This window comes from Mobula hypostoma, chromosome 6, assembly GCF_963921235.1.
Source record: "Mobula hypostoma chromosome 6, sMobHyp1.1, whole genome shotgun sequence".
NCBI lineage: Eukaryota > Metazoa > Chordata > Chondrichthyes > Myliobatiformes > Myliobatidae > Mobula > Mobula hypostoma.
The window spans coordinates 87,309,724-87,380,176 of record NC_086102.1 but is presented as its reverse complement, the minus strand read 5'-3'; the positions used below and the strand labels follow the sequence as shown (position 1 = coordinate 87,380,176).

The 70,453-nt window shown below is 45.6% G+C and overlaps 1 protein-coding gene across 1 annotated transcript; it reads right to left on the bottom strand.

Annotated features, from left to right (window-relative positions):
• Positions 1-21,718: 21,718 nt before the first annotated feature.
• Positions 21,719-47,026, bottom strand: LOC134347587 (glutamate-rich protein 6B-like). The gene is made up of 6 exons (XM_063049941.1): positions 46,971-47,026; positions 39,501-39,646; positions 33,140-33,222; positions 31,174-31,329; positions 22,648-22,876; positions 21,719-22,206 (listed from the first exon to the last, which is right to left on the bottom strand). The coding sequence occupies exons 1-6, from the start codon at positions 47,011-47,013 to the stop codon at positions 22,090-22,092; spliced, it is 774 nt and encodes a 257-aa protein (XP_062906011.1). The 5' UTR covers positions 47,014-47,026; the 3' UTR covers positions 21,719-22,089.
• Positions 47,027-70,453: the final 23,427 nt, after the last annotated feature.

Below are 70,453 nucleotides of genomic sequence, written 5' to 3'. Positions count from 1 at the left end.
TTCTAACTTTGTCCTCATCACCAGTAGCTGCTGGAGTTGCAAAGGTTCTTTAGGAAGTTACTGAAACCCAGCACTGCTACTGTGGAATCTGCCCATGAGTTCACGATCCCAGGATTAACTGGATCAGCATATCTGTGGATATCACCTAGATTGGGGGTGTAGTGGACAGTGAGGAAGACTATCAAGGCTTGCAGGGGGATCTGCATCAGCTGGAAAAATGGGCTGAAAAATGGCAGATGGAATTTAATGCTGACAAGTGCAAGGTTTTGCACTTTGGTAGGACCAGCCAGAGTAGGTCTTGCACAGTGAGCAGTAGGGCACTGAGGAGTGTGGTAGAACAAAGGGATCTGCGAATACTGGTCTATAATTCATTGAAAGTGGCATCAAAGGTAGGTAGGATTGTAAAGAAAGCTTTTAGCTTATTGGCCTTCGTAAGTCAAAGTTTTGAGTACAGAAGGTGGTTTGTCATGTTGAAGTTGTATAAAATGTTGGTGAGGCCTAATTTGGAGTATTGTGTGCAGTTTTGATCACCTACCTACAGGAAAGATGTAAACAAGGCTGAAATAGTGCAGAGAAAATTTACAAAGCTGTTGCCAGGTCTGGATAACCTGAGTTATAAGGAAGGATTGAATAGTTTAGAACTGTATTTTTTAGGATGTAGAAGATTGAGAGGAGATTTTATAGAGGTATACAAAATTATGAAGGGTATAGATAGGAAAAATGCAAGCAGGTTTTTTTCCACTGAGGTTGGGTGGGACTACAACCAGAGGTCATGGATTAAGGGTGAAAGGTGAGATGTTTAAGGGAAACATGAGAAACCTCTTCTTTCAGAGGGCCGTCAGAGAGTGGAATGAGCTGCCAGCACAAGTGGTGCATGCAAGTTCGATTTCAACTGTGACAAAAGTACACATAGACTAAGATGTTGACTGTCCTGTGCTATCACCAGTGGGATCAACAGTTGATCTGCCACCTGTCTTCAGGAGAGAGATAAGTAAGACAATGGAGCAGCATTTGGAAATGTTAATGAAGAGATGAGAGAGATTAACGAAAGGAGACACCAGTCTGGGTATTGTCAAGACTGGTTTGCTTTGAACCTGAACTATTTGAAGTGATGGACAGGCGATACCCCAACAGGGGGATAAAAAGGGATGGGTTCGCTAAGGCAACAGACACCACACGAGACACCACTCACGACACCACGAGGTATCGAGACCCTGGAAGCAGTGCTCCCCCACAAGTCGGTGGGAGTTTTGGAGGGCTGGTCACGGGACCGGCCATAGACGCACAGGGTGGAAAGATTCGGTCGACGGGAACCTGGTGTGTGTGTCCACCCTTGCCCGGGTGCCGGGTTCACTGCCGAGGAACGATCGTATCTGAAAACGGAGGGGTCACAGTCGGTGACCTCAGAAGACATTACAAAGGGCTCGCCTGAGAGCTAACTGCGAGAAATATCAAAAGTCTGTTGAATCCAGTTTTGAATATCAGCATTCGCTCGCTCTCTCTCTCTCTTCAATGGCACAACGATTGCTGCGAACTGAACTAAACTGAACTCTGTCACTTGTGATTGAACATTTTACCCCTAGACTGCGATAGAGCTTCATTGATCCTGTTATCCTAGTTCTGTGTACATGTGTGTTTATTCAGTGCTAAAACTGTTGCATTTATATCCTTACTATTAGAGTACTGTGTTGCTTATTTCTTTAATAAAACTTCCTTAGTTCCAGTAATCCAGACTCCAACTGAGTGATCCATTTCTGCTGGATTGGCAACCCAGTTACGGGGTACGTAACACAACGTGTAAGAGAAGTATGGATGGTAGGGATATGTAGGGCATTGTCCCAGTGCAGAACAATGGGAGTAGGCAGTTTAAATGGTTTCAGCATGGGGGGCCTGTTTCAGCGCTGTTTCTCTACGACTCTAACCAGAGGCATTGAAGCTTCATCATTCTTTGTAACTTCTGCCATCTCCAAGGGGATCCTACCACCAAATGTATATTTACCTCCTCCGCCTCTCCTTTCTGCAGGGATCACTCTCTCCATGATTCCCTTTGTCCATTCTTCCCTCCCCACTAATAATATCCTTACAAGTGGCCAAAGTGCTACATCTGCCCATTCATCTCCTCCCACATCTCCATTCAGGGCCTCAAAACAGTCCATCCAGGTGAGGCAGCACTTCACCTGTGAATCTATTGTGTCTGGTGTTCAGTGCGGCCCCCTCTACATTGGTGACACCCACCGTAAATTGGGTGACCACTTTGTTAATCGATCACCTCCACACCATCTGCCACAAGCAGGGCTTCCCAGTGGCCAAACATTTTAATTCTGGTTCCCATTCCCGTTCCAATATGTCAGTCCATGGCCTCCTCTTTTGCCAAGATGAGGCCACCCTCGGGATTCAGGAGCAACATGTTACATTCTGTCTGGGTAGCCTCCAACCTGATGACATGAATATCAATTTCTCCTGTCAATTAAAAAAAAAATTCCCTCCCTCTCCCCTCTTCTTCTCTTCCCTACTCTGGCCTCTTACTACCTCCTTCCCCTTTTCCACTCTCCTCTCCAATCAGACAGATTCCTTCCTCTCTAGCCCTTGACCTTTCCCTCCCCCTATCTTTTTATTCTGGCATTTTGCCCCATCCTTTCCAGTCCTGAAGAAGGCTCTCAGCCCGAAATGTCAACTGTTAATTCTTTTCCATAGAAGCTGAGTTCCTCCAGCATTTTGAGTGTGTTACTTGGATTTCCGTTGATGCACCGTTACTTGTGTCTGGGAGCACACTAGAAGAAATGGTGCACCAATGGGTGGGTGGGTGTGTGTGTGTGTGCTAATCTGGGCGATTGTGTCCAGGAGCACACTGGAAGAAATGGTGCACCAGTGGAGGGGTGTGCATGTGTGTCAGTGCTAATCTGGGATACTGTGCCCGGGAGCACACTAGAAGTAATGGTGCACCAACAGTGTGTGTCAGTCAAGGTGCTGTGGAAACAAATCCAGTATGAAATTTGGGAGACATTGTGGAAATTAAATCTCAGTTTGTGAGACATTGTGGGAATTAAATCTCAGTTTGTGAAGCCTTGCTGCTGATCCAGCCTGAGGCTCAGAATGGATATGGATATAACCAGCAAAACTGGAGAAGCCCACTGATCCAGTGCCCAGCTGAACAACCCCAGCCTGTTCCCCACCCTCCTTACTTCCCGGTGGCCCTCCAACTTAACTTCCCTCACACATGCCCATCCGCTGAGCATCTTTTGTCACTGAGCTGCCCTAATAACTGCTGAAAATAAACTCTTTTAATAGGGTCTTTTAAGAGACTCTTAGATGGGCACACAGAGTTTAGAAAAATAGAGGGCTATGCAGTAGGGAAATTCTAGTCAGTTTCTAGACTAGGTTACATGGTCGGCACAGCATTGTGGGCTGAAAGGCCTGTCACGTGCTGTAGATTTCTATGTTCTATGTTTCGTAACATAGACTTCAGAACATCGGCATATACTGAATAAGAGGGATGTAGTGGGAATGAAATAGTAGTAAAAGCACAAAGAACACTAACGTTACTAAAGTAAAGCAATTAAACCTGTCCCTGTACAAATACTGGTTTATTTTGCCTTCAGATGGGTCTCATTCAGTGTTCCTTGCAAATGTGCCTGATGTTAAACATGCAGCAATTATCACAGTGAGCTCCCATTGTTTGAAATGTTGTTCTGTCCCTACGGGTAATTTGGCTTCAGTCTTTTATTTCTTTGTTTATTGACATACAGTGCTGCGTAGGCCTTCTGGCCCTTTGAGCCATGCTGGCCAATTTAATCCTGGCCTAATCACAGGACAATTTACAATGACCAATTAACCTATGGCCTAACCATGGGACAATTTACAATGACCAACTAACCTACCAACAGGTAGGTCTTTGGACTGTGGGAGGAAACCGCAGCACCCGGAGGAAACCCACGCAGTTACGGGGAGAACGTACAAACTCCCTGCAGGCAGCGGGGGAATTTGTGATTCACTTTTTGACTGCTTGAGTGGTCTGTCTGTTAGTGCAAATGGATCATCTGTCTAACAGTGAGCCCAGGATAACAAATCAAAACTTTCAAGTCAACTACTTTTGGAACTGCAGCAACACACACCAAATCCTGGAGGTCGGGCAGCATCTATGGTAATAAATTTTTAAAAATCAACGTTTCGGGCCGAGGCCCTTCTTCCTGACTGGAAAGGAAGGGAGAAGATGATGTTGGAAATCCAGAGCAACACACACAACATTCTTATAAATCCTTCGTCTGAAATGGAAAATTCCTGAGATGTGAAAGATTTTAAGCAAGTACGGAGTCTGGGGAAGGGAGGAAAGAATAAAAAACAGGCATCCTTTAAAAGATAATTGGGCAAATTTTGGGGGGATGTTAAACAGATTGAGGTCAAATAAAATTAGCAGCAGCTCTGCCTGAGGGGCTATAATCATCAGAATGGGCCAAATATAACACGTACTCTTGTTTAGGTGGTTCACACTAATGCTTATCTGTGTGTGGCTCCATTCCCATGGGCGAGGTAAAGCTAGACAGATCCCGAGCAAAATATTGCAGAGTTCTTGAAAACTTTATTGAAACTAACACCACTTATGAATTAAAATGCCACAAATAATACAGGATAAGATAGCACAATGTTCTACAAAGGTATTATGATATTGTATTGTAAGGAAATAAGTTGCACATTAAAATAAATACCAGCTTTTGTGTCTGAAAATCTTGCACAGCTTTTAACTCTTCAGCTCCTGTGTAATATCTCCACCACTGATGCTAGATGCACCTCACCCCATCTACAGGCTGACAGGACCTCTGAGTAGTTCCTTTGCAAAGTTGCCCAGGTTTGTCCCCAAACCCCATTTTGTAATACAGAAAGCCACTGTCAATCAATTGACACAACTTCCTTTTGAGATTGCCTTTCTATTGTCCAGTGTGTTGCTTACAACCCCATTAGTCCTGTTAAATCAGTTTTCACTGTCAGCTGTTGGGATAGGGGTGTGCTCTGGCCCCCTGGGGTATTGCTCCTACTCCAGTCAGAGAACCTCACAAAGATCCTGTCAGAGTACATGATCTTGGTGAAGAAAGCAGATGATGTAAATTGTGCACTTGAGTTGATATTGTCTGAAATTCAAGGACTGCTTTGTCAACTCATGATCTAGTTTAAAAGTTGCTTTAATGGGAAATTTTAACTTCCCCAATATTGATTGGCATCTCCCCAGAGCAAGGGGTTTAGATGGGGTGGAGTTTGTTAGGTGTGTTCAGGAAGGTTTCCTGACACGATATGTAGATAAGCCTACAAGAGGAGAGGCTGTACTTGATCTGGTATTGGGAAATGAACCTGGTCAGGTGTCAGATCTCTCAGTGGGAGAGCACTTTGGAGATAGTGATCACAATTCTATCTCCTTTACCATAGCATTGGAGAGGGATGGGAGCAGACAAGTTAGGAAAATGTTTAATTGGAGTAAAGGGGAAATATGAAGCTATCAGGCAGGAACCTGGAAGCGTAAATTGGGAGCAGATGTTCTCAGGGAAGTGTATGGCAGAAATGTGGCAAATGTTCAGGGGATATTTGCGTGGTGTTCTGCATAGGTACATTCCAATGAGACAGGGAAAGGATGGTTGGGTACAGGAACCATGGTGTACAAAGGCTGTTGAAAATCTTGTCAAGAAGAAAAGAAAAGCTTACGAAAATTTCAAAAAACTAGGTAATGATGGAGATCTAGAAGATTATAGGGCTAGCAGGAAGGAGCTTAAGAATGAAATTAGGAGAGCCAGAAGGGGCTATGAGAAGGCCGTGGCAAGCAGGATTAAGGAAAACCCCAAGGCATTCTATCAGTATGTGAAGAGCAAGAGGATAAGACGTGAGAGAATAGGACCTACCAAATAACTGTGACAGTGGAAAAGTGTGTATGGAACCGGAGGAGATAGCAGAGATACTTAATGAATACTTTGCTTCAGTAATCACTACGGAAAAGGACCTTGGCAATCGTAGGGATGACTTGCAGCAGATTGAAAAGCTTGAGCATATAGATATTAAGAAAGAGGATGTGCAGGAGCTTTTGGGAAGCATCAAGTTGGATAAGTCTCCGGGACTGGACGAGATGTACCCCAGGCTGCTGTGGAAGGTGAGGAAGGAGATTGCTGAGCCTCTGGCGATGATCTTTGCATCATTAATAGGGACAGGAGAGGTTCCGGAGGATCAGAGGGTTGCAAAATTTGTTCCCTTATTCAATCAGCATGGCTTTGTCAAGGCAGTTCTTCCCTTACGAGCCTGTTTGAATATTTTGAGGAAGGTAGAGCAGTAGATGTAGTGTATATGGATTTCAGTAAGGCATTTGACAAGGTACCACATGCAAGGCTTATTGAGAAAGTAAGGAGTCATAGGATCCAAGGAGACATTGCTTTGTGGATCCAGAATTGGCTTGCCCGTAGAAGGCAAAGTGTGGTTGTAGACGGGTCATATTCTGCATGGAGGTCAGTCACCAGCGGTGTGCCTCAGGGATCTGTTCTGGGACCCCTACTCTGTGATTTTTATAAATGACCTGGACGAGGAAGTGGAGAGATGGGTTAGTAAATTTGCTGATGACACAAAGGCTGGGGGTGTTGTAGATAGTGTGGAGGGCTGTTAGAGGTTACAGTGGGACATTGATAGGATGCAAAACTGGGCTGAGAAGTGGCAGATGGAGTTCAACCCAGATAAGTGTGAAATGGTTCATTTTGGTAGGTCAAATATGAAGGTAGAATATATTATTAATGGTAAGACTCTTGGCAGTGTGGAGGATCAGAGGGATCTTGGGCTCTGAGTCCACAGGACACTAAAAGCTGCTGCGCGGGTTGACTGTGTTTACGAAGGCATACAGAGCATTGGCTCTCATCAATCATGGGACTGAGTTTAGGAGCCGAGAAGTAATGTTGCAGTTATATAGGACCCTAGTCAGACCCCACTTGGAGTACTGTGCTCAGTTCTGGTCACCTCAGTACAGGAAGGATGTGGAAACCATAGAAAGGGCGCAGAGGAGATTTACAAGGATGTTGCCTGGATTGGGAGCATGACTTATGAGAATAGGTTGAGTGAACTCTACCTTTTCTCCTTGGAGCGACAGAGGATGAGAGGTGACCTGATACAGGTGTATAAGACGATGAGAGGCATTGATTGTGTGGATAGTCAGAGGCTTTTTCCCCATGGCTGAAATGGCTAACACAAGAGGGCACAGTTTTAAGGTGCTTGGAAGTAGGTACGGAGGAGATGTCAGGGGTAAGTTGTTTTACACAGAGAGTGGTGAGTGCGTGGAATGGGCTGCTGGCGACGGTGGTGGAGGTGGATACCTTAGGGTCTTTTAAGAGACTCCTGGACAGGTACATGGAGCTTAGAAAAGTAGAGGGCTATGGGTAAGCCTAGGTAATTTCTAAAGTAAGGACATGTTCCGCACAGCTTTGTGGGCCAAAGGGCCTGTATTGTGCTGTAGGTTTTCTGTGTTTCTAAACATTCCATTGTATGTCAGGTAGAATTTTGATCAATTTTTCATCAACCCTGGCCCCTGGTCAATCAAGAACTGAATGTGCATCTTCCTAGATGTTGCTGCCTACAGCTTGGTCTGGAAGTACAGAGCTGGATTAAATCTCCCCAAGTTCATCACAGTACTTCCAGACAGGGATTTTGGAAAAGAGTAGACTGAACAGAAAGTGCCAAGGATGTTTTGGTGTGGGTTGTTTGCAGGCAAGGGGCACATAGGCTAGAAGGAGGTTTTTAGAGGTGTGATAGTGAAAACTCAAGATCTGCATGTTCCTGACAGAGTGAAGTCAAGGCTGGTAAGACCAGGGAACCCTGGATGATGAGGGATATTGTGGCCTTCATCAGGATAAAGAAGGCATGGGTCAGGTACAGGCAGTAACTGTATGCGAGTATAGGGGATTCAGGAGTGTAGCTCATTTAAGAAAATCAGGAGGACTAAAAAGGGGCATGAGATAGCTTTGGCTACTTTTTCTACGGAGAAAGACATGAAGACTTAAGACAGGAAGGTCTTGGGTATAGCCTAATTACAGTAGAGGAGTTTTGGTTGTCTTAAAAGCTAATTAAGGTAGATATATTTCCAGGACTTGAATATTGGGAAGAACTTGAGAAAGCTCTGGCCGAGAAACTTGCGTCATTGTTAGCCATGGCTGTGATGCCGGAAGATTGGGGGTTAGTGAATGTTGTGCCTTTTGCTAACAGTAGCAAAGGTAAACGTGGGAACTGCAGTCTTCCATTTGTGGTAGGTAAAGTTTCTAAAGAGGAATTCTGAGGGTTCAGATATACGTATATTGGAAAAGGAGATGATGAGGGATCGTCATATAGCTTAGTGGGTGGGAGATCATGTCTCAACACCTGGCTTAAGCTTTTTGATGATATGACTAAGGAAGTCATGAGTGTAGACATGGTTTATATGAACTTCAGTAAGTCCATATAAAGGAATTACAAAGAAATTAGGGAGAGCTGGCTAATTGGACACACAATTGGCTTGATGGCAGAAAGCAGGGGGTGACGTTGGAAGGTTGTTTCTCACACTGGAGGCCCATACTAGTGGTGTATCTTAAGGGTTAGTGCTGGGCACTGTTCCCTCTAAGCTGTGCTGGTGCGCGGCCACGTAGTAACTGAAATGCTCCCACACACATATCCTTTGTTGCCGTGCAGCTGCAGGTTTCTTTTATATGATGTTTTATTAAAGTGCTATGCAGTTTTCAAGGTGTGTGTAATAAAAAACAAACAAAAAAAAATAGAGGAATCATTGGTGATGGGCTCATTGTTTGCATGGTTAGTTTGCTGTTAACAGTAAAATAGGATAGGTTTAAGGTGAGAGAGTAAATATTTAATAGGAACCTGAGGGACAATAGTTTCAACTCAATGACAGTATCTATGTGGAGTGAACTGCCAGAGGAAGTGGTGGAGGCAGGTACAATAGCAACTTTTAAAGGACAGTTGGACAGGTTCACGGATTGGAAAGGTTTATGCGTTTATGGGCCAAATGCTGGAAACTGGGATGAGTTTGAAAGAGGCATTTTTGAATGGACAAGTTGAGTCAAAGGGCCCTATCCCATGCTGTATGATTCTATGGATCAAGATAAGAGGTTATGAGCTTCCTGGAAGACTGAAAGCATGCCCTACTCTCTCAATATCAAATGCAGATCAACAGTCTAATCAGTTCTCCCAGCATGTCCCTGGGTATGTTGATTGTTGGCATAATGGTAGCATGGTAGTGTAGAGGTTCGCACAACGTTTTACAGTACAGGCGACACCTGTTCAATTCCCGCTGCTGCCTGTAAGTGGTTTGTACGTTCTCCCTGTGACCGTGTGGGTTTCCTCCGGGTGCCCTGGTTTCCTCCCACACTCCAAACACGTAGTGGTTGGTAGGTCATTGTAACTTGTCCTGTCATTAGGGTAGGATTAAATCGGGGGGTTTGCTGGGCAGCGGAACTCTAAGGCTGGAAGGGCTTACTCCACATTGTATCTCAATAAATAAATAAATCTAAATGTGAACTACTGGCAAAATCTCCACTTTCCTTTCCATCACCACTCTCCTTACTATAGACTGGTTTCTGATCATACTTTATATAAATTACCCTTTTAGGTAACAATCCACACCAGGGGTGCATGTAGGAAAGTAGCAAATGGCACTCCACTCTTCAAAAAGGGAGGGAAGCAGAAGAAATGAAATTATAGGCCAGTTATTTTGACCTCAGTGGTTGGGAAGGTGTTGGAGATGATTAATAAGGATGTGGTTTTGGGGTACATGATAAAATAGGCCATGGTTTCCTCAAGGGAAAGTCTTGCCTGACAAATTTAACGGAATTCTTTGAAGAAATAACAAGCAGAATAGATAAAGGATGATCAGTTGATGTTGTGTACTTGGATTTTCAGAAGACCTTTGACAAGGTGCCACACGTGAGGCTGCTTAACAAGCTACGAGCCCGTGGTATTACAGGAAAGATTCTAGTGTGGATAAAGCAGTGGCTGATTGGCTGGAGGCATAGATTGGGAATAAAGAGAGCCTTTTCTGGTTGGCTACTGGTTACTAGTGGTGTTCCACAGGGGTCTGTGTTGGGACTGATTCTTTTTATGTTATATGTCAATGTCATATGTCATTTAAATGATGGAATTGATGGCTTTGTTGTAAAGCGTGCAGACGATATTAAGACGGGTGGAGGGGTAGGTAATTTTGAGGAAGTACAGATGCTACAGAAGGACTTAGGTTAGGAGAATGGGCAAAGTGGCAGATGGAATACAGTGTCGGGAAGTATATGGCCATGCACTTTGGTAGAAGAGATGAAAGTGTTGACTATTTTGTGAATGGTGAGAAAATACCAAAAAACTGAGGTGCAAAGGGACTTGTACAGGATCCCCTAAAGGTTACTTTGCAGGTTGAGTGTGATGAGGAAGGCACATGTGATGTTAGCGTTCATTTTGTGAGGACTAGAATATAAAAGCGAGGATGTAATGTTGAAACTTTATAAAGCACTGGTAAGGCCTCGCTTGGAGTACTGTGAGCAGCTTTGGGCCCTCATCTTAGGATGTGCTGAAACTGCAGAGGGTTCAAAGTAGGTTCACAAAAATGATTCTGGGATTAAACAGCTTGTCATATGAAGACTGTTTATTGAAATTCAGGAAAATGAGGGGTGACTTATTCATTGAAATTCAGAAGAATGAGGGGTGACTTAACAGAGTGGATATGGAGAGGATGTTTGCTATGGTGGCAATGTCTAAGACCAGAGGACATTGCCTCAGAATAAAGGGGTGTCCTTTTAGAATGAAGTTGAGGAGGAAATTCTTTAGCCAGAGAGTAGTGAATCTGGTGAATTCAGCTGTGGAGGCCAAGTCTTTATATATATTTAAGCCAGAGGTTGATAGATTATTGATTAGTCAGGGCATGAAGGGATATGGTGGGAAGGCCGGGGACTGGTTCTGAGAGGAAAAATGAATCAGCCATGATGAAATAATGGGGCAGACTTGATGGGCCAAATGGCCCAATTCTGCTCCTTTTACTATGGTCTTATGGTCTAAGTCCATGAAGCAGTGCATTCTATCCCTCACTGTGCATTAAAAAACACTGCCTTGTGGGAGTTTCAGTGTTTAGACAGTGGCCAATCAGAGATCAGGAGTCATTAGCAAGGGCAAATGAAAACAAAGCAGGAGCAAGTGGAGCGGCCTTTGTTGGAGTGGACAGTGTTAGAGTGGGGATTTGAGGCTTTAGCTCTTCGAGGCTTCAGCGAGGAGAGGCTTGAGTGAGAGAGGGAAAAAAACTGTAGGTAGACATTTTTCAGTTTATTGTTTCCTTCTTTATAATTTCACGGTTAGAACAGTAAGGATAGTTGAATGCTTCTCTTGTGGGATGTGGGAAGGCAGGGAGACCTCCAGTCTCCCTGCAAGAAGTGCATCCAGCTGCAGCTTCTAACACATTCAGGAGTTGGGGCTGAAAATGGATGAATTCCAGATCATTTGGGAGGCTGAGGGTTTAATAGAGGATATATAGAGGTGGTAACACACTAAGTGCAGGACACAGGAAACAGGGTGACAGTCAGGAGAGTGAAATGGATAGAACAGCCAGTGCAGGGTAGCCCTGTGACCACCCCCCTCAACAACAGGTATATCACTTTGGATACTGTCGGCGGGGGGGGGGGGGCGGAGGGGAAAGACCTGGCAGAGGAAAGTCACAGTGGTCAGGTCTCTGTCTCTGACTGAGAAGGGAAGGGGTGAAGAGGTGAGCTGTGCTGATAGGGGATTCACGAGTTAGGGGAACAGAAGGGAGGTTCTGTGGATGTGAACGAGATTCCCAGATATCCAGATGTCACCATTCTTAAGTGGGAGGGTGAGCAGCCGGAAGATATGGTCTACCTGATTCCAATGACACGGGTAGGATGGGTGACATTGTCCTGCAAAGTGGATTCAGGTGGTTAGGTGATAAGTTAAAGGACAGATTCTCAGGATTGCCATCTGTGTCACAGGTAACTTCAGATTTTGGATCCCTGGGAAGGTGGGACCTGTACAGAAGAGACAGTTTACACCTAAACTGGAAGGGGACTAATATGCTAGCAGGAGGGTTTGCTAATACTGTTGGGGGACGGGGGGAGGTGAAACTAGAGTTGCAAGGGGATGGGAAACAGAGTAATACTGTTGGGGGGCGGGGGGAGGTGAAACTAGAGTTGCAAGGGGATGGGAAACAGAGTAATACTGTTGGGGGGCAGGGGGAGGTGAAACTAGAGTTGCAAGGGGATGGGAAACAGAGTAATACTGTTGGGGGGCGGGGGGAGGTGAAACTAGAGTTGCAAGGGGATGGGAAACAGAGTAATACTGTTGGGGGGCGGGGGGAGGTGAAACTAGAGTTGCAAGGGGATGGGAAACAGAGTAATACTGTTGGGGGGCGGGGGGAGGTGAAACTAGAGTTGCAAGGGGATGGGAAACAGAGTGTCAGAACAGAGAGTTGTGTATATTTCAATGCAAGAAGTATCGCAGGAAAGGCAGGTGAGCTCAGGCATGGATCAACACCTGGAATAATGATATCTGAGCCATTAGTGAGACTTGGTTGCAGGAGGGGCAGGTTTGGCAGCTCAATATTCTGGGGTTCCATTGATTTAGACCTGACAGAGTGGGAGGGATTAAAGGGGTGAGCTGGCATTACTAGTCAGGGAAAATGACACAGCAGTGCTCAGTCAGGACAGACTGGAGAACTTGTCAGGTGAGGCTTTATGGGTGGAACTGAGGAATAAAACAGGTGTGACTATGTTAATGGGGCTATATTACAGACCACCCAACAGTCCGCAGCATTTAGAGGAACCAATTTGAGGAGCGATTGAAGACTGTTGCATGAAACATAAGGTTGTGATGGTAGCTTTGTGATATTAACTTTCTGCATGTTGTCTGGGACTCCCATACGGTGAAAGGACCAGATGGGATAGAGTTTGCCAAATATGTTCAGGAAAGTTTCCTTAGTCAGTACATAGAAGTCCCAAAGAGAGAGTGTGCAATACTTGTTCTGCTATGAGGGAATGAGACAGGGCAGGTGACAGAAGTTTGTGTAGGGGAACACTGTGCATCCGGTGATCACAATCCCATTAGTGTCACAGTAGATACAGAAAAGGATAGAATCTCAGCCCAAGGACCAGACCTAAATTGGAAAAAGTCCAAATCTGATGGTATCAGAAAGGATCTGGCAAGTGTGGACAGTACCAAGTACTGGCAAAGATATACTTGGTAAGTGGGAGAAGCAAAAGTGAAATTCTGAGAGTACAAAGCTTGTATATGCCTGTCAGAATAACAGGCAAGGATAAAGGGTTTAGGGAACCTCGATTTTTGAGATATTGAGGCCCTGGTTTAAAAATAAGGAGGTGCATAGCAGGTAAAGGGAAGTAGGAACAAATGAGGTACTTGAGTATAAGAATTGCAAGAGAACCCTTAAGAAAGAAATCAGGAGGGCTAAAAGAAGGCATGAAGTTGCTCTAGCAGACAAGGTAAAGGAGAATTCTAAAGGCTTCTACGGATGAGTTAAGAGCAAAAGGATTGCAAGGGACAAAATTGATCCTCTGGAAGATCAGAATGGTAATCCATGTGTGGAACCAAAAGGGATGAGGGAGACCTTAAGTGGATTTTTTGTATCTGTATTTACTTGGGAGATGGACACAGAGTCTATATAGAAGTGAGGCAAAGCAGCATTGAGGTCATGGATCCTATACAGATCACAGAGGAGGAGGTGTCTGCTGTCCTCTGGCAAATTAGGGTGGTCAAATCCCCAGGGCCTGACAAGGTATTCCCTCAGCAACAGGTGAGATACTGGAGGATTAGAGGATAGCTAATGTTGTTTTGTTGCTCAAGAAAGGCTCTAAGAATAAACCAGGAACTTATAAGCTGGTGAGCCTGACATCAGTAATGGGAAAGTTACTCTAAGGGACGGAATATATGAGTATTTGAATAGACATGGACTGATTAGGGATAGTCAACATGGCTTCGTGCATGGTAGGTCATGTCTAACCAATCTTGTAGAGTTTTTCAAGGAAGTTGCATGGAAAGTGGATGAAGGCAAGGCAGTGGCTGTTGTCTACATGGACCTTAGCAAAGCATTTAACAAGGTCCTGCATGGGAGATTGGTTAAGAAGGTTCAGTCACTCAGCATTAAAGATGAGGTGGTAAATTGGATTAGACATTGACTTTGTGGGAGAAACCAGAGTGGTAGTAGAGGGTTGCCTCTCCTACTGGAGGCCTGTGACTGGGGTAGTGCGACAGGGCTCGGTGCTGGGTCTGTTGCTGTTTGTTATCTATGTCAATGATCTGGCCAATAATGTGGATAACTGGATCAGCAACTTTGCAGATCACACAGAGGTTGGTGGTGTGGTGGACAGCGAGGAAGCATATCAAAGCTCACAGCGGATCTGGACCAGCTGGAAAAATGGGCTGAAAATAAGTCAGATGGAATTTAATGCAGACAAGTGTGAGGTGTTGCGAACCAGGGTAGGTCTTACACAGTGAACGGTAGGGCACTGAGGAGTGTGGTAGAACAAAGGGATCTGGAATACAGGTCTATAATTGGAAGTTGCATCACAGGTAGATAAGGTCATAAAGAAAGGTTTTGGCACGTTGGCCTTCATTGATCAAAGTACTGAGTACGGGAGTTGGGGTGTTACGTGGGAGTTGTATTAGACGTTGGAGTATTGTGTGCAGTTTTGGTCACCTACCTCCAGGAAAGGTGTAAAAAAGGTTGAAATAGGACAAAGAAAATATACAAGGATGCTGCCAGATCTGAGTTATAGGGAATGGTTGAATAGGTTAAAATTTTATTCCCCAGAATGTAGAAGACTGAGAGAAGAATTGATAGAGTTATACAAAATTATGAGGGGTATATAGTAGATAGGGCAAATGCAAGCAGGGTTTTTCCATTGAGGTTTGGTGGGACTACAAGTAGAGGTCATGGGTTAAGGGTGAAAGGTGAAATGATTAAGGGAAACGTGAGGGGAAACTTCTCTCAGAGGGTGGGAGAGTGTAGAATGAGTTGGCAGCACGAGTTCTGGATGCAATTTTGATTTCAATGTTTCAGAGAAGTTTGAATAGGTATATGGATGGGGAGGGCTATGGTCTGGGTGCAGGTTGATGGGACTAGGCAGTTTAAATGGGTCAGCATGGACTGGATGGGCCAAAGAGCCTGTTTCTGTGCTGTAGTTTTTTATGACTATGACTGCCCTCTGGATATCTTCGAACTTTCAGCACTCTAGCCCTTACTCTGCACATTTTGCTTGCATCCATAAGCATTTTTAAAGAACATTTTTAAAACCAAAACGGATATCTGGTTCTATCCAGCAGCCCATACTCTGACAGGATGCTCTTTGATTTATAGTCATAAATTCATCAAGTTAGAAAGCATGGAAGTAGGTCCCTTAGCCCAACTCGTCCAATCCAGTTGCCTACTTCAGCTTATCCCACTTCCCCCCTCTTTGGCCCATATCCATCTACCTTTCCCATCCCCCTACTTGTTCAAATGACTTTTAAACATTGCAGCTGTATCTCCTTCTCCCATTTTCTCTGGCAGCACATATCATATATCCACCATCTTCTATATGGGAATTTGCCCCTCAGATCCCTTTTAAATCTTTCTTCATCCCTTAAATTTATGCCCTCAAGTTTTAGGCTCTGTTGTCATTCACCTTATCTATGCCAAACAGACTTACAGTCCAAAAATTGGCCCTTAGGTCCAACTGGATTCCCATCTAATCTAGCCCCATATTCCATTCTTTCCTATCCAAGTAACTCAAGTATCTTTTAAGTGTTCTTAATGTTCCTTCCTCAACTTCCAGCAGACCACTGGAACTAGTGGGTGAAGATGGTGTTACTGAGGTTCCTATTAAATCTCTCCCCTCTCACCCTACATACCCTCCAGTTCTTGATTCCCTAACCATGATTTTATCCACCTCATTAAGTGCACTCAATGCTCTTGAAAATTGTCCAACCTATTCAACATCTCTCCATAAACCGGTCCCTAAAGTCTCAGAAACAACTTTATAAACTTTCTCTGTGTACCTTCCTATAGCAAATTGACTGAAACTGAGCACAAAATTCTGAATATGGCCTCACCAACGTATTGGATAGCTACACACCCCAGCTTCTATATACTCAGTTCCCTGACAAACAAAGGCTAGGAGATCTTTCTACCTGTGACCCCACCTTCAGAGAATCGCGTACTCCATTTGCCATCCCTCACCAACTTACCCCGTTGATCAAGGTCCCTCTAAATCCCGACAGCTATTTTTAAGTGTCTTCTGAAAATTTGCCATATCTTGTAAATTCACATCCAAATCAGATAACAAACAGTAATGGGCCTAGCACAACCCCCAGAGAGCACCACTTGTCACAGGCCTCCAGTCCAAAGATCAACCTTCCACCATCACCCTCTGCTCCCTACCGACAAACTAATTGTTGTCCATGTGGAAGCTCTCCTTGGATTTCATTGGATTTCATGCAATCTACCTTTGAGAGCAGGCTCCGATCCAAAGCCTTAGTAAAGTCCATGTAGACTACATCTATCACCCTGCATTCGTCAATCTTCTTGGTTACTTTTTCAAAAAACTCAGTCAGATTTCTGAGACATGATCTCCCATGTCCAAAGCCATGCAGACTATCCCAAATCAGATGCTTGTACACTCAGCAAGTTTGTGCAGAGACCGTACATCCGTGGTCTCCTGCTGCTCTAGCCCATCCACCTCAAGGTTCGATGTCGTGCCAGAGGTCGTGGTACATATAGGTACCAATGACATAGGTAGGAAAGGGGATGAGGTCCTGAAAGGAGAATATAGGGAGCTAGGAAGGGAGTTGAGAAAAAGGACCGCAAAGGTAGTAATCTCGGGATTACTGCCTGTGCCACGCGACAGTGAGAGTAGGAATGCGATGAGGTGGAGGATAAATGCGTGGCTGAGGGATTGGAGCAGGGGGAAGGGATTCAAGTTTTTGGATCATTGGGACCTCTTTTGGCGCAGGCGTGACCTGTACAAAAAGGACGGGTTACGCTTGAATCCTAGGGGGACCAATATCCTGGCAGGGAGATTAGCAGGGGCTACTGAGGTGACTTTAAACTAGAATGGTTGGGGGGTGGGAATCAAATTAAAGAGGCTAGGCGTGAGGAGGTTAGTTCACAACAGGGGGATGGGAACCAGTGCAGAGAGACAGGGAGGTGTAAAGTGAGGGTAGAAGCAAAAAGTACTAAGGAGAAGAGTAAAAGTGGCAGACCGACAAATCCAGGGCAAGCATTAAAAAGGGCCACTTTTCAACATAATTGTATAAGGGCTAAGAGAGTTGTAAAAGAGCGCCTGAAGGCTTTGTGTGTCAATGCAAGGTGCATTCGTAATAAGGTGGATGAATTGAAAGTGCAGATTGTTATTAATGATTATGATATAGTTGGGATCACAGAGACATGGCTCCAGGGTGACCAAGGATGGGAGCTCAACGTTCAGGGATATTCAATATTCAGGAGGGATAGACATGAAGGAAGGGGAGGTGGGGTGGCGTTGCTGGTTAAAGAAGAGATTAACGCAATAGAAAGGAAGGACATAAGCCGGGAAGATGTGGAATCGATATGGGTAGAGCTGCGTAACACTAAAGGGCAGAAGATGCTGGTGGGAGTTATGTACAGGCCACCTAACAGTAGTAGTGAGGTTGGAGATGGTATTAAACAGGAAATTAGAAATGTGTGCAATAAAGGAACAGCAGTTATAATGGGTGACTTCAATCTACATGTAGATTGGGTGAACCAAATTGGTAAAGGTGCTGAGGAAGAGGATTTCTTGGAATGTATGCGGGATGGTTTTTTGAACCAACATGTCAAGGAACCAACTAGAGAGCAAGCTATTCTGGACTGGGTTTTGAGCAATGAGGAAGGGTTAATTAGCAATCTTGTCGTGAGAGGCCCCTTGGGTAAGAGTGACCATAATATGGTGGAATTCTTCATTAAGATGGAGAGTGACATAGTTAATTCAGAAACAAAGGTTCTGAACTTAAAGAGGGGTAACTTTGAAGGTATGAGACATGAATTAGCTAAGATAGACTGGCAAATGACACTTAAAGGATTGACGGTGGATATGCAATGGCAAGCATTTAAAGGTTGCATGGATGAACTACAACAATTGTTCATCCCAGTTTGGCAAAAGAATAAATCAAGGAAGGTAGTGCACCCGTGGCTGACAAGAGAAATTAGGGACAGTATCAATTCCAAAGAAGAAGCATACAAATTAGCCAGAGAAAGTGGCTCACCTGAGGACTGGGAGAAATTCAGAGTTCAGCAGAGGAGGACAAAGGGCTTAATTAGGAAGGGGAAAAAAGATTATGAGAGAAAACTGGCAGGGAACATAAAAACTGACTGTAAAAGCTTTTATAGATATGTAAAAAGGAAAAGATTGGTAAAGACAAATGTAGGTCCCCTACAGACAGAAACAGGTGAATTGATTATGGGGAGCAAGGACATGGCAGACCAATTGAATAATTACTTTGGTTCTGTTTTCACTAAGGAGGACATAAATAATCTTCCAGAAATAGTAGGGGACAGAGGGTCCAGTGAGATGGAGGAACTGAGCGAAATACTTGTTAGTAGGGAAGTGGTGTTAGGTAAATTGAAGGGATTGAAGGCAGATAAATCCCCAGGGCGAGATGGTCTGCATCCTAGAGTGCTTAAGGAAGTAGCCCAAGAAATAGTGGATGCATTAGTGATAATTTTTCAAAACTCGTTAGATTCTGGACTAGTTCCTGAGGATTGGAGGGTGGCTAATGTAACCCCACTTTTTAAAAAAGGAGGGAGAGAGAAACCGGGGAATTATAGACCGGTTAGCCTAACGTTGGTGGTGGGGAAACTGCTGGAGTCAGTTATCAAAGATGTGATAACAGCACATTTGGAAAGCGGTGAAATCATCGGACAAAGTCAGCATGGATTTGTGAAAGGAAAATCATGTCTGACGAATCTCATAGAATTTTTTTGAGGATGTAACTAGTAGAGTGGATAGGGGAGAACCAGTGGATGTGGTATATTTGGATGTTCAAAAGGCTTTTGACAAGGTCCCACACAGGAGATTAGTGTGCAAACTTAAAGCACACGGTATTGGGGGTAAGGTATTGATGTGGATGGAGAATTGGTTAGCAGACAGGAAGCAAAGAGTGGGAATAAACGGGACCTTTTCAGAATGGCAGGCGGTGACTAGTGGGGTACCGCAAGGCTCAGTGCTGGGACCCCAGTTGTTTACAATATATATTAATGACTTATATGAGGGAATTAAATGCAGCATCTCCAAGTTTGCAGATGACACGAGGCTGGGTGGCGGTGTTAGCTGTGAGGAGGATGCTAAGAGGATGCAGAGTGACTTGGATAGGTTGGGTGAGTGGGCAAACTCATGGCAGATGCAATTTAATGTGGATAAATGTGAAGTTATCCACTTTGGTGGCAAAAATAGGAAAACAGATTATTATCTGAATGGTGGCCAATTAGGAAAAGGGGAGGTGCAACGAGACCTGGGTGTCATTATACACCAGTCATTGAAAGTGGGCATGCAGGTACGGCAGGCGGTGAAAAAGGCGAACGGTATGCTGGCATTTATAGCGAGAGAATTCGAGTACCGGAGCAGGGAGGTACTACTGCAGTTGTACAAGGCCTTGGTGAGACCACACCTGGAGTATTGTGTGCAGTTCTGGTCCCCTACTCTGAGGAAAGACATCCTTGCCATAGAGGGAGTACAAAGAAGGTTCACCAGATTGATTCCTGGGATGGCAGGACTTTCATATGAAGAAAGACTGGATGAACTGGGCTTGTACTCGTTGGAATTTAGAAGATTGAGGGGGGATCTGATTGAAACGTATAAAATCCTAAAGGGATTGGACAGGCTAGATGAAGGAAGATTGTTCCCAATGTTGGGGAAGTCCAGAACAAGGGGTCACAGTTTGAGGATAAAGGGGAAGCCTTTTAGGACCGAGATTAGGAAAAACTTCTTCACACAGAGAGTGGTGAATCTGTGGAATTCTCTGCCACAGGAAATAGTTGAGGTCAGTTCATTGGCTATATTTAAGAGGGAGTTAGATGTGGCCCTTGTGGCTACGGGGGTCAGGGGTTATGGAGGGAAGGCTGGGGCGGGGTTCTGAGTTGGATGATCAGCCATGATCATAATAAATGGTGGTGCAGGCTCGAAGGGCCGAACGGCCTACTCCTGCACCTATTTTCTATGTTTCTATGTGTTGTGCATTCAGAAAAGCTCTTCTGCACATGGTTGTAACTCATGGCTATTTGAGTTACTGTCAGCTTGAGCCAGTCTGGCCATTCTCCACTGACCTCACTCATTAACAAGGCATTCTCGCCCACAGAACTGCCACTCACTGGATGTTTTTTTTTGTTTCTTGCACCGTTCTCTGCAAGTTCTAGATAGTTGTGTGTGAAAAAATCCCAGACCAGCAATTTCTGAGATACTCAAACCACCCCATCTGACACCAACAAACATTCCACAGTCAAAGTCGCTTAGATCACGTTTCTTCCCCATTCTGATGTTTGATCTGAGCAACAACTGAACCTCTTGATCATGTCTGTGTTCTTTTATGCATTGAGTTGGTGCCACATGATTGGCAGATATTTGTATTAATGAGCAGGTGTACAGGTGTAACTAATAAAGTGGCCAGTGAGTGTACATCTTATCCATCAGAATGCCCTCTTACCTACTACAGCCCATACTATACTGATCTATAGTACCCTGGGTTTTCATTGCAGCCCATTTTAAGTAAAGGCACAACATTATCCACCATCCAGTCTTCTGGTCCTTCACCCATCACTAACAATGATCTGAACCAAGGCTTCCTTTGATTTAACAGCACCACAAACCAAGCTATGCGTTATCTCCATTGGAACGGTCTGCACTACAAGAATACCTAACGCTCTTCTTCACTCTCCCCCTGTACGTTATATTCTGTGTTTGTCCTACACTATTCCAAACTGCATTCATGGAACATACAACATTTACCAAACAACGAGGTAACATTTGTACCTGTCAGAAATGAGCTACCCAGTCTCAGATATGTAGCTCTCCAGCTCACATTCTTAACACTTTTTAGATATATTGAAGGATTCTGTTTCTCTCTCTCCCTTTTAGGCAGTGTGTTCCAGATCCCCAACAGCCTCTGAAAGAAGTCGTATTTCCTCGTCTTGATTCTACTCCTTCCACCAATGATTCTAAATGAAGGGTTCCCAATCGTTATTATGCCATGGACCCCAGGTTGGGAACGCCTGCCCTAAATAAACACCTGGTTTTAGAACCCTCTACTCAGGGAAATGTCCTTACCCCCTCAAGTCTTCAATCAAACTCCCCTTACCACAGAAATCAACTGCGACCCATCCAAACTTAGCTTGCTAGCCGGGCAACATCTTCTGATCAGCTCTTCACTGCAAGTGTATATTTCCAGTAAAGCCGGGACAAGAATTTTTGCCGTACTTTAGCTGTGGTCTAACTTAAAGTCTCCCTCCTCTGTGCCTTGGTTAGTAATGGAAAGGATCTCTTCCTGTTTGGAAAATGCTCTCTGAGGTCCCGCAGCTGCCGCAAGCCAATTGAATCTTGGTAAAATTTATTCTCTTGCGTTGCTTCATCTGACCACGTCACTTCACACTTCTGTGAATCGCATTTTTATACTTCAAATTCTAGACGGACTGAATAGTGTTTGTCAGCCTTTTAATCCGAGGCACTGGCGCATTTTAACATTTTCTGCACTAGATTACACTCTTTACCCATCACACAATTTGAAAAGTATTTGTAAAAAGTACCAAATCGAAAATATTTTCACCCCTTCAATTTCAAATTGTGGTCAGCTTTTCTGTTATATTCAAAGGTCACGGTGAACAAATGCCTGAAACAGATTGATGCAAGTAAACAGCATAAATTCATCAGTCAATTGCAAGGAAGGCTGAAGAGAACAATCCATCCACGAGTTTCTGTGCAGAACTCTTACTTTCACGTTAGGAAGGGGTTTACTTGTTTAGTTTAACAGTAAGGGTGCTGGAATCTCGGCTCCCACTTTCTGTCTCCGCTGCTGTGATGGGAGATGGCGGTAACGGGTACAGATCATTCAGAGCCGCTTCATCTGCTCGGTGAGCACACGGATTTTCCGTTTCGCTTTATCGATGTAGTTCTCCGGCTCTGTGCCATCTGACTGCGTCTCGTCAGCCTGTTCCAGGTCCCTCAGCTGCATTGAGAACGGGAGAGAAAAGCTTAGGGACACGGTGTTTAACTCCGGTAGTGTGTAACGATCAAAAAGCACCTCAAAGGAACCGGCAGCATGAGCAGAGCTGGGACTCCGCCACCCGGGGATCCTTCATGGGCTGCTGGATTCAGTCCAAAGCGAAACTTGCACCTTTAAACGCTTAGGAAGCCACAGAATTTATTGCAGTGTACTAAGGTAACATCTTAAAATCACAATGTTTATAAACTCCGAGCATTATGAAACCCATTTATCTGATCAATGAGGCTCGACCTGGACCCTAACAACCCTCCAGCTCAGATCTTACAGCTAAAGGACAGGAGTCCCTATCGAGCTGAGCCTAACACTGCGCCGGGATGACTTTACATGTGCCAGCCGACACCAGGGAGCATCACTTTCACTCCGTTAACTCACTCAGATACTTACTACCAGCTTTGCCCCCATGTTAAGTCGTATGCTCCTTTTCCTCATTTTGAACGTGGTGTAAATCCTGTCTCGTGACACGACCTGGACGCTGATGCTGGAGTTTAATTTGAGGCTGATTGAGTTGTAGGGAGGTGCATGGACATGGTACTGGTAATCCCGCCACAGCCACTGTTTCTTGAGGAGACCCCGCTCAGTGAAGTAAAATCCACATCGAGGGGTTATGCTAATCCTGTGGAAAGAGAACACGGCATGGCTCAGGATCAGCGTAACCGCAGTTTTAGGTTGACAAAGCATCCTGCTTCATCGGCACTCCAACTGAGCATTCACATCATCCACCATTAGTGCACAGTGGCTGCAGTGTGAGCCATTTACAAAGGCACTGTGATTATTCACCCAGCTCACGCCATCTCCCAAACCCATGACCTCTACCACTAAGGTCAAGGGTGGCAGCTGCATGGGAGTACAAGCACCAGCGGCTTCCTCTCTGTGTCACCGCCGTGACCTGGGAGTATCTCACCGTTCCTTCATTATCACTGAGCCTCCCTCCCTCCCCATCAGCAGCTTCACCAGACCCTGCTTGAGCGCCTCTAGAAAACGGGTCCCCCTCAGCCTAAGGGCAACGAGAGGTGGACAATGAAGGCCTTGTTGCATTTTGCAGGATTGTCCTGGACGATGTGGTAACTGGACTTGCATTGCAGAATTTCACCGGGAGCTGATTACACCCCCAGCCCCAGTCCACCCCCAATCTGTGCACCACACTGAGGAGACAGTGTCAGTGCATCGAGCTCCCAGGCCTGCGTGACTGAGCTCTGCCCCACACTCTGCACAGAATGGTGACCAACAGGGTCACAGGTTACAGAGCACAGAAACAGCCACTTTCAACCCATCAGCTCAATGCTGACTATAAATCTATTCTAATCCCATTTACCGACACTTCAACCACAGCCTTCAATGCACTGGTAAATACAGTGCACAGCTTTGTAAAAGATGCATTTTGTCCACCACTACTGAAATGAAATTACATTCATGAAACAGTCCATCTTTACATGCAAGTGCCAGAGACACTCAGAAGGCCATTACAGGCAGAAGTTATTTTCAAAAACAGAAAATGCTGGACACACTCAGCAGGTCAGACACCATCTGTGAACAGATGAGAAGAGAAACAGTTAAATTTTCAGATTTCTAGCAGCTGTAGATTTTTGGTTTGCAGATTGCTTTGAGACAACTGTTCCTAGTGAATAGTTTCTGTTTATAGCAGTGACAGACTCACCTTTTACACGTCTCTCACTTACCTCCAGGAATTTCCAAAGCACCTGTCAGTATGATGAAGGGAAGCTACTGTTGTAATACAGAAAGCAGGACAGGCAATGTGCACAGAAAGATTCCATAGGCTAACATGACAGTGAACCAGGCATTGTTGGTCCAGTGGATCTTTATCCTCAAGTCAGATTAAGAATGAATTTGGCTTTTGTGCAGCCTGATGTTATACTTAAAATAATATTTACATGTTATGTTTTGCAATAAACATTATGAAACAGTTTTTTAAATGTAAGGATTTGTATTTCTTTATTGGATGCATTAAAATTGCAAAATATTTTTCTTGAAGTTTAGATGTCAAGTAGTTTTGGGACTAGAGACACCTATTATAATAACTGTGGCTGAGATAAACATTAGCTCTATTGCCAGCTCTTTAAATTAGTGTCAACTTTAAATGGGATGGAGAGGGGAGTGAAAAGAGTTGTAATGCTTCAACGACAAGAGAGCACTCTGATGACACAGCACTCACTCAGAGGTCAGGCAATGGATGGCTGGACATTTCCAGCCCTTGTTGTCATATTTGTAATAAGACTCCAATGCCAAATTGATGCAATTGATTTAAGTAGAAATGCAGATTTTCTCAGGGTGCTAATGCATACAGACGGCAGTTCCTGGAGTTCTCACACCTACAAACTGCGATTCTCTGTTCAGGAGCCTACAGCTGATAACGTTCGTGCTCCCCTCCCCGGGTATCTCATGACATACTGTTCAGACGTTAAAAATAACAGCAGAATCCGAGGCCCTGGGCCCATGCCGATCAAGATTCCCGTCTCAACCTGCCCCGTGTGCCCATATCTCTCAAAACTGGGGTGGCAAATTTTTTTGAGAGTGTGCGCCAAAACTGGCAAAAAAATCTTCTGAAAAAATTCTGTCATGTGCCATGATAATCTTGAGCAGAGCTTTATCATTGAGTAATGAATTATTAACAATATTATGGACTTTTAAAGGAAAAAAGTACGAGTCCTATTGCTAATTTACAGATATTCATTGTTTTTTCTATTAATAAAAGACTGGTTGAAACATATCAGGAAATCTGTTCAAAAATTATCTGTTCAAAAAGTTTGGCACTGATGATGTCTCTTTGAATGGCAATGAAGATCTGTAGATCTGTGGAATGTGTTGCCGTGGAGGCTAAGTCTTTATGTATTCTTAAGGCAGAGGTTGATGGATTGTTGATTGGTCAGGGCATGAAGGGACACAGTGGGGGAAGGCAGGAGATTGGGACTGAGCAGAAAATGGATCAGCCATGATGAAATGGCAGAGCAGACTTGATGGGCCAAATGGCCTAATTCTGCTCCTATATCTTATGGTCTTTTGGAAACGTTTGCAAGTAAATTGCCAGGATCAGAGAACAACTCAACCCCCTTTCAACCACCAGAGCTGCACATTTTCTAAATTGCCATTAATATTTAGTTTTTAAAATGACAATAGAAAAACAACAATTTCTAAATGGTCCTGTTATTGTACCTCATATATAACATGAAGTGTGAATGTCAAATTACAAGATTTGATGCAAATTCATATAAGTTTAAGGAAAGGAAAATAAACAGAGTTTACTCTGAGTGAGACTTTCGTTGCTGCGCTAACGATGACAATATTTTACATCTGGTTTGTATCTGGTTGTTTTGAGAGTGATGCACAAAACACAATTTCACCAGGAAATCTATTCCTGTAATTAGACTTGACCAAGTTCACCACTGAGAATTATGATTCACACGAAATTCAGAGACGCCAAACTACAAGAAGCCAACTTTCACCAAATATCAGTGTTCTCACAAACGACAGTAGAAAAATGTAAGCAGAGTGAAGCCAATGGCTACCGGTCCAACCGTCCATTTCTGCTACATGTACACTAGGGCCCTGAGGAATCTGAAACCCAGGTGTTCTTGCAGCCACCTAGCTGGCGTCAGGCCGCAAGAACCTTTTCCCGCGACTGCATTGTAAACAATCATTCGCTGCTTCATTTGGCAATAAAGATAATTATTATGCATCTTTTACTATGATGGGCGGGGGTTAAAGAATTGAGGGGCAGCACTGCATGCCGTGTGTAACAACATTTTTACAAGTGCCACCTTGGGCATGTCAATCCTGCTCCCTATCCACATACCTGTCCAAGTTCCTTTCAAATAGCTTCAACCACTTCTGGTGGCCTCATTTCAGGTACTGACCATCCTCTGGGTGAAAAAGCTGTCCTTCAGGTTCCTTTTAAATCTCGGCCCTCTCACCCTAAACCTGTGCCCTCTAGATCTTGATTGCCTAACCCTGGGGAAAAAGACTGTGCACATTCACCATATCTATGCTCCCAATGACTCTGTATCGCTCCATATCATCCCTCATTCTCCTCTGCCCCTAACCGGCTCAATCCCTCGATTCAGCAATGTCCTCATTAATCTCCCCAGTGCTCTTTCCAGCTTAACGACATTCTCCCAATAGCTGATGACCACAATATTCCAAATCTGGCCTCACCTGTGTCTGGTACAACTCCAACACACATCCTAACTTCTTTATTAGGAGCTCCTGACTGATAAAGACAACCTTACCCCAAGTCTTCACCACCCATCTATCTGTGACTTTCAGGAATCATGTACAGTGGATTCTGGTTAATTGGGACACATCAGGACCAGTACATTTTGGCCTAATTAAGTGGCTGCCCCAATTAACCATAGTTGCATGGAAATAGTTAAAAGGGAAACTACCATTTGAGTAACAAATTGTGTATTTAAATGAAATACGGAACAGATTAGAACATGACTAATACTACTACAATACTATAAAACTGTCTATTTGTTCCTAATAGTTATTGATGGAGGAAATCTTCTAGTGGCTTTGTGTGTGGTAGATTTACAGGGGGATGGGAACCAGAGTGCCAGAGCTGACAGTGTAGCTGGGGTGAAAATAAATGATGTTAAAAGTTTAAGCAAAGCTGCTAATAGAAAGGTTGTGAGTGGTGGTAAAAATCTTCTGAGGTGTATATATTTCAATGCTAGGAGTATTGCGGGGAAGGCAAACGAGTTGAGGGCGTGGATTGACATGTGGAATTATGACGTTGTAGCAATTAGTGAAACTTGGCTACAGGAGGGGCAGGACTGGCAGCTTAATATTCCAGGGTTCCGATGATTCAGATGTGATCGAGGCAGAGGAATGAAAGGTGGGGGAGTAGTATTGCTTGTTAGGGAAAATATTACAGCAGTGCTCAGGCAGGACAGATTAGAGGGCTTGTCTACTGAGTCCTTATGGGTGGAGCTGAGAAACAGGAAAGGTATGGTGATATTAGTGGGATTGTATTACAGACCACCCAATAGTCAACGAGAATTGGAAGAGCAAATCTGCAGAGAGATAGCAGGCAACTGCAGGAAACATAAAGTTGTGGTGGCAGGGGACTTTAATTTTCCATATATTGATTGGGACTCCCATACTGTTAGGGGTCTATATGGTTTAGAGTTTGTAAAATGTGTTCAGGAAAGTTTTCTAAATCAATATATAGAGGGACCAACTAGAGGGGATGCAATATTGGATCTCCTGTTAGGAAACGAGTTAGGACAAGTGACGCAAGTCTGTGTAGGGGAGTACTTTGGTTCCAGTGATCATAACACCATTAGTTTCAACTTGATCATGGACAAGGATAGATCTAGTCCTAGGTTTGAGGTTCTGAACTGGAGAAGGCCAAATTTGAAGAAATGAGAAAGGGTCTAAAAAGCTTGGATTGGGACAGGTTGTTCTCTGGCAAAGATGTGATCGGTAGGTGGGAAGCCTTCAAAGGAGAAATTTTGAGAGTGCAGAATTTGTATGTTCCTGTCAGGATTAAAGGCAAAGTGAATAGGAATAAGGAACCTTGGTTCTCAAGGGATATTGCAACTCTGATAAAGAAGAAGAGGGAGTTGTATGACATGTATAGGAAACAGGGAGTAAATAAGGTGCTTGAGGAGTATGAGAAGTGCAAGAAAATACTTAAGAAAGAAATCAGGAGGGCTAAAAGAAGACATGAGATTGCCTTGGCAGTCAAAGTGAAGGATAATCCAAAGAGCTTTTACAGGTATATTAAGAGCAAAAGGATCGTAAGGGATAAAATTGGTCCTCTTGAAGATGAGAGTGGTCGGCTATGTGCAGAACCAAAGGAAATGGGGGAGATCTTAAATAGGTTTTTTGCGTCTGTATTTACTAAGGAAACTGGCATGAAGTCTATGGAATTAAGGGAAACAAGTAGTGAGATCATGAAAACTGTACAGATTGAAAAGGAGGAGGTGCTTGCTGTCTTGAGGAAAACTAAGTGGATAAATCCCCAGGACCTGACAGGTGTTCCCTCGGACCTTGAAGGAGACTAGTGTTGAAATTGCAGGGGCCCTGGCAGAAATATTCAAAATGTCACTGTCTACAGGTGAGGTGCCGGAGGATTGGAGGGTGGCTCATGTTGTTCCATTGTTTAAAAAAGGATCAAAAAGTAATCCGGGAAATTATAGGCCGGTAAGTTTAACATCGGTAGTAGGTAAGTTATTGGAGGGAGTACTAAGAGACAGAATCTACAAGCATTTGGATAGACAGGGACTTATTAGGGAGAGTCAACATGGCTTTGTGGGTGGTAGGTCATGTTTGATCAATCTATTGGAGTTTTTCGAGGAGGTTACCAGGAAAGTGGATGAATGGAAGGCAGTGGATATTGTCTACATGGACTTCAGTAATGCCTTTGACAAGGTCCCGCATGGGAGGTTAGTTAGGAAAATTCAGTCGCTAGGTATACATGGAGAGGTGGTAAATTGGATTAGACATTGGCTCAATGGAAGAAGCCAAAGCGTGGTAGTAGAGAATTGCTTCTCCGAGTGGAGGCCTGTGACTAGTGGTGTGCCACAGGGATTAGTGCTGGGTCCATTGTTATTTGTCATCTATATCAATGATCTGGATGATAATGTGGTAAATTGGATCAGCAAATTTGCTGATGATACAAAGATTGGAGGTGTAGTAGACAGTGAGGAAGGTTTTCAGAGCCTGCAGAGGGACTTGGACCAGCTGGAAAAATGGGCTGAAAAATGGCAGATGGAGTTTAATACAGACAAGTGTGAGGTATTGCACGTTGGAAGGACAAACCAAGGTAGAACATACGGTATTAATGGTAAGGCACTGAGGAGTGCAGTAGAACAGAGGGATCTGGGAATACAGATACAAAATTCCCTAAAAGTGGCATCACAGGTAGATAGGGTCGTAACGAGAGCTTTTGGTACATTGGCCTTTATTAATCAAAGTATTGAGTATAAGAGCTGGAATGTTATGATGAGGTTGTATAAGGCATTGGTGAGGCCGAATCTGGAGTATTGTGTTCAGTTTTGGTCACCAAATTACAGGAAGGATATAAATAAGGTTGAAAGAGTGCAGAGAAGGTTTACAAGGATGTTGCCAGGACTTGAGAAACTCAGTTACAGAGAAAGGTTGAATAGGTTAGGACTTTATTCCCTGGAGCGTAGAAGAATGAGGGGAGATTTGATAGAGGTATATAAAATTATGATGGGTATGGATAGAGTGAATGCAAGCAGGCTTTTTCCACTGAGGCAAGGAGAGAAAAAAAACCAGAGGACATGGGTTAAGGGTGAGGGGGGAAAAGTTTAAAGGGAACATTGGGGGGGGCTTCTTCACACAGAGAGTGGTAGGAGTATGGAATGAGCTGTCAGACGAGGTGGTAAATGTGGGTTCTTTTTTAACATTTAAGAATAAATTGGACAGATACATGGATGGGAGGTGTATGGAAGGATATGGTCCATGTGCAGGTCAGTGGGACTAGGCAGAAAATGGTTCGGCACAGCCAAGAAGGGCCAAAAGGCCTGTTTCTGTGCTGTAGTTTTTCTATGGTTTCTACAATGTCACGTTCTTTTGATTGACTGGAAATGAACAAAATCAGTGCAGACACCTGGTGCAGATAATGGACTGCCTTTGTTAATGCATTTGACATTTGCATCCTCCACATCTTCATTTTCATTGTAACATTCCATAATGTTGTCAATACCTTCAAGTTCTTCATAGTTCCTAACTTGTTGAAGTAGTGAAATCATTTCATTTTCACTCACAGTTGTTTCTGTCATCTCTAAATGAGAATGCTTGAAACCGCAGTGGGCAAAACAGTTCCAAATTGTCTAACTTCTAATTTCTCGCTAACTACCAGAGACAAAAATCACTGCTTTTTGAACACAAACACACATAAGTGACACTATTTAAAACCTGTTCACAAGTGCACGCAACTGACTCTAGTTAGAAACTGTTCGGCAACAGTTCCTGTCCCAGTTAAGCAGCCCAGTGTTCTAAATAAACAAAGGGAATCCCAGCTATTTTCCCAATTAGTTTTTGTACTTTAAGAGTTGTCCCAAATAAGCAGCTGCTTTGATGAACCAATGGTCCAATTAACCAGAATCCACTGTACTTTGTACTCCCTGATCCCTCTGTTCCACAATTCTCCCCAAAGACAGACTATTCACTGTGAATATCCTACTCTGATTTGTCAAAATAAAACTTCACACATATCCAAATTAAACTCCATTAGCTATTCCTCAGCCCACTTATCCAGCCAATCAAGATCCCTCTGTAGCTCCTGATAACTACCTTCACAGACAATAGCACCACCTATTTAACCTGCAAACTTACTAACCATGCCTTGTACATTTTCATCCAAATCAATGATACATAACAAACAGCAATTGGCCCAGCAATGACCCGAGGCTCTGGCCTCCAATTCAAATAAACAACCTTCTAACATCACCCTCTTTTTCCTACCATCAAGCCAATTGTTTATCCCGAGCAACATGAAATTCCATTGCAGCCTACCACACGGATCATTGGCAAAGGCCTTACTAAATTCCGTATAGGTCATGTCTCGTGCTCTGCCCTCATCGATCACCTTAAAAACATCTCAATCAAATCTGGGGAAGTTTTGAGGGGCCGGGCAGCCTATTTGAGCTCCTAGTTTCCTGAGTTTAGTCCAGAGGTGCTGGGGCATTGAGAGAGTAGACCGGAGCCAACAGCTGCCTTTACCCTACCCCACAACTTTCTGTGTAAATCTTCGGCCTTACCTGTTCCTGAAGAGGGAGTGGGGAGAGTAAATAAGGAAGCTGACACAACAAACTGCGCAAACTTACATGCAGGTCAAACCACCAGGACCAAGCGCCATATGCGCCAAGCCCCCCGATGACCCCCAATGCATACCTGCAACTCCAGCACCCAAGGCCAACTCACCAAATCTGTCCACTGGGGAGGTAACAAGTGCCGTAACCAGTTGACCGGAATATTCCCAGCATTTCTGCATTCTGCTTCAGGTCTTCAAAGATGGTGTAGACCAGCTGCTTACGGCGGAGAGCAGAGATCACTATGGCGACATTACCCGAGGGATAGCTGAGCCAAGGTTAAGAAGAATGGTAGCAGGTGGACAGGAAGCAACGTTCAGACATTGAGCACCTCAGCACCCCAGAGAACACCTGCTGAGGCAGGCTTACCCGGGGCTACTTTGCTGATGACAATAAGCTACAGTTGGCAACCTTGGTCCCCAAATTATGATAATCATTGCAAAAAAGCTTCTGAGTAAACTTTCAATCACCGACTGTTGGGGTTACCAAGCAGGTTAAGTGCTCAGGAATCTCTAGAAATGAATCTTTCCGGCAATGCTGTGAACAGCACTTACAGAACAATAACTACGATTTCAAAAAATGTACTTTTGTTCCTTCCCCTTCACACGGTTTATAGGCTGTAGAAACGTCAGAGCTGGAGGCAGAGGTCTTTGACTGGGTGGGGCTGCTGGAGGGTGACCAGACTAACGACAGGAAGCAAATTCCATTCCACTGTCCACGGGGAGAACAGATCCCTGAGATCCACAAGGTGCGAGTGAGGTTTCCAGCTCCAGTGCTGCATCCTAGATGGTGATAACATCGCATGTGGAGGGATTTCTTCATTATCACGCTTGTCTCGTTTGCCAGCTACCTTAAAACTGAGCCCTGACAGCTTCGGGTTACGGCTCCTCAGCAGAATTATAAAAACTATGTTGCAACATGAAGGGCAGTCATCCCATGCCGGACTAAAGTCGAGGTGAAAAGGAGAGCACTGGAAGAACCCAGTGAGCCAAGCAGCATCTGAGGAGGCAAAATGTGTTTATTGATGTTTCGGGCCTAAACCCCACACATCAGGGCCAAGAGGGGTGCGAAGGGTGAGGATTACAGATCTGAGAGTTGATGGTGTACCGTTCCTGATTTTGAACACCCATATCAAATCTCCCCTTCATTTTACATGCTTGAAGGTCGACAATCACATTTTAATTAGTTTCAACACACAACTGAAGAAAGATCTTGTTTTCATTTTGATTGGTCCCCTTTCCTTCCTAATGCACACGCTGCCCACAGCTACCTGGGCAGTGGACCTGAAACTGGCACCAGCGAGGGTGTGGAGCAGGATGTCGCTGAGACTGGAAAAGTGCAGCTTTGAGGGGAGATGAGAGCTTTTTCCAACTAGCACAAACATGATGGGCTGAATGGCCCCCTTCTGCAGTGTCAAGTCTCTATGATTTAATTATTTCCATTGCTTCGTTATCTGGAAGCAAGAGTACAAGCAGGGAGGGCTATTCAAGTCCTCTGCCCTGTTCTGGACATGCCCAACAATGATTCAAAAGAGTCTAGGGAGCGGGTCAGGAACAAGAGAGAGAAGTGAAGAAAATTTAATTCAAATGGAAGGTTTTCAAAATCAGGTGTCAATATTTTCACCTGTCAGTACAACCAGGAATGAATGAATTGAATCCCAAGAATTAAAAGTAAGTTTCAAAAAGAGTGGATCTACAGTAAGTTTCCCACGTGAGCCTTGGCAAACTTCAGTGTGTCTGACAGTTTCTGGAGGATGGCGAAAATCCAGAATTCTTCTCGACTACAGCAATGGCAAGCATCAGAGTGAAATATATCCTGGGGACTTTACATGGGGCAAACGCTGACAGAGTTTGAAACCCTGCAGCCGAATGAGCCTGTGAAGCTAGGTGTGGGATAAATGTTGGTCTAATCTGCCCCACCATCCCCGGTCCTTCAAACTAACACCTTTGGAGGGGCTATCTGCCCTACTGGCTCAGAGTGAAACCACAAACACCGAGTCCTAGTCAGCAGCTGCCTCCAAAGTCCTCAGAGACACTGCACGTCGCTGCAGGCTAACAGCTCAGAGGATTATTGGATACAAAACGGTGCCAGTTCCGTCTGGGAACATGGTGACAAACTTGGAGCCATCTGGATAGTATCTCTCCACGATTCCACGGGGTTTCTGAGAGTGAAAAAGACAGTTATCTTAGAACAGTACAGCCCAGGAACAAATGCCTCTATCATACCTGCCTCCACTATTTCTCCTGTCCCAGACACCCACCACTCCCTCTGTGAAAATCTGCTCCACACATCTCCTTTGAACTTACCTCCTCTCACCTAAGTCCTCTAGAATTAGACATACAATCTTGTTTTCACTTAGTCACGTTATGCAAGGGTGAAGACAGGAATGATTTGACTAAGAAAGTAAAAGTATACACCGAGGCTCTCACTGTACAAAATAGACAAATGTAAATGCAAAGCTTGCTGTGGTATCTGGACCGGCTGGGAAAGTGAGCAACTACCTACAGGAAAGTTATCAATACGATTGAGAGAGTACAGAGAATACTGACAAAGACATTGCCAGAACTTAAGGACCTGAGTTAAAGGGAAAGTAGGGACTTTATTCCTGGAGCGCAGGGGAATGAGGGGACATTTGATAGAGGTACACAAAATTCTGAGGGGTATGGATAGGATAAATGCAAGCAGGCTTTCTCCACCGATGTTGGGGGGGGGCGGGGAACTAGAATTAGAGGTCATAGGTTGAGGGCGAAACGTCTTTACTCAGAGGGTGGAACGAGTTGCCAGAGGAAGTGTTGGATGCAGGTTTGATTACAATATTTATTAAGTTTGGTTAAGTACATGGATGGGAGGGTTATGGAGGGCTATGGTCCAGTAACAGACTGATGGGATTTAGCAGAATAACAGTTTGGAATGGAATAGATGGGCCGAAAGGCCTGTAGCAGTCTATGACTCTATCAAACATCTGACCACCCCCTGAGCACCTCCCCCTCCCCCGTTTGGCTACTTACTGTCCACAGGAGTCTAGACAAGGGGTACAGCAGAAAAGGCAGAATAAAACAGGTTCGGAGTTACGTGTAAGTCAAGACATTGAGGCCTGAAGGTCAAAACCCCCTGACTGGTAAGTCCTGGGGCAATACCCAGAGGTTGGCAAAGTCCGGAGGGCAAAGCTGAAGATCATAGTAGTCAGCAAGGCCAGAGATTGAGGCCCAAAGGTTGAAGCCCCTGGGTTTACTTATGCAGAGGTCAGAGGCCCAGTGCCAGCAAGTCCAGGCATCAGAGGGCTGGAGGCCTGTGTGTGTGTGTGTGTGTGTGTGTGTCTGTCTCCGTGTATATTCTATGTATGTGTGTCTGTGTCTGTCTGTCTGTCTCCATGTATATTCTACGTGTGTGTGTGTGTCTGTCTGTCTGTCTCCGTGTATATTCTATGTGTGTGTGTGTGTGTGTGTGTCTGTCTGTCTCCATGTATATTCTACGTGTGTGTGTGTCTGTCTGTCTCCGTGTATATTCTATGTGTGTGTGTGTGTGTCTGTCTGTCTCCGTGTATATTCTATGTGTGTGTGTGTCTGTCTGTCTGTCTCCGTGTATATTCTATGTATGTGTGTGTGTGTCTGTCTCCGTGTATATTCTATGTATGTGTGTATCTGTCTGTCTGTCTCCGTGTATATTCTATGTGTGTGTGTGTCTGTCTGTCTGTCTCCGTGTATATTCTATGTATGTGTGTGTGTGTCTGTCTCCGTGTATATTCTATGTATGTGTGTATCTGTCTGTCTGTCTCCGTGTATATTCTATGTGTGTGTGTGTCTGTCTGTCTGTCTCCGTGTATATTCTATTTGTGTGTGTGTGTGTGTGTGTGTGTGTGTGTGTCTGTCTCCGTGTATATTCTCTGTGTGTGTGTGTGTGTGTCTGTCTGTCTGTCTCCGTGTATATTCTATTTGTGTGTGTGTATATGTCTGTCTGTCTCCGTGTATATTCTTTTTTAAAATTTTTTTATTTTTATTTGGATAAGGAATTCACAAGTATCATGTACTTTTTTCACATGTATAACCTTTTCCATTTTTTTATATGTACAAAACTATAATTATTTATACATTCTTAAGTACACATTAAGATGAAATAAAAAGAAAATAGACACTTAAAAAGATAATTATGTACAGTTGAAATTCTAATCTATTAGGCTAAGTAATGGTATTAGTTGTTAAGAAAAATACTAATAATAGTGGATTAATAATAGTTTCCACATATCTCTTCTGGACCATTTCTTCTGGTCCAAAATGTTGTATGTAAGCCTATGTAACTACCATTGTAGGTGTTTATATCCTAACTTGTTCATGTTTGCTCCTGCCCCCAAACATAATTATCCAATCCCTATGTACTTATTTACTTAATTTTATCATTTTTTATCCCTTTCCCAAATCTTTTCCTTTACTTGTGTTAATTCTCTATTTTCCAAAAATAAACAAAAACAGTAAACATTTAGACCAGGGGTGCTTACGTTAGCAATATTACTGTGTTGATGAGAAGAGCAGTATAAATCATTAGGAGAGTCATCTAAAGTCTGCTCACTTTGGGGTTATATATTCAATCCATTTATTCCAGATTTGATAAAATTTTTCTTTTTGAATTCTCAGAGAGTAAGTAATCTTTTCCATTTTAAATATTTCCAAGATAATTTCGTGCCAATCTTCTAAAGTAGGTGGTATTGGATTTAGCCACTTTCTAGTGATTGATTTCTTACTTGCCGCTAAGAGGGCCTGCAGCAACTTTATATCTTCCTTCTGTTCAAGAAACAATACATGCCCCAAATAGAGCGTCTCAAAGTTCAGAGGTATCTGGGTCTTTAGTACCTTATCTAATGTTCTATGAATACCTTTCCAATATAAACTTAATTTAGGGCAATCCCAGAAAATATGGAAATGATTTGCCTCCTTGGAGCCGCACCTTCTCCCACATGCCCGTTTGTGTCTTTATATTTTTCCTGATATGGGGTCTTGAAGTATCTTATAATATTTTTCCAACAATGTTCTCTCCAAGTCAAAGAGTTAGTTGAAGACCACTGAAAGCTGCATATTTTCCCCCAAGCCTCCTCTGAAAGTACCAACCCCACTTCTTTCTCCCACTTCTCTTTAATATACAGTGTATTTACATTTTTAGCATGGGAGAGTGCATTATATAATTGAGAAACTGATTTACTAGGTATTGAACTGCAAGCCGAATTCAGAATCTTGAAAAATTCTAATTCTACTGTTGATAGGTCTGTATATCTACAATTCTGGTTAACATAGTGGCTGACAAGAGAAATTAGGGATAGTATCAATTCCAAAGAAGTAGCATACAAATTATCCAGAGAAAGTGGCTCACCTGAGGACTGGGAGAAATTCAGAGTTCAGCAGAGGAGGACAAAGGGCTTAATTAGGAAGGGGAAAAAAGATTATGAGAGAAAACTGGCAGAGAACATAAAAACGGACTGTAAAAGCTTTTATAGATATGTAAAAAGGAAAAGACTGATAAAGACAAATGTAGGTCCCCTGCAGACAGAAACAGGTGAATTGATTATGGGGAGCAAGGACATGGCAGACCAATTGAATAATTACTTTGGTTCTGTCTTCACTAAGGAGGACATAAATAATCTTCCAGAAATAGTAAGGGACAGAGGGTCCAGTGAGATGGAGGAACTGAGTGAAATACATGTTAGTAGGGAAGTGGTGTTAGGTAAATTGAAGGGATTGAAGGCAGATAAATCCCCAGGGCCAGATGGTCTGCATCCTAGAGTGCTTAAGGAAGTAGCCCAAGAAATAGTGGATGCATTAGTGATAATTTTTCAAAACTCGTTAGATTCTGGACTAGTTCCTGAGGATTGGAGGGTGGCTAATGTAACACAACTTTTTAAAAAAGGAGGGAGAGAGAAACCGGGGAATTATAGGCCGGTTAGCCTAACGTCGGTGGTGGGGAAACTGCTGGAGTCAGTTATCAAGGATGTGATAACAGCACATTTAGAAAGCGGTGAAATGATCGGACAAAGTCAGCATGGATTTGTGAAAGGAAAATCATGTCTGACGAATCTCATAGAATTTTTTGAGGATGTAACTAGTAGAGTGGATAGGGGAGAACCAGTGGATGTGGTATATTTGGATTTTCAAAAGGCTTTTGACAAGGTCCCACACAGGAGATTAGTGTGCAAACTTAAAGCACACGGTATTGGGGGTAAGGTATTGGTGTGGGTGGAGAATTGGTTAGCAGACAGGAAGCAAAGAGTGGGAATAAACGGGACCTTTTCAGAATGGCAGGCGGTGACTAGTGGGTACCGCAAGGCTCAGTGCTGGGACCCCAGTTGTTTACAATATATATTAATGACTTGGATGAGGGAATTAAATGCAGCATCTCCAAGTTTGCAGATGACACGAAGCTGGGTGGCAGTGTTAGCAGTGAGGAGGATGCTAAGAGGATGCAGGGTGACTTGGATAGGTTGGGTGAGTGGGCAAACTCATGGCAGATGCAATTTAATGTGGATAAATGTGAAGTTATCCACTTTGGTGGCAAAAATAGGAAAACAGATTATTATCTGAATGGTGGCCGATTAGGAAAAGGGGAGGTGCAACGAGACCTGGGTGTCATTATACACCAGTCATTGAAAGTGGGCATGCAGGTACAGCAGGCGGTGAAAAAGGCGAACGGTATGCTGGCATTTATAGCGAGAGGATTCGAGTACAGGAGCAGGGAGGTACTACTGCAGTTGTACAAGGCCTTGGTGAGACCACAGCTGGAGTATTGTGTGCAGTTTTGGTCTCCTAATCTGAGGAAAGACATCTTTGCCATAGAGGGAGTACAAAGAAGGTTCACCAGATTGATTCCTGGGATGGCAGGTCTTTCATATGATGAAAGACTGGATGAACTGGGCTTGTACTCGTTGGAATTTAGAAGATTGAGGGGGGATCTGATTGAAACGTATAAGATCCTAAAGGGATTGGACAGGCTAGATGCGGGAAGATTGTTCCCGATGTTGGGGAGGTCCAGAACGAGGGGTCACAGTTTGAGGATAGAGGGGAAGCCTTTTAGGACCGAGATTAGGAAAAACTTCTTCACACAGAGAGTGGTGAATCTGTGGAATTCTCTGCCACAGCAAACAGTTGAGGCCAGTTCATTGGCTATGTTTAAGAGGGAGTTAGATATGGCCCTTGTGGCTACAGGGGTCAGGGGGTATGGAGGGAAGGCTGGGTTCTGAGTTGGATGATCAGCCATGATCATAATAAATGGCGGTGCAGGCTCGAAGGGCCGAATGGCCTACTCCTGCACCTATTTTCTATGTTTCTATGTTTCTATAGTGTCGTACTTGAAGGTACCTAAAAAAGTCATTATGTTCTAGGCCATGTTTGTCCTGCAGGATTTGGAAACTTTGTAATACTCTTTTATGTATAAATGAGAGGTAGGTTGTAAGACCTTTCTTTATCCATAGTTCAAATCTTTTATCTCCTCTGTTGGGAAGGAATTCGGTGTCATATGCACACCATCTAAAGAGTTTTAACATATTCTACATGAATTAACCACCTTCTGCCATACTTTTAATGTAAGATTTATCCAACTGTTTTTAAACTTTTCCAATTGGGCCATCAATCCTTTGTCAGCTATTGAGGCCTGAAGAGGAAAACTGTCAACTAATCCAAATTCTATTTCCTTCCATCTAGCCTTATATTCCCTATTACACCAATATAACAGAGGGGTTATCTGTGAGGCATAAAAATCATTTCTCAGGCAAGGAAGAACCATACCTCCTCCTTCCTTCCCTAACTGTAAGGTGTTATATCGAATTCTAGGTTTCTTTCCTTGCCAAATGACGCCGGAAATCCATTTGTCCCATTCCCTGAATTGATTATCATCCACCTCCACAGATAAAGTACGGAAAAGATACAGTAACCGAGGAAGAATATTCATTTTTATAGTATTTATCCTTGAATTTAAACTTAAAAAGGGGATAAGATTCCATCTATGCATATCTGCTTTTATCTCTGAGATTAATGGCCCATAATTTACCTGTGACAGGGTTGAAAGATCCTTCGGCAGGGTTATTGCTAAATATTTTAATGATTTAGCTTCCCACTTAAGATCATATGTATCCTGCAATTTTTTGGATGGTGTATAATTTAGGGACATAAACCTGTGTTTTCTTTACATTTATTTTATAACCTAATATTTTCCCAAAGTCATCCAACAGTGTAAACAATCCTATAAATGATTTTTCTGGTTCACTCAGATAGGCTAAAATATCATCTGTGAATAACGCCACTTTCTGTTCAATCCCTGCCACCTTGATACCTTTTACGATTTCGCTCTGTCTTATTAGTTGGGCAAGTGGTTCAATATATAGCGCAAAAAGGAGAGGAGAAATTGGAAATGCCTTTTTCCTCAGCTGCAGTTCAGGAGAGTATCATTGCTGACTCGACTCACCTCAGCCTCCTTGGAGGATGGTGCACTGGGAACATACTGTGTGAGATCTTCGAACGCTACCGTCTTGGCCTGGGTAGGTTTTAACGTCCATCCCTGCTTCATGCAATGTTCTGATGATAGCCTAAATGTGATGGTCCTCATGCTAGCTGTAATCACCACAGCAAAGGGAAAAACATTAGCCAGTGCTGGGAGCTGAACTGATTACGTAAAGTCTACAACATCGTTCAGTCAAACGCCTAAAATACAGCATTTACTGTTTTATCTTGCTCAATTCACAATGAAACTTGAGTTTTGCAACAAACAAACAGATGGATAGATAGATAAATACTGTAGACAGATAGATACTGTAGAGAGGTACATAGATACTGTAGAGACATAGATATACTGTAGATAGACAGATAGATACTGTAGATAGACAGGTAGGTACTGTAGACAGATACGTTTATAGGTATCCATGGTCTGGGAGCATCTCAGGCCGTTGGAAACTGGATGTGGTTGGCAGATTCTGCGGTCTGGAGACAAGCAATCTTCTGATCCTTCCTGGAAGCGAGGAAGACAAAGAACTGGCGGTTGAAGGCAAGGACCCAGTGAAGATTGAAATGTTGTTGAAGTCAAGGGCAAGCGTAGGAGAGAGGGGCTCGAAGCTGTGACAGGGCCACCAAGTGGTCAGTGGATGTGGCTCACTTGGATTTTCAGTAAGCCTCTGACAAGATGTTGCACAAAGAGTTTGCTAAACAAGAGCCCATGGAATTACAGGAAAGATGGATAGAAGACTGGCTGACTGGCAGAAGGCAAAGAGAGAGAATAAAAGGGGTTGGCTGCTGATGACTAGTGGTGTTCCTGCGGGAGTCAGCGCTGGGACCCCTGCATGAGTCAGCACTGGGTCTGCTATGGGAGTCAGCGTCGAGTCCCCTGCGGGAGTCAGCGCTGGGACCCCTGCGTGAGTCAGCGCTGGGACCCCTGCGTGAGTCAGCGCTGGGACCCCTGCGTGAGTCAGCGTCGGGTCTCCAACGGGAGTCAGCGTTGGGTCCCCTGCGGGAGTCAGCGCTGGGACCCCTGCATGAGTCAGCGTCGGGTCCCCTGCGGGAGTCAGCGCTGGGACCCCTGCGGGAGTCAGCACCGGGTCCGCTACGGGAGTCAGTGTCGGGTCCCCTGCGGGAGTTAGTGCTGACTGGATCCACTACTTTTCACATAACTGTTTTTTCACGTTGTATGTCAATGATTTGGATGACGGAATTGACAGCTTTGTGGCAAAGTTTGCAGACGACACAAAGGTAGGTGGAGGGTCAGGTAGTGTTGAGGAAGCAAAGCGTCTGCAAGGGGACTTGGATGGGTTGGGAGAACGGGCAAATGAAGTGTCAGATGAAATACAGTGTAGGAAAGTGTATGGTCATGCAGTTTGATTGAAGGAATAAAGGCATAGACTGTTTTCTAAACCAGGAGCAAATTCAGAAGTCGGAGGTGCAAAGGGACTCGTGAGTCCCAGTGCAGGACTCCCTAAAGGTTAACTTGCTGGTTTTGTCAGAGATAGGAAAGGCAGATGCAATGTTGGCATTCATCTCCAGAGTACTAGAATATAAAAGAAAGGATGTAATGCTGAGGCTGGGTAAGGCATCGGTCAATCAGTATTTGCAGTATCGTGGGCAGTTTTGGGCTCCATATCTCAGCAAGGATGTGTTAGCATTGGAGGTCTATGAGAATGGTCCCTGGAAGGAAAGAGTTAATGTATCCAGGCTCTGGGCCCGACCGCTGGAGTTTAGAAGAATGAGGGGGAATCTCATTGAATCCCACTGAAAATTGAGAGGTCTGGATAGAGTGGACGTCGGTAGCATGTTTCCCTGGTAGAGGAGCCCAGCAAGAGAGAGCAAAGCCTCAGGATGGAAGGAGATTCAATGGAGAGAGTGGTGAATCTGGGAAATTCATAGCCACAAGTGGCCCTGGAGGCCAAGTCATTGGGTATATATAAAGCAGAGTCGATAGGTTCTTGTTTAGTAAAGATGTCAAAGGTTATGGGGAGAGGTCAGGAGAATGGGGTTACAGGAAAAAATAAATCAGCCATGATGGAATACAGGAGCAGACGTGACGGGCCGAAAGTCTCATTCTGCTCATGTGTCCTATGGCCTTGTTGTCTATTCCTTCTGTTTCTTCATTCTCCAACTGTGGGTAAACAACTGTGTGTTTACCCTACAAGCCAAAGTTCGAGTTTATTGTCATTCAAACGTACACATGTACACCACCAAATGAAGTAACATTCCTCTGGACCAAAGTGCACAACACAGTACGTATAACTCACGCACAACAATTAACAAATACTCAGGTGCATTTGCAACACAAGTTAGAAAGTAAACGGTATAATGCTACTGGTGTTTCATGCGTGATGAGACCTGGCTGTTGCAGGGTGTTCAGTAGTCTTATGGCGGGGGAGTTGGGAAGAAACTGTTTCCCATCCTAACAGTTCTTGCCCTGATGCTCCAGACCTCCTGCATGATGGTAGGGGGTCGAAGAGATTGTTGAACAGATGGGAGGGGTCACTGACAACCTTTCCCACTCATGGTTTTATATCCCTCAAAAAGATCACTCCACATTCTACCATCCTCGAATGATTAAAACCCTTGTTCAACCTCTCTCGGTAACTCAGTTGCTCAAGCCCCAATGACATCTTCATAGATCTCCTCTGCACTCTTTCCAGCTTAATTTTCTTCGGTGGTTGAACGGGGCACGACTGCGCAAGCGCTCGTAAGTCGGACCCTGAGGCAGCAGGAGTGTTTAAAAGCGAGAAGATTAATGGAGTGGGCGATGTTGTAGCGGGCGACAGAGTAGAGGGAGACAGAGTAGGAAGGCTTTGGCTCCTGAGGCTTCGGCGAGCAGAGGCTGAGGAAGAACTTCACTCCACGTGAGGTAAGGCCGGGTAAGTTCCTTTAATAAATCTAATTACCTTAAGAGTAGGTAATGGGTGCAGCAGTTAGGGCAGTTGAGTGCTCTGTTTGCAGGATGTGGGAAGTCAGGGCGAGCACAATCGTCCCTGATGACTACACCTGTAAAAGGTGCATCCAGCTGCAGCTCCTGTTAAACCGAGTTAGGGAACTGGAGCTGGAGCTGGATGAACTTCCGATCATTCGGGAGGCAGAGGCAGAAATAGAGAGGAGTTACAGGGAGATAGTCACCCCTAAGAGTCAGGAGACAGGTAGCTGGGTGTCTGTCAGGAGAGGGAAGGGGAATAGACAGAATGAGCAGAGCATCCCTGTGGCCATTCCCACCAATAATAAGTACATCGTTTTGGATGCTGTTGGTGGGGACGACCTACCAGGGACAAGTTGCAGTGGTTGCATCTCTGGCACTGAGACTAGACCCTCAGCTCAGAAGGGAAGGAGGGAAAAGAGGAGAGCAGTAGTGATAGGGGATTTGATAGTTAGGGGGACAGATAAGAGGTTCTGTGGGAGAGATCGAGAATCCTGGACGGTCTGTTGCCTCCCTGGTGCCAAGGTCTGCGACATCTCAGATCGAGTTCTCAGTATTCTCAGGAGAGAGGGTGAGCAGCCGGATGTCATGGTCCATGTAGGGACCAATGACGTGGGTAGGAAGAGTGAGGAGGTCCTGAAAGGTGAGTTTAGGGAGTTAGGCGCCAAGTTAAAGGACAGGACCTCCAGGATAGCAATCTCAGGATTGCTACCAGTGCCATGTGCAGGCGGATTTAGAAATAGTAAGATAGCGCAGATCAACACGTGGCTGAAGACATGGTGCAGGAGGGAGGGCTTCAGATTTATAGATAATTGGGCAGTTTTCCAGGGAAGGTGGGACCTGTTCTGGTGGGACGGTTTACATCTGAACTGGAGGGGGACAAATATTCTTGCAGGTAGGTTTGCTGGAGAGACTCCCGTGGATTTAAACTAGATACAAGGGGGGAGGGGAACCAGAGTGTAGGAACAGATGTAGGGGAGAAGGAAGAAAAAGAAAATAGTAAAGTTGTTTGCACCATTAGTGATAAACAGAGAGTAAGAGGTGGAAAATTTCTTTAATGCATTTATTTTAATGCGAGGAGCATTATAAGAAAGGTGGATGAGCTTAGAGCATGGATTGATACCTGGAAGTATGATATTGTAGCTATTAGTGAAACATGGTTGCAGGAGGGGTGTGATTGGCAACTAAATATTCCTGGATTTTGTTGCTTCAGGTGTGATAGAATCGGAGGGACAAGAGGGGGAGGTGTTGCATTGCTTGTCAGAGAAAATATTACAGTGGTGCTCTGGCAGGATAGATTAGAGGGCTCATCTAGGGAGGCTATTTGGGTGGAATTGAGGAATGGGAAAGGTGTAGTAACACTTATAGGGGTGTATTACAGACCACCTAATGGGGAGCAAGAATTGGAGGAGCAAATTTATAAGGAGATAGCAGATATTTGTAGTAAGCACAAGGTTGTAGGAGATTTTAATTTTCCACAAATTGACAGCCCATTCCGTAAAAGGGCTGGTTGGTTTGGAGTTTGTAAAATGTGTGCAGGATAGTTTTTTGCAGCAATACATAGAGGTACCAACTAGAGAAGGGGCAGTGTTGGATCTCCTGTTAGGGAATGAGATGGGGCAGGTGACAGAGGTATGTGTTGGGGAGCATTTCGGGTCCAGTGATCACAATGCCATTAGTTTCAATATAATTATGGAGAAGGATAGGTCTGGACCCAGGGTTGAGATTTTTGATTGGAGAAAGGCTAACTTTGAGGAGATGCAAAAGGATTTAGAAGGAGTGGATTGGGACAAATTGTTTTATGGGAAGGATGTAACAGAGAAATGGAGGTCATTTAAAGGTGAAATTTTGAGGGTACGGAGTCTTTATGTTCCTGTTAGGTTGAAAGGAAAGGTTAAAAGTTTGAGAGAGCCATGGTTTTCAAGGGATATTGGAAACTTGGTTTGGAAAAAGAGAGATATCTACAATAAATATAGGATGCATGGAGTAAATGAGGCGCTCGAGGAATATAAAGAATGTAAAAGGAATCTTAAGAAAGAAATTAGAAAAGCTAAAAGAAGATACGAGGTTGCTTTGGCAAGTAAGGCGAAAATAAATCCAAAGGGTTTCTACAGTTATATTAATAGTAAAAGGATAGTGAGGGATAACATTGGTCCCTAGGAGAATCAGAGTGGACAGCTATGTGTAGAACCAAAAGAGATGGGGGAGGTTTTGAACAATTTCTTTTCTTCGGTATTCACTAAGGAGAAGGATATTGAATTGTGTAAGGTAAGGGAAACAGGAAGGGAAGTTATGGAAACTATGATGATTAAAGAAGAGGAAGTACTGGCGCTTTTAAGGAATATAAAAGTGGATAAGTCTCCAGGTCCTGACAGGATATTCCCTCGGACCTTGAGGGAAATTAGTGTAGAAATAGCAGGGGCTCTGACAGAAATATTTCAAATGTCATTAGAAACGGGGATGGTGCTGGAGGATTGGCGTATTGCTCATGTTGTTCCATTGTTTAAAAAGGGTTCTAAGAGTAAACCTAGCAATTATAGGCCTGTGAGTTTGACGTCAGTGGTAGGTAAATTGATGGAAAGTATTCTTAGAGATGGTATATATATTTATCTAGATAGACAGGGTCTGATTAGGAACAGTCAACATGGATTTGTGCGTGGAAGGTCATGTTTCACAAATCTTACTGAATTTTTTGAAGAGGTTACTAGGAAAGTTGACGAGGGTAAAGCGGTGGATGTTGTCTATATGGACTTTAGTAAGGCCTTTGACAAGGTTCCACATGGAAGGTTAGTTAGGAAGGTTCAATTGTTAGGTATTAATATTGAGGTAGTAAAATGGATTCAGCAGTGGCTGGATGGGAGATGCCAGAGAGTGGTGGTTGATAATTGTTTGTCAGATTGGAGGCCGGTGACTAGTGGTGTGCCTCAGGGATCTGTACTGGGTCCAATGTTGTTTGTCATATACATTAATGATCTGGATGATGGGGTGGTAAATTGGATTAGTAAGTATGCAGATGATACTAAGGTAGGTGGCGGGGTTGTGGATAATGAAATAGGTTTTCAAAGCTTGCAGAGAGATTTAGGCCAGTTAAAAGAGTGGGCTGAAAGATGGCAGATGGAGTTTAATGCTGATAAATGTGAGGTGCTACATTTTGGTAGGACTAATCAAAATAGGACATACATGGTAAATGGTAGGGCATTGAAGAATGCAGTAGAACAGAGGGATCTAGGAATAATGGTGCATAGTTCCCAGAAGTTGTTATCTCATGTGGATAGGGTGGTGAAGAAAGCTTTTGGTATGCTGGCCTTTATAAATCAGAGCATTGAGTATAGGAGTTGGGATGTAATGTTAAAGTTGTACAAGGCATTGGTAAGGCCAAATTTGGAGTATTGTGTACAGTTCTGGTCACCAAATTATAGGAAAGATGTCAACAGAATAGAGGGAGTACAAAGAAGATTTACTAGAATGTTACCTGGATTTCAGCACCTAAGTTACAGAGAAAGGTTGAACAAGTTGGGTCTTTATTCTTTGGAGCGTAGAAGGTTGAGGGGGGGCTTGATAGAGGTATTTAAAATTATGGGGGGGATAGATAGAGTTGACGTGGATAGGCTTTTTCCATTGAGAGTAGGGGAGATTCAAACAAGAGGACATGAGTTGAGAGTTAGGGGGCAAAAATTTACAGGTAACATGAGGGGGAACTTCTTTACTCAGAGAGAGGTAGCTGTGTGGGAGGAGCTTCCAGCAGAAGTGGTAGAGGCAGGTTCGATACTGTCATTTAAAGTAAAATTGGATAGATATATGGACAGGAAAGGAATGGAGGGTTATGGGCTGAGTGCAGGTTGGTGGGACTAGGTGAGAGTGACCGTTTGGCATGGACTAGAAGGGCCAAGTTGGCCTATTTCCGTGCTGTAATTGTTATATGGTTAATAGCATCTTTCCTGCAGCAGGGTGACCAACACCGAACACCATGTTCCAATGCAGCCTCACCAATGGCTTGTAAAACTTTAGTCTGCTCTTGTAGCCCACTTCAACCAAAGTAAACTTCATGAGCTCTGTGCTTTATAACTCTCAGCTATCTCCATCGAATTTTAATTGGATGACTAGAAGTTAGCCTTACAGTCCCTCTGTCTTGCTCTGAAGCATTCCCCCTAAACCCTGCAGTTAGGGTAGGAAATCTTTCCGTTTCCTATCCTAACTTCTCTTTCTGTGGTTAAGTAGCAGACTTTTTTAACTTATGACAATGTGCAGGCCATAGGAAATGGTCAGCTGAATGGGATTAATTGTTAAGGCTTTTGAAAGAGCTGGCAAAAGCTCTATCCAGCTGCCCTGGGAAGATTCTATGATTTAAAAATATACCGTTTGAAGCACCCAACTGAAAGAGTAGTATCGACCAGAAAGCAGAGGTACTGGTGTGATGGAGCCACCACTATCACTCAGCCTTCCTTCTCCTCTCACACTTCAGCTGGGTGTTAACACGTCACAGGCGCAGCTACAAGATTTCTTGTTACGTACTGAAAATAACTTTATCTCCGTGCATCACAGGGGCCATGTACATCCTCACTTCTGGATTTTTTATTCTGCAAACAACAGACAGATGCATAAAATTACGGACCGTTTTACAGAGAACTCCTCTCGTGCGTCTCCTGCAAGTACAATGAAGACTATTTAAAATTAATTAGCCAGAGATCAGGCTGGATAGTGAATCAGCCAGCTTGTCACGGATTGAAACTGAAGGTGGAATTGCTACCTTACCAAAGGTATGACTTCATCGAGGTTTGAAAGTCACTTTCTGGGAACATTCAACAAATTTTACATTTTACCCTCTGGTGCTGTGTTCAACTATCAAATCTTTATAAGTAGCTCTTCAACAACCTGTGCCCGGCCCCTTTACTCATATAATGTAAACCACTACCCCATAACCAAATCATTACCCCATCTCCATCTCCAAACCATCACCCCACCTCCAAACTGCTGCCCCATCTCCATCTCCAAACCACTGCCCCATCTCCATCTCCAGACCACTGCCCCATCTCCAGACCACTGCCCCATCTCCATCTCCAAACCACCAACCTCTTCTCCATCTCCAAACCACCGCCCCATCTCCATCTCCACCTCCAAACCACCGCCCCATCTCCATCTCCACCTCCAAACCACCGCCCCAACTCCATCTCCACCTCCAAACCACCGCCCCAACTCCATCTCCAAACCACCGCCCCATCTCCATCTCCAAACCACCAACCCCACATCCATCTCCAAACCACCAACCCCACATCCATCTCCAAACCACCAACCCCACCTCCATCTCCAAACCACTGCCCCATCTCCATCTCCAAACCACCAACCCATCTCCATCTCCAAACCACCGCCCCATCTCCATCTCCAAACCACCAACCCCATCTCCATCTCCAAACCACCAACCCCATCTCCATCTCCAAACCACGGCCCCATCTCCAAACCACCAACCCTATCTCCATCTCCAAACCACTGCCCCATCCAAACCACCGCCCCATCTCCAGACCACTGCCCCATCTCCATCTCCATCTCCAGACCACTGCCCCATCTCCATCTCCAGACCACTGCCCCATCTCCATCTCCAAACCACCAACCCCACCTCCATCTCCAAACCACCGCTCCATCTCCATCTCCAGACCACTGCCCCATCTCCATCTCCAAACCACCGTCCCATCTCCATCTCCAAACCACCAACCTAACCTCCATCTCCAAACCACCGCCCCATCTCCATCTCCAGACCACCGCCCCATCTCCATCTCCAAACCACCGCCCCATCTCCATCTCCAAACCACCGCCCCATCTCCATCTCCAAACCACTGCCCCATCTCCATCTCCAAACCACCAACCTCATCTCCATCTCCAAACCACCAACCCCACCTCCATCTCCAAACCACCAACCCCACCTCCATCTCCAAACCACCAAACCCACCTCCATCTCCAAACCACCAAACCCACCTCCATCTCCAAACCACCAAACCCACCTCCATCTCCAAACCACCAACCCCACCTCCATCTCCAAACCACCAACCCCACCTCCATCTCCAAACCACTGCCCCATCTCCATCTCCAAACCACTGCCCCATCTCCATCTCCAAACCACCGCCCCATCTCCATCTCCAAACCACCAACCCCATCTCCATCTCCAAACCACCAACCCCATCTCCATCTCCAAACCACGGCCCCATCTCCAAACCACCAACCCTATCTCCATCTCCAAACCACTGCCCCATCCAAACCACCGATCCATCTCCAGACCACTGCCCCATCTCCATCTCCATCTCCAGACCACTGCCCCATCTCCATCTCCAAACCACTGCCCCATCTCCATCTCCAAACCACCAACCCCACCTCCATCTCCAAACCACCGCTCCATCTCCATCTCCAGACCACTGCCCCATCTCCATCTCCAAACCACCAACCCCACCTCCATCTCCAAACCACCACCCCATCTCCATACCATCAACCCCATCTACACCTCATCTCCATCTCCAAACCACTGCCCCATCTCCATCTCCAAACCACTGCCCCATCTCCATCTCCAAACCACTGCCCCATCTCCATCTCCAAACCACCAACCTCATCTCCATCTCCAAACCACCAACCCCACCTCCATCTCCAAACCACCAACCCCACCTCCATCTCCAAACCACCAAACCCACCTCCATCTCCAAACCACCAAACCCACCTCCATCTCCAAACCACCAAACCCACCTCCATCTCCAAACCACCAACCGCACCTCCATCTCCAAACCACCAACCCCACCTCCATCTCCAAACCACTGCCCCATCTCCATCTCCAAACCACCAACCCATCTCCATCTCCAAACCACCGCCCCATCTCCATCTCCAAACCACCAACCCCATCTCCATCTCCAAACCACCAACCCCATCTCCATCTCCAAACCACGGCCCCATCTCCAAACCACCAACCCTATCTCCATCTCCAAACCACTGCCCCATCCAAACCACCGCCCCATCTCCAGACCACTGCCCCATCTCCATCTCCATCTCCAGACCACTGCCCCATCTCCATCTCCAAACCACTGCCCCATCTCCATCTCCAAACCACCAACCCCACCTCCATCTCCAAACCACCGCTCCATCTCCATCTCCAGACCACTGCCCCATCTCCATCTCCAGACCACTGCCCCATCTCCATCTCCAGACCACTGCCCCATCTCCATCTCCAAACCACCAACCCCACCTCCATCTCCAAACCACCGCTCCATCTCCATCTCCAGACCACTGCCCCATCTCCATCTCCAAACCACCGTCCCATCTCCATCTCCAAACCACCAACCTAACCTCCATCTCCAAACCACCAACCCCACCTCCATCTCCAGACCACCGCTCCATCTCCATCTCCAGACCACTGCCCCATCTCCATCTCCAGACCACTGCCCCATCTCCATCTCCAGACCACTGCCCCATCTCCATCTCCAGACCACTGCCCCATCTCCATCTCCAAACCACCAACCCCACCTCCATCTCCAAACCACCGCTCCATCTCCATCTCCAGACCACTGCCCCATCTCCATCTCCAAACCACCGTCCCATCTCCATCTCCAAACCACCAACCTAACCTCCATCTCCAAACCACCGCCCCATCTCCATCTCCAGACCACCGCCCCATCTCCATCTCCAAACCACCGCCCCATCTCCATCTCCAAACCACCGCCCCATCTCCATCTCCAAACCACTGCCCCATCTCCATCTCCAAACCACCAACCTCATCTCCATCTCCAAACCACCAACCCCACCTCCATCTCCAAACCACCAACCCCACCTCCATCTCCAAACCACCAAACCCACCTCCATCTCCAAACCACCAAACCCACCTCCATCTCCAAACCACCAAACCCACCTCCATCTCCAAACCACCAACCCCACCTCCATCTCCAAACCACCAACCCCACCTCCATCTCCAAACCACTGCCCCATCTCCATCTCCAAACCACTGCCCCATCTCCATCTCCAAACCACCGCCCCATCTCCATCTCCAAACCACCAACCCCATCTCCATCTCCAAACCACCAACCCCATCTCCATCTCCAGACCACTGCCCCATCTCCATCTCCAAACCACCAACCCCACCTCCATCTCCAAACCACCACCCCATCTCCATACCATCAACCCCATCTACACCTCATCTCCATCTCCAAACCACTGCCCCATCTCCATCTCCAAACCACTGCCCCATCTCCATCTCCAAACCACTGCCCCATCTCCATCTCCAAACCACCAACCTCATCTCCATCTCCAAACCACCAACCCCACCTCCATCTCCAAACCACCAACCCCACCTCCATCTCCAAACCACCAAACCCACCTCCATCTCCAAACCACCAAACCCACCTCCATCTCCAAACCACCAAACCCACCTCCATCTCCAAACCACCAAACCCACCTCCATCTCCAAACCACCAAACCCACCTCCATCTCCAAACCACCAACCCCACCTCCATCTCCAAACCACTGCCCCATCGCCATCTCCAAACCACCAACCCATCTCCATCTCCAAACCACCGCCCCATCTCCATCTCCAAACCACCAACCCCATCTCCATCTCCAAACCACCAACCCCATCTCCATCTCCAAACCACGGCCCCATCTCCAAACCACCAACCCTATCTCCATCTCCAAACCACTGCCCCATCCAAACCACCGCCCCATCTCCAGACCACTGCCCCATCTCCATCTCCATCTCCAGACCACTGCCCCATCTCCATCTCCAAACCACTGCCCCATCTCCATCTCCAAACCACCAACCCCACCTCCATCTCCAAACCACCGCTCCATCTCCATCTCCAAACCACTGCCCCATCTCCATCTCCAAACCACCAACCCCACCTCCATCTCCAAACCACTGCCCCATCTCCATCTCCAAACCACTGCCCCATCTCCATCTCCAAACCACCAACCTCATCTCCATCTCCAAACCACCAACCCCACCTCCATCTCCAAACCACCAACCCCACCTCCATCTCCAAACCACCAAACCCACCTCCATCTCCAAACCACCAAACCCACCTCCATCTCCAAACCACCAACCCCACCTCCATCTCCAAACCACCAACCCCACCTCCATCTCCAAACCACTGCCCCATCTCCATCTCCAAACCACCAACCCATCTCCATCTCCAAACCACCGCCCCACCTCCATCTCCAAACCACCAACCCCACCTCCATCTCCAAACCACTGCCCCATCTCCATCTCCAAACCACCAACCCATCTCCATCTCCAAACCACCAACCCCATCTCCATCTCCAAACCACCAACCCCATCTCCATCTCCAAACCACGGCCCCATCTCCAAACCACCAACCCTATCTCCATCTCCAAACCACTGCCCCATCCAAACCACCGCCCCATCTCCAGACCACTGCCCCATCTCCATCTCCAGACCACTGCCCCATCTCCATCTCCAAACCACTGCCCCATCTCCATCTCCAAACCACCAACCCCACCTCCATCTCCAAACCACCGCTCCATCTCCATCTCCAGACCACTGCCCCATCTCCATCTCCAGACCACTGCCCCATCTCCATCTCCAGACCACTGCCCCATCTCCATCTCCAAACCACCAACCCCACCTCCATCTCCAAACCACCGCTCCATCTCCATCTCCAGACCACTGCCCCATCTCCATCTCCAAACCACCGTCCCATCTCCATCTCCAAACCACCAACCTAACCTCCATCTCCAAACCACCAACCCCACCTCCATCTCCAGACCACCGCTCCATCTCCATCTCCAGACCACTGCCCCATCTCCATCTCCAGACCACTGCCCCATCTCCATCTCCAAACCACCAACCCCATCTCCATCTCCAAACCACCGCTCCATCTCCATCTCCAGACCACTGCCCCATCTCCATCTCCAAAGCACCGTCCCATCTCCATCTCCAAACCACCAACCTAACCTCCATCTCCAAACCACCGCCCCATCTCCATCTCCAGACCACCGCCCCATCTCCATCTCCAAACCACCGCCCCATCTCCATCTCCAAACCACCGCCCCATCTCCATCTCCAAACCACCGCCCCATCTCCATCTCCAAACCACTGCCCCATCTCCAAACCACTGCCCCATCTCCATCTCCAAACCACCAACCTCATCTCCATCTCCAAACCACCAACCCCACCTCCATCTCCAAACCACCAACCCCACCTCCATCTCCAAACCACCAACCCCACCTCCATCTCCAAACCACCAAACCCACCTCCATCTCCAAACCACCAAACCCACCTCCATCTCCAAACCACCAAACCCACCTCCATCTCCAAACCACCAACCCCACCTCCATCTCCAAACCACCAACCCCACCTCCATCTCCAAACCACTGCCCCATCTCCATCTCCAAACCACCAACCCATCTCCATCTCCAAACCACCGCCCCATCTCCATCTCCAAACCACCAACCCCATCTCCATCTCCAAACCACCAACCCCATCTCCATCTCCAAACCACGGCCCCATCTCCAAACCACCAACCCTATCTCCATCTCCAAACCACTGCCCCATCCAAACCACCGCCCCATCTCCAGACCACTGCCCCATCTCCATCTCCATCTCCAGACCACTGCCCCATCTCCATCTCCAAACCACTGCCCCATCTCCATCTCCAAACCACCAACCCCACCTCCATCTCCAAACCACCGCTCCATCTCCATACCACTGCCCCATCTCCATCTCCAAACCACCGTCCCATCTCCATCTCCAAACCACCAACCTAACCTCCATCTCCAAACCACCAACCCCACCTCCATCTCCAGACCACCGCTCCATCTCCATCTCCAGACCACTGCCCCATCTCCATCTCCAGACCACTGCCCCATCTCCATCTCCAGACCACTGCCCCATCTCCATCTCCATCTCCAGACCACTGCCCCATCTCCATCTCCAAACCACTGCCCCATCTCCATCTCCAAACCACCAACCCCACCTCCATCTCCAAACCACCGCTCCATCTCCATCTCCAGACCACTGCCCCATCTCCATCTCCAAACCACCGTCCCATCTCCATCTCCAAACCACCAACCTAACCTCCATCTCCAAACCACCGCCCCATCTCCATCTCCAGACCACCGCCCCATCTCCATCTCCAGACCACCGCCCCATCTCCATCTCCAGACCACCGCCCCATCTCCATCTCCAAACCACCGCCCCATCTCCATCTCCAAACCACCGCCCCATCTCCATCTCCAGACCACCGCCTCATCTCCATCTCCAGACCACCGCCCCATCTCCATCTCCAGACCACCGCCCCATCTCCATCTCCAGACCACCACCCCATCTCCATCTCCAGACCACCGCCCCATCTCCATCTCCAGACCACCGCCCCATGTCCATCTCCAAACCACCGCCTCATCTCCATCTCCAAACCACCACCCCATCTCCAGACCACCAACCCCACCTCCATCTCCAAACCACCACCCCATCTCCATCTCCACACCATTACCCTATCTGCAAACCATTACCCTATCTCCAAAGTCCTGAGAGGCTGTGGCTGCAGCTGCATGTTGGACCTCAAACCCAATGCAAGTACATGGTCTACCCAGCAGCAATGATCCCTGACCATCTGACCAATATACCAAGCAGTTCAAAGCCCTGGAGAGTTACACCAGTGTCAGCTTCCTCTCCCAGTCCAGCATCCCCAGGTCCCCATGACCGGTGTCCTACGGAGACAGTGGACACACTGGTAGTCACCTTCCATATGTCCCAAGAGTCTGTAAGATAGCAAACATAACCCCATTCTTCAAGAAAGATGGGAGAGAGAAAACAAGGGACTAACATCAGTAGGCGGAAAAATGCTAGAACCTACTATTGAGGAAGCTTTGGGTATAAAAGTAGGATGGGGAAGAGTCAGCACGGAGCAGGGCACAGGATACCAGAAAAACATATCGGGTCAGGCAGCATCTATGGAAAGAGACTGACAATCAATGTTTTATACCATAGTACCACAATACGACCAGGATTAGAAAATTCAACCTACTGAGCCCGCTCCACCATTCCACCATGGCTGATTTATTATCTCTCTCAACCCCACTCTCCTGCCTTCTCCCTGTAAACTTTTGACTCACTGATTAATCTAGAACCTATCAACTTCTGCCTTAAATACACCCATTGACTTGGTCTGCACAGCCGTCTGTGGCAAATAATTCCACAGATTCAGCACCCTCTGGGATTTTTCCTCATCTCTGTTCTAAATGGAAATCCCTCAAGTCTGAGGCTGTGCCCTCTGATCCTAGACTCCCCCACTTGGGGAAACATCCTCTCCATATCCACTCTATCCAGACCTTTCAATATTTGGTAGGTTTCAATGAAGATTCCCCTTCCCCATTCTTCTAAACTCCAGAGGGTTCAGGCACAGAGCCATCAAACGGAGCTCATGTTAACTCCCAGGATTATTCTCATGAGCCTCCTCTGGATCCCTTCTTTTCTTAGATAAGGGAACCAAAACTGCTCACAATACAAGTGCAGTCTAACCCATGTCTTATCAAGCCTCAGCATTACATTGTTGCTTTTGTATTCTAGCCCTTTCGAAATGATTGCTAACGTTGCACTTGCCTTCCTTACCACTGACACAATCTGCAAGCTAACTTGAGGACTCCCAAGTTCCTCTGCACCTCTGAATCTTGAATTTTTCTCCCCATTTAGAAAACAGTCTGTGTCTTTATGCCTTCCCTGTATTATATTCCACCTGCCACTTCTTCACCCATTCCTCCAATCTGTCCAAGTCCTTCCGCACATTCCCTGCTCCCTCAACACCACCTATCCCTCCATCTATCTTTGCATCATCCTCAAACTGGGTCACAAAACCATCAATTCCTTCATCCAAATCATGACATACAATGTGAAAAGAAGCAGTCCCAACACCAACCCCTGCGGAACACCAGTAGTCACAGGTATCTAAACAGAAAAGGCCTCTTGCCAGTTCGCCACTTTTCTACCCATGCCAGTATCTTTCCTGTAATGCCACAGGCTCTTCTTTTGTTAAGTCAAAGACTTTCTGAAAATCCAAGTACACAACATCCACTGACTCTCCTTTGTCTATTCTGCTTGTTATTTCCTCAAAGAATTCCAACAGATTTGTCAGGCAAGACTTCCCCCTGAGGAAGCCATGCTGACTTTGGCCTATTTTATTATTTGCCTGCAAGGACCCCGCAATCTCATCCTTACTTATAGGCTCCAACATCTTCCCAAGCACTGAAATCAGAGTAACTGGCCTGTAATTTCCTTCCTTCTACCTGAGATTCATCTTCTGCACAGACTGCCACGAAACAGAAAACAAAAGAACCCATTCAAAGAAAAACATCAAACTCCCCCCACCCCATTTGCAAAAAAAAACACTGGCACTAACGGGAAAAAAAAGAATGAAAAACACAGAATATAAAACACAAAATGGAAAGGGTCAGGCATATTCAGTTCAGCTCAGCACTTAGTATCTGCAAAATCACCCAAAATAACAACAAAAAAAGGAGCAACTGAAACCAGAAACACATCATAATATGAACTTCAGAGCCTAAACCACAAATCGCAGACCCAGAGCTTCGCACCATCCTCTGACAGCATTGAGGGTGAGAGAGAGACCATTCGAATGCAGGGACCTTCCTACAGGAGCAGTGAGCGAGGGGGGGGGAGAGAGGGAGGGGGAGAGAGAGACAGAGACTGTCACACACAGACACCTCCCTCCAGTAGCCGCGAGCAAGAGGCTGGTAGATGGCGCTGAACACCCACTCAACTTCCTTGATGATTTCGTAAAAAGTAGAGTGATATTTTCAACTGTCCAGTCCTCAGGAACCATTCCAGAATCTACTGATTCTTGCAAGAGCATTACTAATGCCTCCACAATCTCTTCAGCTACTTCCTTCAGAACCCTGGGGTGTAGTCCATCTGGTCCAGGTGACTTATCTACCTTCAGACCTTTCAGCTTCCCAAGTACCTTCTCCCTAGTAATAGCAACTACACTCACTCCTGTCCCCTGACATTCTCGCATTTCTGGCATTCTGCTCGTACCTTCTGCAATGAAGACTGATACAAAATACTTACTAAGTTCCTCTGCTATTTCTTTGTCCTCCAATAATATCTCCAGCATCATTTGCCAGCAGTCCATTATCACCCTCATCTCCTTTTACTCTTCATATATACGAAAAAACATTTTCCAGATATTCCAGAAAAAATTATTTTGTGTGTGTTGGTCAGATTTTCAGCATCTGCAGATTTTCTCGTTCATATTTAGAATGTTCATTTTGTCATACAGATCGGCTTGGTATGCCACATCTCAGCTTAGAAGTTCAATCTTGTTTCCCAAGCTTTTCTTGACTTTTGAACAAAAATTCAACAACGGTGTCAAAAAGATCAAGGAAACATTTTAAGCAATAGCCTTTTGACAGCCGACACATTTCAGTGTGAAGAAGCAAGGGTTCAAACTCTCCATCATTATCTTGGCATAACTGGTGAAATATTCTGCTATTTAATGGATGAGCTTTAATTTTGTTGATCACAGATATTACAAGAGTCATGCTTGAAAAAAGTGGCTGGCTGAGGTTTTTGGCTGCAAGATGTTGATGATGAATTACACAATGGATTGCAAACAGACATGGAATTTCTGTTGTCATAAATGCCACTGAACCGGCCTGGCAAACTGTCATATATGGTGCTCTAACTGTTCCACAAGAAATTGTGTTCCTAATCAAAATACTTTTATCCTCAATATACATTTCCAGCTCTTCGTAGATTAAACTCTCTGTTGATATTTGATTTTAACTTTTTACAAAAGAGAATCTCTTCATAAACTTTTCCATTTTTGATAAACCATACATATGCCATTAGCAATGCCTTGTTGTCTCGCACAGTTGACTCATCTAGCTGTATCCTAAATTCTGTTTTCTGCAGCTCTGTGCATAGTTGATACTCAATGTCTTCGCTGATTTAGATTATGAGAACACTCAGTCCTCGTTTATTGTCATTTAGAAACGCATGCATGCATTAAGAAATGATACAATGTTCCTCCAGAGTGATATCATACAAAAACTGGACAAACCAAAGACTAACACTGACAGAACCACATAATTATAACATGTAGTTACAGCAGTGCAAAGCAATACCATAATTTGATAAAGAACAGACCATGGGCACGGTAAAAAAAGTCTCAAAGTCCTGAGTCGATTGACTCCCGAGTCCCCAATAGCAAGCGGCAAAGGGAGAAATACCCCGCCATAAACCTCCAAGCACCGACAACTGCCGCTGCATTGGAAGCAGCCGACAACAGCCGACACTGGGTCCGTCCTTCCGGAAACTTCGAGCCTCCGGCCAGCCCCTCCGATACAGGCTCCCGAGCGCCATCCTCTGCCGAGCGCCTTCGACCTCGTCCCGGCTGCCGAAACATGCAAAGCTGAGTATTCGAGGCCTTCTCCTCCGGAGATTCCGGATCACACAGTAACAGCGGCAGCGAAGCAGGCATTTCAGAAGTTTCTCCAGATGTTCCTCTGTATTCTCGGGTTTGTCTCCATCAAATCAGAATTGTGCACGGTCCCCAACTTGACAAATAACAGACATCACCACCGGAGTGGCCGCGCGCACTGCGTCAAGCCGCCATCTTCTCCTCCTCCTCCTTTCGTCAATACAACGAGCTGCAGTTATTACTCAGAGGAATTAACTTTAAAACACTGGCATCCATTTTGAGAACAGTGGTGAGCACTTCTGATACAGCAGGCATTAATAGTCTCTCACCAATTGTATGAGATTTTCCACACTTTGCTAGCTTTCCGGAAATGTTATCAGAAGCAATGAGGCCTCTATCAAGCTCACTTTTAGCTTTCTTGGCAAATGACTTGACTGTAGAACACTTTTCAAATGCTTCTGTCGTCTTCTGGAACTGAGTAATACCATCAGTAGCTTTTTCAGGTATCTTTTACGAAGTGTTCCTGCAATCTTGATGATTTCATGGCCTCATTAGACAGTACAGTATTACAAATGAGACTCGTGGGGTGTTGCTGATCTGACGGGAATGGAATAAGACCATACTCCGGGTGTGTAACTTTGTATTGGTGCACTTCCTGTAATTTCTGTTTCTTAGCGGGAACAGAATTCAAGGCTTCACTGCCTTCAGACTCAGGGATTGTGCTGTACTTATTTATCCATCATTAACGGGGCTAAATTAGAATAAAAATTTAACACAAACTTGGAATGCCTATTAGATGTTGACAATGGCAGCAAGTTGACACAGTCGGTCAGGTCTCGTGTCTCAAGTTAGGGTGCCACTTAATGCCCCCCGCCGACTTCTATCTTACCTAACGCCTCCTTAGGACACATAACCCCCCATTGGGAATCAATGATCCATCTTATTCCTTATAAAGTGTCCATTCAAATACAACACCTTCAGCCCTGTATTCATCGCCCTTTTTGATTTTGGCTCCCTGTTACACTTTAGCTCATGTCACTGTCCTATCACCCGCCTGTGCTTCCTCACAGCCTCACTACACACTGCATCCAGCTGATAACCACCTGCCCAATACTCAGCCCTGTCACTCTGTTTCCCATCCCCCTACCAAATTAGCTTCAATATTTAGGGTTGAAGCCCTTCATCTAGACCCAAAGTGTTAAGCCTGTCCATTTTCCTTCAGAAAGGCCCACCGAGATCCCCCAGCATCGCTCCTGGTCCCAGCATCTACAGTTTCTTGTGTGTCTAAGATTCAACGTGGACATTGTCAATATATTCTGTTTAGAAACATCTACTGTCTGACAAGTAGACAGGCAGTTGTGTATCCAGACTTTAATAAGGTCTTCAATATGGTGTTACATATCAGCCTATCAAAGAAAATTAAGGCACAGACTTGGAAATAATATATTGGTGTGGATTGACAACTGGTTTATGATAGAAAATAGTAGAAATAAATGTTGTGCTCTTTGGTTGGGGAGCTGGGAGTCATGGGGGTGCTCTTGGGAAGTGGGAACCATGGGTACTATATCCAAATTTGCTGATGATACACAAAGTACATATTATTCCTTTAGGTTCTTATAGCCGGGGGTGGTGATGGGGACGAGCTCCCACTACCTGTTAAATGATGCGCGCCTCAAATAGCCCCCTGACAACTCCTGGCCTCCACGGGTGGTTCAGCTACTAAGCCCAGTGGAACCACTTCTCCTGACAGGAGAAGGGGCAAAGGTGGGTTACTGGTGCCTTAAAACCAGTCTCTTCGGGCAGATGGGGCTCGTCAGCCAGGGTCGGCAGCTCATCTATGAGAAGGAAAACTCCGATCTGAAACCTCCGCGGCCTTGCGGCTCTACCCACACGTGGGGAAGGCTCCGGGAGTAAACCCTGAGGGGCTGGAGTCCCTGAGACAGTCCTACACTGAGTTTGATGCTGACTGGCAGCTCCTGTGATGCTGCTGGGAGCAAACCCTATCAGTTCCTGCTGCTCCATCAGGTTCATCAGCTGCATGGAGAGGAGCAGCCTGCTGCTTGGGCAACAGCTTGCTTGCCATATCACACTGCCCCGGCTTGCGTGTTGCATAGGGAGCTAGGACTAGGACACATATCAATGGTCAACCCCAACCATCGAGGATCCTCAACCCATTCAACTAGTCACAGGCTGGGTATGAGGAGCTTCAGGGGAATACAGACAGAGGGACGAGACGGCCGATAGGCAGAGGAAGCTGAAGACTCTGCCAAGGATCGACAGAAAGGCAGCAGGAGCGTATTATAGGAGCTCCTGTCGGAGTGCGGTCTGAGCATAGAGGAGGAGGAAGCCTCAGAGACAAACTGGGACAGAAAAGCAGGTGGGATTCAGTGACAGTAACTTGGGGCGATGGGACCAAATAACCGAAGTGAGAACAAGAATGAAATACATTTCAAACACCAATAAAGAGCACAAAATAATCTGCAGATACTGGGGTCAAAGCAACACTCACAACACGCTGGAGGAACTCAGCAGGTCGGGCAGCATCCGTGGAAAAGATCGGTCGACGTTTCAGGCCGCAACCTGACGAGGGGTTCTGGCCCGAAACGTCGACCGATCTTTTCCATGGATGCTGCCCGACCTGCTGAGTTCCTCCAGCGTGCTGTGAGTATTACCAATAGAGTTTGTTGCCATATGGAACGTACGGAAAGGACATAAATTTACATCACAGAAGCCAGCCATTCAGTCATTACTGTTCAGCATCACGTGAACCACTCTCACCTAATCCTATCCACACATCCTCATGTCAGAAGATTCTGGTTTCGACCTGCACAAGAGACATCAGGAGAGTACCGGTGACTGTTACACTGTTGGGCACATTGGTCTGGGGACGAGATGTTGATCCAGTGTCTCATTTGCTCCGTTAATTGAACCTGAAGGATTCTATGGCAGCACCTGAAAGGCGCAGCCATTCCATTGTCTTCTTGACGAACGGAGAAATAATCCAGTGCACGGCACGACAGCATAGCGGTCAGCACAACGTTTTACAGTGCAGGCCACCCGGGTTCAAACCCTGCTGCTCCCCGTAAGGAGTTCGTACGTTCTCCCCATGACTGCGTGGGTTTCCTCCGGGTGCTCCGGTTTCCTCCCACAGTCCAAGATGTACCGGTTTATAGGTTAATTGGTCATTGTAAATTGTCCTGTGATTAGGCTAGGGGTAAACTGGGTGATTGCCGGAGGACGTGGTTCGAAGGGCTGGAGGGGGTGATTCTGCTCTGTATCTCAATAATTAAAAAATAAATAAATTCCCCACATGAAGCCCGCAAACATGAGGAAATTTGCAGATGCTGGAATTTCAAGCAACACACATAAAAGTTGCTGGTGAACGCAGCAGGCCAGGCAGCATCTATAGGAAGAGGTACAGTCGACGTTTCGGGCCGAGACCCTTCGTCAGGACTAACTGAAAGAAGAGATAGTAAGAGATTTGAAAGGGGGAGGCAGAGGGGGAGATCCGAAATGATGGGAGAAGACAGGAGGGGGAGAGATGGAGCCAAGAGCTGGAAAGTTGATTGGCAAAAGGGATATGAGAGGATCATGGGACAGGAGGCCCAGGGAGAAGGAAAAGGGGGAGGGGGGAAAAACCCAGAGGATGGGCAAGGAGTATAGTGAGCGGGACAGAGGGAGAAAAAGGAGAGAGAGAATATATGTATATATATCATACACACATACATATAATAATAATAAAAAAGAAAAAATAAATAACGGATGAGGTACGAGGGGGTGGTGGGACATTAGCGGAAGTTTGAGAAGTCAATGTTCATGCCATCAGGTTGAAGGCTACCCAGACAGAATATAAGGTGTTGTTCCTCCAACCTGAGTGTGGCTTCATCTTGACAGTAGAGGAGGCCGTGGATAGACATGTCAGAATGGGAATGGGATGTGGAATTAAAATGTGTGGCCACTGGGAGATCCTGCTTTCTCTAGTGGACAGAGTGTAGATGTTCAGTGAAATGGTCTCCCAGCCTGCGTCGGGTCTCGCCAATATATAAAAGGCCGCATCGGGAGCACCAGACGCAGTATATCACCCCAGCTGACTCACAGGTGAAGTGTCGCCTCACCTGGAAGGACTGTCTGGGGCCCTGAATGGTGGTGAGGGAGGAAGTGTAAGGGCATGTGTAGCACTTGTTCCGCTTACCAGGATAAGTGTCAGGAGGGAGATCAGTGGAAAGAGATGGGGGGAATGAATGGACAAAGGAGTCGCGTAGGGGGCGATCCCTGCGGAATGCAGAGGGGAGGAGAGGGAAAAATGTGCTTAGTGGTGGGATCCCGTTGGAGGTGGCGGAAGTTACAGAGAATTATATGTTGGACCCAGAGGCTTTAAGTTCCCTGGCCCCCACCCCTTTATTTTCACCATGGATGTCCAGTCGCTATATACTTCCATCCCCCACCAGGAAGGTCTCAAAGTTCTCTACTTCTTTTTGGATTCCAGACCTAACCAGTTCCCCTCTACCACCACTCTGCTCCGTCTAGCGGAATTAGTCCTTACTCTTAATAATTTCTTCTTTGGCTCCTTCCACTTCCTCCAAACTAAAGGTGTGGCCATGGGCACCCATATGGGTCCTAGCTATGCCTGCCTTTTTGTTGGCTTTGTGGAACAATCCATGTTCCAAACCTATACTGGTATCTGTCCTCCACTTTTCCTTCGCTAAATTGACGACTGCATTGGTGCTGCTTCCTGCGCGCATGCAGAACTCGTTGACTTCATTAACTTTGCCTCCAAATTTCACCCTGCCCTCAAGTTTACCTGGTTCATTTCTGACACCTCCCTCCTCTTTCTAGATCTTTCTTTCTCTATCTCTGGAGACAGCTTATCTACTGATGTCTACTATAAGCCTACTGACTCTCACATCTATCTGGACTATTCCTCTTCTCACCCTGTCTCTTGCAAAAATGCCATCCCCTTCTTCTGTCTCCGCCGTATCTGCTCTCAGGTTGAGGCTTTTCATTCCAGGAGGAAGGAGATGTCCTCCTTTTTTAAAGAAAGGGGCTTCCCTTCCTCCACCATCAACTCTGCTCTCAAATGCATCTCTCCCATTTCATGCACATCTGTTCTCACCCCATCCTCCCACCACCCCACTAGGAATAGGGTTCCCCTTGTCCTCACCTACCACCCCACCAGCCTACGGGTCCAACATATAATTCTCCGTAACTTCCGCCACCTCCAACGGGATCCCACCACTAAGCACATCTTACCCTCCCCGCTTTCTCTGCTTTCCACAGGGATCGCTCCCTACGCGACTCCCTTGTCCATTCGTTTCCCCTATCCCTCCCCACTGAACTCCGGCACTTATCCGTGTAAGCGGAACAAGTGCTACACATGCCCTTACACTTCCTCCCTCACCACCATTCAGGGCTCCAGACTGTCCTTCCAGGTGAGGCGACACTTCACCTGTGAGTCGGCTGGGGTGATATACTGCGTCTGGTGCTCCCGATGTGACCTTTTATATATTGGTGAGACCCGACGCAGACTGGGAGATCGTTTTGCCGAACACCTACACTCTGTCCGCCAGAGAAAGCAGGATCTCCCAGTGGCCACACATTTTAATTCCACGTTCCATTCCCATTCTGATATGTCTATCCACGGCCTCCTCTACTGTAAAGATGAAGCCACACTCAGGTTGGAGGAACACCACCTTATATTCCGTCTGGGTAGCCTCCAACCTGATGGCATGAACATTGACTTCTCTAACTTCTGCTAATGCCCCACCTCCCCCTCGTACCCCATCCGTTATTTATTTATATACACACACATTCTTTCTCTCTCTATCCTTTTTCTCCCTCTGTCTATACACCTTGCCCATCCTCTGGGTTCCCCCTCTCCCCCTCCTCCTTCTCCCCAGGCCTCCTGTCCCATGATCCTCTCATATCCCTTTTGCCAATCACCTGTCCAGCTCTTGGCTCCATCCCTCCCCCTCCTGTCTTCTCCTATCGTTTTGGATCTCCCCCTCCCCCTCCCACTTTCAAATCTCTTACTAGCTCTTCTTTCAGTTAGTCCTGACGAAGGGTCTCGGCCCAAAACGTCGACTGTTCCTCTTCCTAGAGATGCTGCCTGGTCTGCTGCGTTCACCAGCAACTTTTGTGTGTGTTGCTTGAAGGTTTGCAGACTTTTTTTGCTGCTGCATTTTTTTAATCTGCAATGGTCAGTAAAGAGGTTATCTGGAACTTCACAAAAAATCCAATATAAATGCAAAATCTGTTTTTCCTCAATGTTGAATAACGTTAGAGCAATTTCCAGAAAATCATTTTGATGCTTGAAGAACTGCAGGAATTTCTTTGGTTTGCATCGGGAAGTACAGTCATAGCCTTCAAGGGGTGCCTATAACTGTGTCTAGTGATGCAAACCAGAAATTCTTCAAACAACCACGATCTAGCTTCTTGGTGGGTGTCTGACACTGTTCCCCTACCTCTCTGCTAGCTTCTTCAATGCTTCTTCAACCTCCAGCTCAGTCGGGTGGAATCCATCCTGATCAGAAACTGACTCCTCATAATCCGGATTCTCCTCCTGGTTCCTCAAGATTTGCTGGTACAGCTCCCAGCTCATGTTGCAACAGAAGAGCTGTGCGCAGAATCATTACAAAAAAGACAAGGTTTAGTGTTCCCAGACTACGAAAATGAGGATGCAAGTCCCAGACAAGAAAAATGTCAGAAGTAGGAGATCCATGTCAAGTTGGAAGTGTTACATCCATCACCATCACAGTTCTTTTACCTTTTCCGGACTGGTCAGCTCCAGCTGAAGGGGGATTGGGAATGGCAGTCGGAGCTGCTTGCAGAACTCACAAGTAGCAACGCTGGATGACTTGACTATAGCTATCTGAAAATCCTAAGGAAGGAATAACAAGGAATTGCATTGACATCAACACCAACATGACAGACAAATCCAGGGCGTGCTTCAGGTGAGAGGGGACGTTCAAAGGAGGTGTGGTTTACACAGAGAGCGAGTGGTGGGTGGCTGGAATCGGCTGCCTGTGCTAGCAGTACTTATCACAGCGACATGCAAGCGGCTCGAAGAGAGGAACATGAAGAAAATAGACATTGTGTAGGCTGAAGGGATTCATTTTAGTTGGGCATTTAATTACTAGTTTAATTAGTTCAGCACATGGTGGGCCACAGGACTTGTTACAATGTGTGGAAGGGAGGAAAAATATCAGATGGTTTATGGAACATGGAGACAAGGTTTTCCAGAGGAAGAAAGGAAGATTATCAGATGGTTTACAGAACACGGAGACAAGGTTTTCCAGTGGAAGGGAGGAAGAATATCGTATCGTTTGAGGAACACGGAGACAAGGTTTTCCAGTGGAAGAGAGGAAGAATATCGTATCGTTTGAGGAACACGGAGACAAGGTTTTCCGGTGGAAGGGAGGAAGAATATCGTATCGTTTGAGGAACACGGAGACAAAGTTTTCCAGTGGAAGGGAGGGACAGAGACAAGGCTTCTTGTGGACCAGCCACCGTCCAAATACAGGGATTCCATTTTATCACCATCAATTGCTCCCAGACCCCACCACTGACCCACACAATCAATTAAATGCCCCCAGACCACACCACTCACCCACACGATTAATTAAGTGGCCCCAGACCCCACCATTCACCCACACAATTAACCAACCAACACACACATCTTCAGGATGTAGAAGAAAACTAGAACTCCTGGGAGAAACACACACAGTCACAGGGAGAATGGGCAAACTCCAAAGGGGACAGAAGAGGTTTTCAAGGTGATACCTAGAGGGTCCGAGCGACAAGAAGAGGAGAAATTTAGGTGCTTTCTTTTGAGCAGCAGAGCCTGAGGGCAGGCCCGATAGGAATTAGTAAGATCATGAGAAGTGACAGATAGGATAGACATTCAGAATCTTCTTTTTCCCCTGCGTGGAAATGTCAAAAGTAGTACAGGCATTGAAAGTGAGGTGGGGTAAGTTGAAAGGAGATGTGCAGGACAAGTTTTTTCCTTGTTCCTTGGTCTTATTGACATTGAGTGAGAGGTTGTTGTTATTACACCACTCAGCCAAACTTTCAATCTCCCTTCCTGTACGCCAATTCATTACCCCCTTTGATACAGTCCACAACAGTGACGTCATCAGCAAACTTGTATATGGTATTGGAGCTGTGCTTAGCCACAGTCGTAGGTGTGAACAGAGTAGAGCAAAGGGCTAAGTTCACAGCTCTGTGGTGCTTCTGTGCTGATGGAGATTGTGGAGGAGATGTTTTTGCCAATCTGAACTGACTGGGGTCTACAAGTGAGGAAATCCAGGATCCAATTGCTCAAAGGGGTATTGAGGCCCAGGTCTTGGAGTTTACTGATTAGCTTTGAGGGGACGATGGTGGTAAATGCTGAACTGTAACCGATAAAGAGCATCCTGATGTTCCAGGGTTGTGTGAAAAGCCAACGAGATAACATCTGCTGTGGTCCTGTTGCTCTGGTTGGTGAACTGGAGTGGATCCAAGTCACCACACAGACAGGAGCTGATAAGCTTCAACACCAGCCTATCAAAACATTTCATCACTGTGGATGTCAGCCACTGGGCGATAGTCGTTTAGACAGGTTACCACACTCTTCTTTGGCACTGGTATGGTTGAAGCCTGCTTGAAGCAGGTGGGCACCACACACTGCCAGAGTGAGAGGATGAAGATATCTGAACACACCAGCCAGCTGCTCAGCACAGATCTTCAGTACTCGGCCAGATACTCCGCCCAGACCGGATGCTTTCCTTGGATTCAGTCTCCTGAAGGCAGCCTGCACGTCATCTTCAGATACTGAGACCAAAGGATCATCGGGAGACATGGGGGTGGGTGATGGCTCTCCACTGAGAAACGGCTGAGCATTTTACAAGTGGATAGAAGATCTGATTGAAGCATTAATATTGTACAGCACATACGATCCATCAGTTATGGTAAAAGCGAAAAACCTGAAACACAGTCTTATTTCTCCCTCCGCACCTGCCACCTCATCACAGTGATTCCCAAAGTTTTCTTTTGTACTATGATGTAAATCCAAGGAAAAACTGGATTTGTTTCAGAAGCACGTTTTACAAGTCTATTGTCTGTCAACAGAAACACTGACTTTTGGACAAAATGGAAGATAGCAACTCTGTATAAAATATCTAACGACTAAATGCGAAGGAGAAAGGAGTTCAGAAGAAAACAGTCAAGTGACATTGGATGGAAAGCAGAAACACGTGACGTAAAAATGAAATCTACTCACCCTGAGAGGACCAGCGGACACTGCCTCTTCAACTTCGCTCACTGTCCTCTACAGTGGATCATTGTTTAGCAAAGAAACAGAAGGTGAGTGTGTCATGTTCTTTGTTGTAAGATTCTAATCACTTGTTTAAACTTCAAAGTAAATCTATTATCAAAGTACAAATCTATCACCATATACAACCCTGAGATTCATTTTCCTGTGGGCATACTCAGCAAACCTATAGAATAGTAAAAGATCAGTGAAAGATCAGAGTGCAGAAGACAACAAACTGTACAAATGCAAATATTAATAAATAGCAATAAATAAGGAGAACATGAGATAATGAGGTAAAGAGTCCTTAAAGTGAGATCATTGGTTGTAGAAACATTTCAACGCTGGGGCAAGTGAGAACTGTTCAACAGACTTACCTGCTTCTGTTTGCTATCTCACAACCCTGGCTCCCAAAATGGATAACATTACCTCATGATTTCAGGGCCTCAATAACTGCACCCACCACCCCCCCCCCCCAAGCTCACACCTTCAAATGCAGTCCAAAGAGAAACTGTTCCCACACTTTCAAACACATATTGCAAAGATAAATCTTTAACATTTGGTAAATTCCACATTAACTTAACCGAAAAAATTACTCACTAATTGTTCTGTTCCCTTTAAGGTGGAGAATTAAACATTTTTCACCCCTCTGAAACAGGTGGCTGCTATCACCAATAGACAAATCTTCTCTTCCATTTTGGCCTCTAAATGCCAACCAAGGTGGCATCCCAGACAGTACAGAATTAGCTTGTTTAACAATGTAGTTTGTATGAGGTACTCAGTGTCCTGAGGTATTCATAGCTGACACAGATCTTAACTCCAGCAAGTTGTTTCAGATCCTAACCCTTATTACACCTGGCTATGAAAGGCACACGTATCTCAGCACTAACATTTCAGCATTTGATGCGTGTTTTACAACCAGACAGATTTCCAGTTGATTAATTAAAATGACTGAATCAGCCAGGCAGTGCTGAAGGAAGAACTTAGAAAATAGACCAGAACAGTCAGTATAGATCATAGGTTAGAAAGAACAAAAATTGCAACCAGACTGTAGCAACACAGGAGATTCTGCAGATGCTGGAACACACACAGAATGCTAGAGGAACTCAGATGGTCACAAAGTCCTGATGAAGAGACTCGGCCCGAAACATCGACTGTTTGTTCATCTCCATCAAAGCTACCTGACCTGCTGAGTTCCTCCAGCACATTGTGTTGCACTGAAACATCAGAAAAGGCAGACAGAGCAGGAAAAAGTTTGCCTACCTCAGTGGAATCAAATGGATTAACTTCAAAATCAGATTCTTCACTTCTTGCCTTTTACCATGGTTTGAGGTTCCACACAGGAGAAAGTGATTGTGAGAATGAAAAATAATTTTGCATATTTACATAATTCATACAACACTTAAAGGCCGCGCTTGCAATTTATTTTTCTATTTAATCATTTGGACTTACAAATTGAATAGCAATAGCCAATCCCTTAAAGTACTAAAATCCAATCCCTCAACAAAATACCCGCATGGTAAAGCTTGTACATTTGGTGAATCCCACAAAAACTCACCTGAAAAATTATTCTAATTATTCTGGTTCAGGCTTTAACCATCCTTCTTTGCAAAATCCCCTCCCTCCTGTCTTTGCCTGTAAGGACTTTGTACATTCTCCCTATGACTGCATGGGTTTCCTCCGGGTGCTCCAGTTTCCTCCCACAGTCCAAAGACATACCAGTTGGTAGGTTAATTGGTCATTGTAAACTGTCCTGTGATTGGGCTAGGATTAAATCAGGGGATTGCTGGGCGGTGCAGTTCAAAGGGCCGGGAGAGCCTATTCCGCCCATAGCTCAATGAAATGAAAGACTATTCCAGGATACAATGCTGTTCCTGACATTCTTCCTCTGCTGACAAATGTCGATCAAAGCCCCCATCTGCTCTCTCCTCCAGTCCCACATTTGCCAACTGGCCCAAGGGCTCATACAGTCTGACACTGAGTACATTTGTTCAACAAACCTACTAGCCAAAGTTCCCCTCAAATCTGCCCACAAGGCCACACCTTTTTATCAGTAACAGACACAAAACACTGGAGGAACTGAGCAGGCCAGGCAGCATCTATGGAAATGAAGGATCTTGGCCTGATCGACTATATTCTTTTCAATAAGTGCTGCCTGACCTGCTGAGTTCCTCCAGCATTTCGTGTGCATGTCGCTTTAAGAATTATTTGCTTTGAAAGAAATGGCTGCACAACCTGAGAACTTACTGCACATCTTCAACCACCCTGCAACCTTGAACCATCTAGTTTCTCATCACAGTCATTCTTCGCTACAAAATCCCAGTTCTGTTTTATAGAGGGATACTGCTTTGAGACAGGTCTTTTGGCCCAGAGTCTGCACCAATCACCACATTTGCAATAATCCTAATAATTCCCATTTCATTCTCCCCACATTCTCACTAACCCTCCCCCTTGTAGGTTCTACCTCCACCCCCCACCTACACGCTGTGGGCAAGGTAACGTAACAATCAGCACGTGGGGGTATGAGGGAAACGAGAGCAGCTCAGCTGGAAAAAGTACATCTGGTCACAGGGAGAAGATGCAATCTCCACACAGAGGTCAGGATTGAACCAAAGTCTCCAACACCGTGAGGCACTGGAACTACCAGCTGTACCACTATGCCACCTAAAGGTAGATTTTCCTCCCATCACTACCAAGTCAGGTCACTGAAACCATCCCAAAACTATCCATAAAACAATCCACTGAAACCATCCCAAACCTTCCCAAAAACAATCCACTGAAACCATTCCAAAACTATCCATAAAACAATCCACCGAAACCATCCCAAACCTTCCCAAAAACAATCCACCGAAACCATCTCAAACCTTCCCAAAAACAATCCACTCAAACCATCCCAAACCTTCCCAAAAACAATCCACCGAAACCATCCCAAACCTTCCCAAAATCAATCCACCGAAACCATCCCAAACCTTCCCAAAAACAATCCACCGAAACCATCCCAAACCTTCCCAAAAACAATCCACCGAAACCATCCCAAACCTTCCCAAAAACAATCCACTGAAACCATTCCAAAACTATCCATAAAACAATCCACTGAAACCATCCCAAACCCGTCTTTGTCTCCAGACCCCACAGCCCCAAACTCCTACCCTATGACCTACCTCACAACCCAATACGAGACTCTAACCCACCCATCACTACTCGCCATATTCCCTCCACTGGCTTAGTACAGACCATTCCATCACACCCAGTGAAATACTGTCGCCAGGGATGAAGAAAGCTGCAAATGCTGG

Coding starts and splice junctions, on each gene's coding strand:
- LOC134347587 (XM_063049941.1), bottom strand. CDS start 47,013: ATGTACATGGCCCCTGTGATGCACGGAGATAAAGTTATTTTCA. Junction 33,223..39,500: donor CATCCTCCAAGGAGGCTGAG/GTGAGTCGAGTC, acceptor TTTCACTCTCAG/AAACCCCGTGGAATCGTGGA. Junction 22,877..31,173: donor CTCCCCAGTGGACAGATTTG/GTGAGTTGGCCT, acceptor CTCTTTCCACAG/GATTAGCATAACCCCTCGAT.